Below are 72,089 nucleotides of genomic sequence, written 5' to 3'. Positions count from 1 at the left end.
TATATATATATATATATATATATATCTTATTTATTCAATGATTTATGTGGTATGCTTTCAATTGATCATTTCATTCTATCCATATGTCTATGTATGCTCGAATAAATGTTCATATGTTTGTCTTTATTTCTTGTTTTATTGATGCATGCCTATGTGTATTGATGCTATAGATCTAAAGATTGTCAAGACATAATGCTTAATGTCATGTTCTTGTGGTTTATTTGATGGTTCATACTCATTTCTTGATGGATTGTACCTCTCCCTTAGTTTAATTAGTTTAATTTCATGTCATTAGTTTAGTTATAGTGTAATTGTTAAATGGGAGGACAATCCATGCTTGTTGTTGATGTTCCATACTTATAAAAGCAAGTAACACATGTCTCTAACCTTGTGATGTGTTTGGTTGTGAGCTTAAAGAAAGAATTAATGGCTTAATTTGATATGTTGTGCTTTTCACCATGTGGTTTAGACAATATATGCTTAATTTGTCATCCATGCTTGTTGGAACAACCACACACACACACTTTGTTACAATACATGTTCTTCCCCTTATTAATCATTCATTAAAGGTGTAGAAAAGCTATTCTTAGTGGTGATCTCTAAACCCAAGATCTCTCTCTCTTTTATTCTCTCTATTGCATTATTGTTTACTTTAATTTAAATTGCATCCAGTTTAATTCAACCAACCAACCACTACTTTGATCACTCGACCTACTAACCCTAATTTTGATTCCTCATCCTAGTACGATCCCTACTCACCCTAGCTATATTTTTAGTGAAAGGTAGTAGTGGCAATTTCTAAATGCAAAACTTGGCCACATTGCATAAACTTTTGGGTTTGGAGTATGATATCCATGGACACACCAAGTTTTTGGCACCGTTGCTGGGGATTAATTGATTGGCAAAGTCGTATTTATGGAATTAATTAGGAATTAGTACTCTTTTGATCGTGTCTTTACTTTGTTTTCAATTTTGTTACTTATTGTGTTTGTTCTTGTTTGACTAGGAGCATTGGGTTAAGAAGGTGAGCAAAGGAGTATTCCATGTAAAGGAGCTAAGCAAGCAAAGGAAAAGGCTAAAATTAAAAATAAATAAATTAAAAATAAATTAAAAAAAAATTGCTAAGCTAAGCTAAAAATTTGGAGTTGAAGTGCTAAAGGACCTTTGTGAGCTTTTTCTTACTCAAACCCTTAGTTAAATCGTCGGCCCGTGTGGAGGCTTGTAATTCAATTCTTTGATAAATCGTAAGCCCACGTGGACGTAATTTACTTTTTTTTGTGTATTGTTGTTAAAGCATGGGAGTATGGGAACATTATATGTGAAGGAAGTTTGTTGATTTGTTGTGAAGGAGAAGTGCTTGCTTGTTTTGTTGTGTTTCGTGTGTCGCTAGAAGTCTTGGGTAGTCATTGTCATATCACTTGTCCTAGGCATTCACATGAAAAATCTAGAGGGTAATCTTGGCTACTTAGACCCACATTTCATGCAAAACCCACCTCTTAATCAACATGGCCCCGGAGTTTAAGCTCCAATTCCTCTAATGGTCATTCATGATCATTACAATCTTCATGCATATCATGCACCTACTTGTATTATGTTGCCTAATTTTGAAGCAAATCAATATGAAATCAAGCCTAAGACTATTCAAATGTGTCCACTCTTTTATGGCTTAGATAATGAGGAACCCTACAAACATCTTAATGAATTCTTTGAAATATGTTTCACCGTAAGATATATGGATGTCCCGGAAGAAGTTCTTAGGCTACTTCTCTTCCCTTTCACACTCAAAAGTAAAGCAAAGCATTGGTTCAATACTATGGGAGCAAATTCGATAATATCTTGGGCACAAATGCAAAATGAATTTTTAAAAAATTTTACCCCATAAGTTTGACTAATGTAATGCGTGCTTCAATTAGAGAATTTTCTCAAAGGGAAGGGGAGTGGTTACATGAGGCTTGGGAAAGATTGAATGACCTTCTAAGCAAATGTCCACATCATGGCATTCCGAAATGGTAAATGGTTTAATATTTCTATGAGAGCCTATCCAACATTCATAAGAACATAGTCGATATAACATGTGGAGGATCAGATTTTGGAAAACATGAAGATGACATATGGCACCTCTTTGAGAAAATGAGCGAAAACTCATTGCAAAAATATTATACTTCTCGGTTTGACCATAGTTCAAAGTAAAAGAAGAGAAATTTATAAGTATGTCAAGTAGAGAGTCCATTAGAGATTGTAGCCGAGGTTAAGACTCTCTCTCAAAAACTTGATCAATTCTTGTTGAGTAAAAAACCGGTTATAAAATCAGCTTCTTTTCATCATACTTCTCATCTTAGTGAGCCATGCAAGACATGTTCAAGTGTTTTACAAACCACTTTCACTTGTCCCTATGGACATGCATTCAATGAGCACTTTGAACAAGTCAATGCTACGTTCGCTCACCCTTACTCAAGTGCATATGTCCCAATGTGGAATGAAAATTCGAATTTCTATCAAGCTAAAAAGTTTCAAGGCAAATATATTCCACCTCATAAAAGGGAAGAAGGTTCCCAAGGATTTGTTTCTTCTTTATCTTATCAAAGAACCAATCACTTTTCACATCCTCAAACGTATGATTCGCAAATTTGCTCTCATTATCCTTATGCGCTTTCTAGCAATTCTACATTTGAAGATAAGGTTTTGGTGGCCTTGGGTAGCTTAAAAAGGAATACCAACTTGTTGCATTCCCACTCTCAATCCATATCAAATCTAAAATCCTAAATTGGGACCATAGCTAATGCATTGAATGCAAGAGAAATTGGGAAATTACCTAGTCAACCCGAGAGGAATCCAAAAGCCCAATTTTGTGTGGAAGCAAACCCTACATCGGGGTGTTCTTCACAAGCTCAAGTGCAAGCCATCACCACCTTGAGAAGTGGTAAGCAAGTGGACAATAGGGTTGAACTACCAAAGGAAGATAGTGAATCGGTCCAACCTAAAGTTGTCACCCACCCAATTCCCAATTTCACTCCTACTTCCTTGAATGAAAATGTTCCTAACCGGAATTCTCAATCATCTCCATCATCTCCTCAAATTGCAAAGTCTCATGAGCCAAAAGCTCCATTCCCTTATGCTTTAAAAAAAACTTCACCTTATGGAAGGCAAGAAGGGAAAATGCATGACATGATGGAAGTTTTTAAGCAAGTAAACATCAATCTTCCTCTTTTGGATGCCATTAAGCAAATTCCACCTTATGCAAAATTCTTGAAAGATCTTTGCACACAAAAGAGGAAGAGCAAGGGACCAAGCCCTAAAAAAGTGTTCCTCACGGAGCATGTGAGCTCCATTATTCAACAAAACACTCCACCTAAATTCAAAGATCCCGGTGCTCCGACCATCTCATGTGTGATTGGGAACCATGAAGTTCGTTGAGCTCTTCTTGACTTAGGTGCAAGTGTTAATTTGATTCCTTACTCCGTGTATATCCAACTAGGTTTTAATGAGTTGAAGCCAACCTTAGTGGTGCTTAAATTGGCCGATAGATCCGTCAAAACACCTAGAGGCATGGTTAAGGACATCCTCATCAAAGTTGATAAGTTTTACTTCCCGGTTGATTTTGTAGTTCTTGATACCGAACCGGTTTCCAATCCCACCAATCATATCCCAATCATCTTAGGAAGGCCATTCCTTGCCACCGCAAATGCAACCATCAATTGTAGATCTGCAGTTATGGACCTTTCATTTGGTAATATAATGGTCAAGCTTAATGTTTTCAACGCAAGTCGACATCCCATAAATGAAGACGAGTGTTGTCTTGTAGATGTGTTAGATGAGATTGTTGAGGGATCAATTCCTACCATGGTCATGAAACAACCAATTGAGGATAACATTTCATCTCTCTTATCCGGTGAGCCTCTTACTTCTTGACTTCTTTAAATGTATGGAAATTGTGGGTTTGATAATGAAAAATCAATGAATGAAGTAAGCAATCTTATAGAATCTGTTGCAAGCTTGGATTTTTCATCTTGGAAAACTCCAATAGAACCTCTTCTTCCACTCTCTAGCACTCCACCGGTCTCATCTATAGTTTCTCCACCAACTCTTGAGCTTAAAACTCTACCTTCTAATCTTAAATATGCATTCTTAGGACCAAAGGAGACTCTTCCGATTATCATTTCTTTAAGTCTTGAAAAAGACCAAGAAGACGTTCTTTTAAATGTGCTTAAAGAAAATAAGGAAGCCATAGGATGGAGTGTGGCGGATCTTAAGAGAATTGACCCTTCTATTTGTATGCATCACATACTTATGGAAGAAGATGCAAAATCCTTTAGGGATGTCTAAAGGAGACTTAACCCTAACATGAAGGAGGTAGTCAAAAAGGAAGTTGTCAAACTCTTAGATGCCGGAATCATTTACCCAATCTCCGATAGCAAATGGGTGAGTCCAACTCAAGTAATTCCCAAGAAATCGGGGATTACCGTGGTTGAGAATGCAAAGGGTGAGGAAATCTCTGAGCGTACCACCAATTCATGGCGTGTATGCATTGATTACCACAAATTAAATGTTGCCACTAAAAAAGATCACTTCCGTTTGCCATTCATTGATCAAATTCTAGAAAGATTGGCCAAACAACAGTACTATTGCTTCCTTCATGGCTATTCAGGTTACAATCAAGTAGCCCTTGACCCATTGGACCAAGAGAAAACCACCTTTACTTGTCCATTCGGCAGATTTGCTTATAGACGGATGTCTTTCGGTTTGTGCAATGCCCCCGCCACATCCCAAAGGTGTATGATGTCAATTTTCTTGGACATGGTGGAAGAGTATCTAGAAGTGTTCATGGATGATTTTTCTGTCTTTAGGTCTTCATTTGATATATGCCTCAAAAATTTGGATCTAGTGCTTAAGAGATGTCGTGAAACAAACCTTGTTCTTAGTTAGGAAAAAAGCCATTTCATGGTTCAAGAGGGTATCGTTTTGAGTCACGTCATCTCAAAGAGGGGGATTGAGGTAGATAAAACAAAAGTGGAGCTTATTGCTGAATTGCCACCACCTTCAACGGTAAGAGAGGTTCGCTCCTTTCTAGGTCATGCCGGCTTCTATTGCCGATTCATAAAGGACTTTAGCAAAATTGCTCGACCCTTGTGCAATCTCCTTACTAAGGAAACTCCTTTTGTCTTTGATTAAGCATGCCTAAATGCTTTTCATAAATTGCATAATTTATTGTCTTCTGCTCCTATCATGCAACCTCCCAATTGGTCATTACCATTTGAAATTATGTATGATACTTCTGATTATGCCATGGGAGCGCTTTTTGGGCCAAAGAGTAGGATAACTTCCTTGTGCCATCTACTATGTAAGTAAAACTTTCTCGGGAGCTCAATTGAATTACTCCACTACCGAGAAAGAATTATTTGCCGTAGTGTATGCTCTTGATAAATTTCGATCCTATCTTTTAGGTCTAAGGTGGTTGTTTACTCCGATCATGCTGCCTTGAGACATCTTTTAACAAAGAGAGAAACAAAACTTAGATTGATTAGATGGACTTTGTTTCTTCAGGAATTCGATTTTGAAATCAAGGACAAGAAAGGCACCAAGAATGTGGTTGCCGATCATCTTTCTAGGTTATCGATAGAACCTTTCCCTAGTCAACCAATTCGTGATTCTTTTCCGGATGAACAACTTTTCCAAGTTTCTAATGGACAAATGCCTTGGTTTGCCGACATTGTGAATTATTTGGCAATTGGCAAACTTCCAACTTCTTGGTCAAAAAACAAAAAGAATGGTTTCTTTGCCAATATCTGGAATTACTATTGGGAAAATCCTATCTTGTACCGTTATTGTCTGGATTAAATTGTGAGGAGATGCATTCCGGAGAGCGAAATTCCAAGTGTCCTTGTGTTTTGTCATACACTTGCATGTGGTGGGCATTTTAGTGCAAAGAAGACCGCCTTGAAGGTTCTTCAAAGTGGGCTCTTTTGCCCACTATCCATAGAGATGCCTACAATTTTTGCAAGTCATGTAAAAGATGTCAAAAGATGGGTTCAATGTCGAAAAGAGATATGATACCCTTGACCAACATTCTTATTGTAAAAATTTTTGACATATGGGGCATTGATTTTATGGGTCCATTTCCTATGTCCTATGGTTTTCAATACATTCTTCTTACCGTTGATTATGTTTCCAAGTGGGTGGAGGCTTGTGCTACCAAAATAAATGACCATTCCGTGGTTATTCAATTCATCAAGTCCAATATCTTTGCTCGTTTTGGTATGCCTAGGGCTATGAGAAGTGACGGAGGAAAGCATTTTTGTAATCAATTCCTAAGACATTTATTTCTTAAGTACTCCATTACTCAAAAAGTGGCCACTCCTTACAATCCTTAAACAAGTGGGCAAGTAAAAGTGTCTAACCGGGAAATTAAGCATATTCTTGAGAAGACGGTTAACACCACCCGGAAAGATTGGTCAAGAAAGTTAAATGACGCTTTGTGGGCATACCGGACAGCACATGTCTCCTTATAGACTTATATATGGAAAGCGTTACCATCTTCCAGTTGAGTTAGAACATAAAGCTTTGTGGGCGGTTAAGAAGCTCAATCTTGACCTTGATAAGGCTGGAGAGAACCGGTTGTTACAATTGAGTGAGTCGGAGGAGTTGAGACATAATTCTTATGATAATGCCAAACTCTATAAAGAAAGAACTAAACTTTTCATGATAAGCATATTGTGAAAAAATCTTTCGAACCCGGTCAAAAAGTTTGGCTCTTCAACTCTAAACTGAAACTCTTTCCGGGGAAGTTGAGAACCAAATGGGAGGGTCCCTATGAAGTCATCTCTGTTGCACCGCATAGGGCGATTAAAATTTAAAATTTGAAAAAGGGGAACATTTTCAAGGTTAATGGATAGAGACTAAAACCCTACATTGAGGGACAGGTCTTCCAAAGACATTTGGAAGCTGCACATCTAATAGACCCTGTGTATGAAGATATCTAGGGATGCAATGTAAATGAAAGAGTTTTTGTCTGTTCGATCGATCTCAAGAAAAGTTCGATCGATCGAACATCATGCCTGCATCAAACCTGCATATTTCAACTCTCTATCCCATCGTTAGTTCAATCGATCTTGAGTTCCAACACTTAGAAAAATTTTGAACCTGCATCCACCTATATCCAAAGACCTCTCTGTCTCATCGTTCGAACTTTTCTGTAGGTTCATGCATGTTCGATCGATCGAAAATCTTTTGAGATCGATCTACCTTGATCAATTTGAGCATCTTTGGTTTGACCTTTTTCTTCCCTTTTTGGATTTCAAACTTATTTATTCCAAGCAACATTACGTCTAGCTAGAAGCAATCATTGTTCATACTATCTTGAATTCTTTCTTGTTCATTCCAAAATAAATAAATAAATAAATAAATTTTTTGCTCTTGTGCCCTTTTGTGTAGTCATGCTACTTTTCTATTGGGCTTGATCTCATATCTTTTTCATCTTGTGATATATTGCCTTCGAATGCTTGATTATTCTTATCCCATTTGATATTCGATATGAGTTTGCTAGTGTGGTTATTCAAGTAGGTTGTTGATTTCAAGCTTGAGGGAGACGTCTTTCGAATTTAATCACTACTGGGCTTCATGTCTACATCCCCACGGTATACTCTTTCCATCTTTTCCATTATTCTCATTGCACATTAAGGACAATGTGCAGTTTAAGTTTGGGGGTAAGGTGCCTTGTTGCATTCTACTTAAAGTTGAACATTAAATGCATGATTAAGATTTGAGATCGATGTTAGCTATGATTTTGATCTTTTGAGGACTATATTGCTTAGAATTTAAAAATTGCATGACTTGAGAGTCCAATACTCCTTCTATGCCGTGTGGATGCCATTTAGGAGTAAATTTTTTGAAAAATTGATATCTTGCTTGCACTTGTGGTCCACATCATCATGATTTTGTGATTGTTTTGAGATTCACTTTAGGATTCTACACTAGCACAGGCGTACACTAGCATTCATTTGTGGGGTACATGCTTTGTTGACTATTGAATTGATTATATCCCAATTGAGTTACTAGTGCATTGAAAGCTTTCATTTTGATAAAGGTGGATAACAACCCCTTTTCACTAAGTAGCCAGAATTCTAGCCTCATCAAGCACTGAACTTCTCGCGCCGAAAGATGGAGGGCCCAAGCTCTAGGTTAATAATTGAATATAAAAAAAATTCAATAAATAAAAAATAAAAATAAAAAAAAAAAAAAGTTGCAAAAGTAATAAAAAATGAGGACTTCTCCCAAAAGGTGAAAAGTGGGAAATGATTAGATGGCGATTGTCTTGATTTATAGCCTAGTTGATTTGAGCTTGTAAGTTCGTAGGGGTGTTTGAACACCTAATACCCTAAAGCCATCTGGATTGGGAGTTATTGACCTAACGCTCGACCTCATGAATCACTAGAAAGCTTAATAGATCAACACACTGCACCATGCTTCCAACTTTGATCCTTAGGACTAGACAAAAAAAAAAAAAAAAAAAAAAAAAAAAAAAAAAAAAAAAAAAAAAAGAAGAAGAAGAAGAAGAAAAAATGATGAGTGAAAAGAATAAGCACATCTAGAACAAAAAAGCTTTAATAAAAGGTCCACTCTTTGTCTTGATAATCGGTACTAGATTTGTGTGCTAGTTTGAGGATAAGAATGTGATTAATTCTTTAGTTGGCTAAGATAGTAACACACTTGATACTGGTCCATTAAAAAAGGATTCTAGAGTTGTTTTGATTTTCATGATCATTTTCTTGATGTGTGGAGGACCATACTTGCTTGCTTGATGTTGAGATTTTGGGAGATTGCTTAGAAAAGGTTGAAAAATTGCATACTTAAGGTAGTTTTCTCCCGATACTTGTTTGCAATATTGGTACCTCTTTTGAAAGAATGAGCTTAATGTTTGTGGGTATCATTTCTGAAAACCCTCACGAGACTTCACTCATCCACTAAGGGTAACCTAGGAGTTTAAAAGGCTTGTTGCATATGCTAAATGCAATCGTGTTCCCAACGAAAGTGCCGCAATCATCTTATTGCTTTCTAGTTCGTAGTTGTTTTATTGTTCATTTCATTTCTTTCATTTGTAGTTTATTGCTAGGGACTAGCAATATTTAAGTTTGGGGGTGTGATGAGCACTGAAAAGTGCTATTTTAAACCCCTTAAGCTTGAGTGTTCTATGACCTTTATCTATCTTATTTTCCCATTTTAGTACTTATTTGTGTTTTTGTCTATTTCAGGTCAATAATATTAAAATGGACTAAAAATGGTTTCTTAAGGCCTTTTTGGATTCAAACTAAGTCTTAGTGATGATTTGGAGCAAAAGGAGACTGATCTGGAGCAAAAAGAGGCTGATGTTGAAAAGCTGCCAAGTGAGAACGATCGAAAAAGTTAGAATGATCGAACTCTGATCGGTCGAACTTTTCCCTGATCGATCGAACTTTTCTAAGATCGATCGAAAATGTGCTGGCAACGAGCTGTCTTATTCCTGTCCGCGCCCGAACTCCCACCTACCACATAGTACGGGATTAGATATTTTTGGGGCTATATTTCTGACTTATTAGCAAAGAAAAAGACCTTCTATATAAAGGAAAGTGACCCATTTTGTAAAAGAGTTTTTTATTATTTTTACTTTTACATTGTAATTTTAATTTCTCTCTCTTGAAAAGTTAGAGATTAGGGTTAGAAGAAAAGAGGGAAGTGGAGGCACATCTCAAGATCTATCTCTAGATCCACTCTCTCTCTCTCTCTCTCTCTCTCTAGAGCTTCAAAGAAGAAGAAGAAGAAGATGGAGCCATGTTTGGAGCTTGCCCTTGAGGGTTCCATGACCACATCTACCTCCTCCATAATTGGCTAGATCTACACTTAGGGCTTGGATGAGCACTAAGTCTTGTGTAATCTAAACCCTTGTATTTCTATTTTTGCGGATTTATATATATTGTTGTGATTAGTGTTATAGCCTTGTGAATTTAATGAATCTTGGTATATTTCTATGATTTTTATGATTTAATTCTTTCTATTAATTCTTTAGTTTATTTACATGTCTATGTGTGATTAAATTAGGAATTATTTCTTACATGATTCATATGGATTAATTATTTCTATTGATTCTCTTTGTGATTACATGTTGTCCTATGTGTAATTATTTGGGAATTGATCTCTACACAAGTTTCTCTATGTTGGTTACATATCTATGTGTGATTAATTATGGATTTAGTAATGGCTAAGCATGTGTTTTCATTGAATGGGTCTATCAATTAATTTGATGGATTATACTTATACTTGATGGGTTGTTCTATAATTTAATTCATATTTGTAGGTAGGTAGACAATCTATACTTGATTTGATATTCCATGGCTTATTATTGCAAATTCCATGATTCTCTAGATTGATGTGTGCTACAATTGTGACTAGTTTGATGGGTCATGCTTAGATTTGATGGGTTGTTCTACACTTAGTTTATTTGTTGGTTAAGTAGACAATTCATACAATGCGAAAAACTTTGATCCAGCCTAAGTTCGATGGATCTCAGCCATGTTCGATCGATCCAAGTCTAAGGGTCGATCGATTAAACTTCCTCCAGTGCAAAAAAGTTAAATTTCCAGCTCACAAACATGTCCTTTATCCAATCATTGGGGAATATTTGCTGTCCGACCCCAGCTTATTTTGAGTGTTATTTGACCTACCTATATAAGGATAAAGATTACTTTTTACATATATGATATTATACATTGTAGATTCATCTAGAGGAAGGATTTTTAAAGAACTCTTAGTGAGGAAGCAAAGGAAGGGAGGAGGCTAGAGACACCATTGGAGACTCTTCATCAACCAAGGAGCAAATTTCTTCCATAGAGCTTGCCCTTGAGGGTTGGAGGACATCATCCATGAGTGGCTAGACATCCTCTTGGGGCTAGAGTTAGCCTTAAGCATACTTTCTACTTCTTGATTTATGTATTTTTGAGGGGATTTGTATTGTGATTCATGCCTTGACACTTTTATATATATAGATCTTGTTTATTCAATGATTTATGTGGTTTAATGCTTCCAATTGATCATTTCATTCTATCCATATGTATATGTATGCTAGAATAGATGTTTATGTGTTTGTCTCTATTTCTTGTGTTATTGATACATGTCTATGTGTATTGATGCTATAGATCTAAAGATTGTCAAGACATAATGCTTAATGTCATGTTCTTGTAATTTATTTGATGGTTCATACTCATTTCTTGATGGATTGTACCTCTCCCTTAGTTTTTTAGTTTAATTTTATGTCATTAGTTTAGTTGTAGTGTAGTTGTTAAATGAGAGGACAATCCATGCTTGTTGTTGATATTCTATACTTATGAAAGCAAGTAACATATGTCTCTAACCAGGTGATGTGTTTGGTTGTGAGCTTAAAGAAAGGATTAATGGCTTAATTTGATATGTTGTGCTTTTCACCATATGGTTTAGACAATATATGCTTAATTTGTCATCCATGCTTGTTGGAACAACCACACACACACACTTTGTTGCAATACATGTTCTTCCCCTCATTAATCATTCATTAAAGGTGTAGAAAAGCTATGCTTAGTGGTGATCTCTATACCCTAAGATCTCTCTCGCTTTTATTCTCTCTATTGCATTATTATTTACTTTAATTTAAATTGCATCTAGTTTAATTCAACCAACCAACCACTACTTTGATCACTCGACCTACTAACCCTAATTTTGATTCCTCAACCTAGTACGACCCTCAATCCCTTGCGACGATCCCTACTCACCCTAGCTATATTTTTAGTGAAAGGTAGTAGTGGCAATTTCTAAATATAAAACTTGGCCACATTGTATAAACTTTTTGGGTTTGGAGTGTGACATCCATGGACATACCAAGTTTTTTGCGCCGTTGCTGGGGATTGATTGATTGGCGACGTTGTATTTGTGGAATCAATTAGGACTTAGTACTTTTTCAATCGTGTCTTTACTTTGTTTTCAATTTTGTTACTTATTGTGTTTGTTCTTGTTTGACTAGGAGCATTGGGTTAAGAAGGTGAGCAAAGGAATATTCCAAGCAAAGGTGCTAAGCAAGCAAAGGAGAAGGCTAAAATAAATAAATAAATAAATAAAATAAAATAAAAAAGACATGGCTAAGCTAAGCTAAAAATTTGGAGTTGAAGTGCTAAAGGACCTTTGTGAGTTTTTTCTTACTCAAACCCTTAGTTAAATCGTCGGCCCGCGTGGAGGCTTGTAATTCAATTCTTAGATAAATCATGAGCCCACGTGGACGCAATTTACTTTTTTTTGCGTATTGTTGTTAAAGCATGGGAGTATGGGAACATTGTATGTGAAGGAAGTTTGTTGATTGTTGATTTGTTGTGAAGGAGAAGTGCTTGCTTGTTTTGTTGTGTTTCGTGTGTCGCTAGAAGTCTTGGGTAGTCATTGTCATATCACTCATCCTAGGCATTCACATGAAAAATCTAGAGGGTAATCTTGGCTACTTAGACCCACATTTCATGCAAAACCCACCTCTTAATCAACATGGCCCAGGATTTCAAGCTCCAATTCCTCCAATGGTCATTCGTGATCATTACAATCTTCATACATATCATGCACCTACTTGTATTGTGTTACCTAATTTTGAAGCAAATCAATATGAAATCAAGCCTGAGACTATTCAAATGTGTCCACTCTTTTATGGCTTAGATGATGAGGAACCCTACAAACATCTTAATGAATTCTTTGAAATATGTTCCACCGTAAGATATATGGATGTCCCGGAGGAAGTTCTTAGGCTACTTCTCTTCCCTTTCACACTCAAAAATAAAGCAAAGCATTGGTTCAATACTTTGGGGACAAATTCGATAACATCTTAGGCACAAATGCAAAATGAATTTTTGAAAAAAATTTACCCCATAAGTTTGACTAATGTAATGCGTGCTTCAATTAGAGAATTTTCTCAAAGGGAAGGGGAATGGATACATGAGGCTTCGGAAAGATTGAATGACTTGCTAAGCAAATGTCCACATCATGGCATTCTGAAATGGCAAGTGGTTCAATATTTCTATGAGAGCCTATCCGACATTCATAAGGACATAGTCGATACATCATGTGGAGGATCATATTTTAGAAAACATGAAGATGGCACCTCTTTGAGAAAATGAGCGAAAACTCATTGCAAAAATATTATACTTCTCGGTTTGACCATAGTTCAAAGGAAAATAAGAGAAATTTGCAAGTATGTCAAGTAGAGAGTCTATTAGAGATTGTAACCGAGGTTAAGACTCTCTCTCAAAAACTTGATCAATTCTTATTGAGTCAAAAACCGGTTATAAAATCACCTTCTTTTCATCATACTTCTCATCTTAGTGAGCCATGCATGACATGTTCAAGTGTTTTACATACCACTTTCGCTTGTCCCCATGGACATGCATTCAATGAGCACTTTGAACAAGTCAATGTTACGTTTGTTCACCCTTACTCAAGTGCATATCTCCCAATGTGGAATGAAAATTCAAATTTCTATCAAGCTAAAAAGTTTCAAGGCAAATATATTCCACCTCATAAAAGGGAAGAAAGTTCCAAAGGATTTGTTTCTTTATCTACCTCAATCCTTATGCGCTTTCTAGCAATTCTACATTTGAAGATATGGTTTTGGTGGCCTTAGGTAGCTTAGAAAGGAATACCAACTTGTTACATTCCCACTCTTAATCCATATCAAAGCTAGAATCCCAAATTGGGACCATAGCTAATGCATTAAATGTAAGAGAAATTGGGAAATTACCTAGTCAACCCAAGAGGAATCCAAAAGCCCAATTTTATGTAGAAGCAAACCCTACATCGGGGTGTTCTTCACAAGCTCAAGTGCAAGCCATCACCACCTTAAGAAGTGGTAAGCAAGTGGACAATAGGGTTGAACTACCAAAGGAAGATAGTGAATCGGTGCAACCTAAAGTTGTCACCCACCTAATTCCCAATTGCATTCCTACTTCCTTGAATGAAAATGTTCCTAACCAGAATTCTCAATCATCTCCTCAAATTGAAAAGTCTCATGAGCCAAAAGCTCCATTCCCTTATGCTTTAAAAGAAACTTCGCCTTATGGGAAGCAAGAAGGGAAAATACAAGAGATGATGGAAGTTTTGAAGCAAGTAAACATCAATCTTTCTCTTTTAGATGCCATTAAGCAAATTCTGCCTTATGTAAAATTCTTGAAAGATCTTTGCACCCAAAAGAGGAAGAGCAAGGGACCAAGCCCTAAAAAAGTGTTCCTCACAGAGCAAGTGAGCTCCATTATTCAACAAAACACTCCACCTAAATTCAAAGATACCGGTGCTCCGACCATCTTATGTGTGATTCGGAACCATGAAGGTCAAAGAGCTCTTCTTGACTTAGATGCAAGTGTTAATTTGATTCCTTACTCCATGTATGTCCAACTAGGTTTGAATGAGTTGAAGCCAACCTCGGTGGTACTTTAATTGGCCAATAGATTCGTCAAAACACCTAGGGGTATGGTTGAGGACATCCTCATCAAAGTTGATAAGTTTTACTTCCCGGTTGATTTTGTAGTTCTTGATACCGAACCGGTTACCAATCCCACTAATCACATCCCAATCATCTTGGGAAGGCCATTCCTTGCCACCGCAAATGCAACCATTAATTGTAAATCCGGGGTTATGGACCTTTCGTTTGGTAACATGATGGTCAAGCTTAATGTTTTCAACGCAAGCCAACATCCCGTAGATGAAGACGAGTGTTGTCTTATAGATGTGTTGGATAAGATTGTTGAGGGATCAATTCCTACCATGGTCATGAAACAACCAATTGAGGAAAACCTTTCATCTCTCTTATCCGATGAGCCTCTTACTTCTTGTCTTCTTGAAATGTATGGAAATTATGGGTTTGATAATGAAAAATCAATGAATGAAGTAAGCGGAATCTGTTGCTAGCTTGGATTTTTCATCTTTGAAAACTCCAATAGAACCTCTTCCTCCAATCTCTAACACTTCACCGGTCTCATCTATAGTTTCTCCACCAACTCTTGAGCTTAAAACTCTACCTTCCAATCTCAAATATGCATTCCTAGGACCAAAGGAGACTCTTTCGGTTATCATTTCTTCAAGTCTTGAAAAAGACCAAGAAAACGTTCTCTTAAATATGCTTAAAGAAAATAAAGAAGCCATAGGATGGAGTGTGGCGGATCTTAAGGGAATTGACTCTTCTATTTGTATGCATCGCATACTTATGGAAGAAGATGCAAAACCCTTTAGGGATGCCCAAAGGAGACTTAACCCTAACATGAAAGAGGTAGTCAAAAAGGAAGTTATCAAACTCTTAGATGCCGGAATCATTTACCCAATCTCCGATAGCAAATGGGTGAGTCCAACTCAAGTAGTTTCCAAGAAATCGGGGATTACCGTGGTTGAGAATGCAAAGGGTGAGGAAATCTCTAAGTGTACCGCCAATTCATGGCGTGTATGCATTGATGACCGCAAATTAAATGCTGCCACTAGAAAAGATCATTTCCCTTTGCCATTCATTCATCAAATTCTAGAAAGATTGGCCGGACAACAGTACTATTGCTTCCTTAATGGCTATTCAGGTTACAATCAAGTAGCCTTTAACCCATTGGACCAAGAGAAAACCACCTTTACTTGTCCATTCGGCACATTTGTTTATAGATGGATGCCTTTCAGTTTGTGCAATGCCCCCGCCACATTCCAAAGGTGTATGATGTCAATTTTCTCGGACATGGTGGAAGAGTGTCTAAAAGTGTTCGTGGACAATTTTTCTGTCTTTGGATTTTCATTTGATATATGCCTCAAAAATTTGGATCTAGTGCTTAAGAGATGTCGTGAAACAAACCTTGTTCTTAGTTGGGAAAAGAGCCATTTCATGGTTCAAGAGGGTATCGTTTTGGGTCACATCATCTCAAAGAGGGGGATTGAGGTAGATAAAGCAAAAGTGGAGTTTATTGCAGAATTGCCACCACCTTCAACAGTGAGAGAGGTTCGATCCTTTCTAGGTCATGCCGGCTTCTATCGCCGATTCATAAAGGACTTTAGCAAAATTGCTCGACCCTTGTGCAATCTCCTTGCCAAGGAAACTCCTTTTGTCTTTGATCAAGCATGTCTAGACGTTTTTCATAAATTGCGTGATTTATTGTCTTCTGCTCCTATCATGCAATCTCCCAATTGGTCATTGCCATTTGAAATTATGTGTGATGTTTCTGATTATGCCATGGGAGCGCTTTTTGGGCCAAAGAGTAGGAAAGCTTCCTTGTGCCATCTACTATGCAAGTAAAACTTTCTCGGAAGCTCAACTGAATTACTCCACTACCGAGAAAGAATTACTTGCCGTATTGTATGCTCTTGATAAATTTCGATCCTATCTTTTAGATTCTAAAGTGGTTGTTTACTCCGATCATGCTGCCTTGAGACATCTTTTGAGAAAGAGAGAAACAAAACCTAGATTGATTATATGGATTTTGCTTCTTCAGGAATTCAATTTTGAAATCAAGGACAAGAAAGGCACCGAGAATGTGGTTACGGATCATCTCTCTAGGTTATCGATAGAACCTTTCCCTAGTCCACCAATTCGTGATTCTTTTCCGGATGAACAACTTTTCCAAGTTTCTAATGGATAAATGCCTTGGTTTGCCGACATTGTGCAAATGGCAAACTTCCAACTTTTTGGTTAAAAAAAAAATAGAATGGTTTCTTTGCCAACATCCGGAATTACTATTGGGAAGATCCTGTCTTGTACCGTTATTGTCTGGATCAAATTGTGAGGAGATGCATTCCGGAGAGCAAAATTCCAAGTGTCCTTTTGTTTTGTCATACACTTGCATGTGGTGGGCATTTTAGTGCAAAGAAGACCTCCTTGAAGGTTCTTCAAAGTGGGCTCTTTTGGTCCACTATCCATAGAGATGCCTACAATTTTTGCAAGTCATGTAAAAGATGTCAAAAGATGGGTTCAATGTCGAAAAAAGATATGATGCCCTTGACCAACATTCTTGTTGTAGAAATCTTTGACATATGGGGCATTGATTTTATGGGCCTATTTCCTATGTCCTATGGTTTCAATACATTCTTCTTGCAGTTGATTATGTTTCCAAGTGGGTGGAGGCTTGTGCTACCAAAACAAATGACCATTCTGTGGTTATTCAATTCATCAAGTCCAATATCTTTGCTCGTTTTGGTATGCCTAGGGTTATGATAAGTGACGGAGGAAAGCATTTTTGTAATCAATTCCTTAAGGCATTTATTTCTTAAGTACTCCGTTACTCATAAAGTGGCCACTCCTTACCATCCTCAAATAAGTGGGCAAGTAGAAGTGTTTAACCGGGAAATTAAGCATATTCTTGAGAAGACGGTTAACACCACCCGGAAAGATTGGTCACGGAAGTTAAATGACGCTTTGTGGGCTTACCGGACGGCATATAAGACTCCCATTGGCATGTCTCCTTATAGACTTGTATATGGAAAGCCTTGCCATCTTCCGGTTGAGTTGGAACATAAAGCTTTGTGGGCGGTTAAGAAGCTCAATCTTGACCTTGATAAGGCCAGAGAGAACCGGTTGTTATAATTGAGTGAGTTGGAGGAGTTGAGACATAATGCTTAAGATAATGCCAAACTCTACAAAGAAAGAATTAAAGCTTTTCATGATAAGCATATTGTGAAGAAATCTTTCGAACCTGGTCAAAAAGTTTGGCTCTTCAACTCTAGACTGAAACTCTTTTCGGGGAAGTTGAGAACCAAATAGAAGGGTCCCTATGAAGTCATCTCTGTTGCACCGCATAGGGTGGTTGAAATTCAAAATTTGAAAAAGGGAAACATTTTCAAGGTTAATGGACAGAGACTAAAACCCTACATTGAGGGACAAGTATTCCAAAGACATTTGGGAGCTTCATATCTAATAGACCCTGTGTATGAAGATATCTAGGGATGCAATACAAATGGAAGAGTTTTTGTCTGTTCGATCGATCTCAAGAAAAGTTCAATCGATTAAACATCATGTCTGCATCAAACCTGCATATTTCAGCTCTCTGTCCCATCGTTCAAACTTGTTCTCAGATCGATCATAAGTTCTTAGATCGATCCAAACTTCAAGTTCGATTGATCTTGAGTTCCAACACTTAGAAAAATTTTGAACCTGCATCCACCTACATCCAAAGACCTCTCTGACTTATCATTCAAACTTTTCTACAAGTTCATGCATGTTCGATCGATCGAAAATCTTTTGAGATCGATCAGAGCATCTTTGGTTGGACCTTTTTCTTCCCTTTTTGGATTTCAAACTTATTTATTCCAAGCAGCATTACGTCTAGCTAGAGACGTTAAACTTAGCACTCATTGTTCATACTTTCTTGAATTCTTTCTTGTTCATTCCAAAAAAATAAATAAATAAATTTTCTGCTCTTGTGCCCTTTTGTGTAGTCATGCCACTTCTCTATCGGGCTTGATCTCATATCTCTTTCATCTTATGATATATTGCCTTTGAATGCTTGATTATTCTTATCCCATTTGATATTCGATGTGAGTTTGCTAGTGTGGTTATTCAAGTAGGTTGTTGATTTCAAGTTTGGGGGAGACATCTTTCGAATTTGATCACTACCGGGCTTCATGTTTACATCCCCACGGTATACTCTTTCCGTCTTTTCCATTGTTCTCATTGCACATTGAGAACAATGTGCAGTTTAAGTTTGGGGGTAAGGTGTCTTGTTGCATTCTACTTAAAGTTGAACTTTAAATGCATGATTGAGATTTGAGATCGATATTAGCTATGATTTTGATCTTTTGAGGACTATATTGCTTAGAATTTAAAATTTGCATGACTTGAGAGTCCAATACTCCTTGTATGCCTTGTGGATGCCATTTAAGAATAAATTTTTCGAAAAATTGATATCCTGCTTGCACTTGTGGTCCACATCATCAAGATTTTGTGATTATTTTGAGATTCACTTTAGGATTCTACACTAGCACAGGCGCACACTAGCATTCATTTGTGGGGTACATGCTTTGTTGACTATTGAATTGATTATATCCCAATTGAGCTAGTAGTGCATTAAAAGCTTTCATTTTGATAAAGGTAGATAACAACCCCTTTTCACTAAGTAGCCGAGATTTTAGCCTCATCAAGTACTGAACTTCTTGCGCCGAAAGGTGGAGGGCCCAAACTCTAGGTTAATAATTGAATATAAAAAAAATTTAATAAAAAAAAAAAAAACAAAAAAAATAAAAATAAAAAGTTGCAAAAGTAATAAAAAGTGAGGACTTCTCCCAAAAGGTGAGAAGTGAGAAATGATTAGATAGAGGTTATCTTGATTTGTAGCCTAGTTGATTTGAGCTTGTAAGTCCGTAGGGGTGTTTGAACACCTAATGCCCTAAAGCCATCTGGTTTGGGACTCATTGATCTAACGCTCGACCTCATGAATCGCTAGAAAGCTTAATAGATCAACACATTGAACCATGCTTCCATCTTTGATCTTTAGGATTAGACAAAAAAAAAAAAAATGATGAGTGAAAAGAATAAGCGCACCTAGAACAATAAAGCTTTAATAAAAGGTCCACTCTTTATCTTGATTATCGGTACTAGATTTGTGTGCTAATTTGAGGGTAAGGATGTGATTAATTATTTAGTTGGCTAAGATAGCAATACACTTGATGCCGGTCCACTCAAAAAGGATTCTAGAGTTGTTTTGATTTTCATGATCATTTTCTTAATGTGTGGAAGACCATACTTGCTTGCTTGATGTTGAGATTTTGGGAGATTGCTTGGAAAGGGTTGAAAAATTGCATACTTGAGGTAGTTTTCTCCCGATACTTGTTTGCAATATTGGTGCCTCTTTTGAACGAATGAGCTTAATATTTGTGGGTATCATTTCTGGAAACCCTCACGAGACTTCACTCGTCCACTAGGGGTAACCTAGGGGTTTAAAAGGCTTGTTACATATGCTAAATGCAATCGTGTTCCTTACGAAAATGGCACTATCATTTTATTACTTTCTAGTTCGTAGTTGTTTAGTTGTTCATTTCATTTCTTTACTTTGTAATTTATTGCTAGGGACTAGCAATATTTAAGTTTGGGGGTGTGATGAACGCTGAAAAGTGCGCTTTTAAACCCTTTAAGCTTGAGTGTTCTAGGACCTTTATCTATCTTATTTTCCCATTTTAGTACTTATTTGTGTTTTTGTCTATTTCAGGTCAATAATGTTAAAATGGGCTAAAAATGGTTTCTTAAGGCCTTTTTGGAGTCAAACTAAGTCTTGTGATGATTTGAAGCAAAAGGAGACTGATCTGGAGCAAAAAGAGGCTGATGTTGAAAAGCTGCCAAGTGAGAACGATCGTGAGAACGATCGTGAGAACGATCGAAAAAAGTGAGAACGATCGAACTCTGATCGATTGAACTTTTCTCTAATCAATCAAACTTTTCTGAGATCGATTGAAAATGTGCTGGCAACGAGCTGTCTTATTCCCGCGCGCGCCCAAACATCCACCTACCACATAGTACGGGATTAGACATTTTTGGGGCTACATTTCTGACTTATTGACTAAGAAAATGACCTTCTATATAAAGGGAAGTGACCTATTTTGTAAAAGAGCTTTTTATTATTTTTACTTTTACATTGTAATTTTAATTTCTCTCTCTAGAAAAGTTAGAGATTAGGGTTAGAAGAAAAAAGGGAAATGGAGGCACATCTCAAGATCCATCTCTAGATCCACTCTCTCTCTCTCTCTCTCTCTAGAGCTTCAAAGAAGAAGAAGAAGAAGATGGAGTCATGTTTGGAGCTTGCCCTTGAAGGTTCTATGACCACATCTACCTCCTCCATGATTGGCTAGATCTACACTTAGGGCTTGGATGAGCCCTAAATCTTGTATAATCTAAACCTTTGTATTTCTATTTTTGGGGATTTATATATATTGTTGTGATTAGTGTTCTAGCCTTGTAAATTTAATGAATCTTGGTATATTTCTATGATTTCTATGGTTTAATTTTTCCTATTAATTCTCTAGTTTATTTACATGTCTATGTGTGATTAAATTAAGAATTATTTCTTACATGATTCGTATGGATTAATTATTTCTATTGATTCTCTTTGTGATTACATGTTGTCTTATGTGTAATTATTTGGGAATTGATCTCTACACTAGTTTCTCTATGTTGGTTGCATGTCTATGTGTGATTAATTAAGGATTTAGTGATGGCTAAGCATGGGTTTTCATTTAATGGGTTTGTCAATTAATTTGATGGATTATACTTATACTTGATGGGTTGTTCTACAATTTAATTCATGTTTGTAGATAGGTAGACAATCTATACTTAATTTGATATTCCATGGCTTATTATTGCAAATTCCATGATTCTCTAGATTGATGTGTGCTACAATTGTGACTAGTTTGATAGGTCATGCTTAGATTTGATGGGTTGTTCTACACTTAGTTTATTTGTAAGTTAAGTTGACAATTCATACAATGAATTTGATGGTCCATGCTTAATATTGCAATCGGTAGTCGCATTTTGTTCACAACAATGTATTCTCCATTAATGGAAAACAAGTGGTTAATTACACGAGCTTAGTGGTGATTCCAACACCCTAAGACCTTTCTTCATATCTCTTAAATCCCTATCTTAACTTAGTTTATTTTAATTACATTTTAATTGATTGCACCTTAGTTTAATCAATCCAAACCCTCTCTTTGCAATCTTGTGATCCACTAGAGTCGAAGTTAAATTCCAACACGTATAATCCCTTGGGACGATCCCTACTCACTCTTGCTACGTTAGTAGTAGTGGTGTAGTGGTTTTTATAAATTTAAATTTGACCTAAAAGGCTTTTCTTGAATCGCACATTCACTACATTATTTTGACGTATACAAGCGGCCTCGTTATGATGTTTCCGATTATGCCATGGGAGCAGTTTTAGGACAAAGAGTATGAAAATTGCCATGCGTCATATACTATGCAAGTAAGACTTTTTCGGGAGCTCAATTGAATTACTCCACTACCGAGAAAGAATTATTTACCGTAGTGTATGCTCTTGATAAATTTCGGTCCTACCTCTTAGGGTCAAAAGTCATTGTTTATTCTGATCATGCTGCTTTGAGGCGCCTTTTGACTTAGAAAGAAACTAAACCTCATCTAATAAGATGGATTTTGCTTCTTCAAGAATTTGATTTCAAAATCAAGGATAAAAAAGGCACCAAAAATGTGATTGCCGATCATCTTTTAAGATTGATGGTAGAATCCTTCCCAAGCCCACCAATTCATGATTCATTTCCGGATGAACAACGCTTACAAATTTCAAATGGAGAAAAGCCTTGGTTTGCCGACATTGTGAATTTTTTGGCAATTGGCAAGCTTCCGACTAATTGGTCAAGGCAAGAAAAAAATCGTTTCTTTGCCAACATTCAGAACTACTATTGGGAAGATCCCATCTTGTTTTGATATTGCCTAGATCAAATTGTAAGAAGCTGCATTCTGGAGAGTGAGGTGCCAAGTGTCCTCATGTTTTGCCATACCCTTGCATGTGGTGGTTATTTTAGTACGAAGAAGACAGCCTTGAAGGTTCTTCAAAGTGGGCTATTTTGGCCCACCATCCATAGAGATGCCTTCAATTTTTGTAAGGAATGTGAGGGGTGTCAAAAGATGGGATCAATGTCAAGAAGAGACATAATGCCCTTGACAAATATTCTTGTGGTTGAAATTTTTGATGTCTAGGGTATTGATTTCATAGGTCCTTTTCTTATGTCTTACGGTTTTTAATACATTCTACTTGCCGTTGATTATGTTTCCAAGTGGGTAGAGGCTTGTGCTACCAAAACAAACGACCACTCGATGGTTGTTCAATTCATTAAATTGAACATTTTTACTCATTTTGGTAATCAATTCTTGAGGTAATTATTTCTTAAGTACTCTGTTACTCATAAAGTCGCTACTCCTTACCATCCTCAAACAAGTGGGCAAGTAGAAGTGTCAAATCGAGAAATAAAGCAAATTCTTGAGAAAACAGTAAACACAACCCGGAAAGATTGGTCGCGCAAATTGAATGATACTTTGTGGGCTTGCCGAATGGCATATAAGACTCCCATTGGCATGTCTCCTTATAGACTTGTGTATGAAAAGCCTTGCCATCTTTCAGTTAAGCTAGAACATATAGCTATGTGGGCGGTTAAGAAGCTCAATTTCGACCTTGACAAAGCTGGAGAGAATCGTTTACTATAATTGAATGAATTAAAAGAGTTGAGACATAATGTTTATGATAATGCAAGACTTTACAAAAAAAGAATCAAAGCTTTACATGATATACATATTGTGAAGAAATCTTTCGAAACTGGACAAAAAGCATGGCTCTTTAACTCTAGGCTTAAACTCTTCCCCGGGAAATTGCGTACTAAATGGGAAGGCTCATATGAAATCATTTCTGTTGCGCCTCATGGGGCGGTCGAAATACAAAGCTTAAAAGATGGAACTACATTCAAAGTGAATGAGCAAAGGTTGAAGCCCTATATTGAAGGGAAAGTGTTCAAAAGACATATGGAATCCGCCCTCTTGGTGGATCCAGTTTATGTTGATATTTGAGATTATTTGAACGTCGACTAGAGACATTAAACCTAGTCCGAATAGAGTTTTCAAACTCTATCTCCTTATTTTCTTTCTTGCCTTTCATTTTTGCAGCATCATAATAATGATATATCAATGTCTCATTGTAGTTTTCCAGACATGTTGTGAGTTTTTCAAATCTGCATTCTTAAAATTTCAAAGCACTGGAGACTTAGATCAATCGAAATCATTTTCGATTGATCGAAAATGCGTCAGAAATTTTCGATCGATCAAACATAAATCTCAATCGATCGAACATGATTTCAATCGATCGAAAATGCATGAAGAATTTTTGCTCCCAGGTCTCAATTTTTCAGTGATTTCGATCAATCACAGGACTTTTCGATCGATCAAAAAAAAAAAAAAAAACTTTCATGCTTTTTGCCCAGTTATTAGTTTCACCTCTCATTTATATCATTGATGCATATGCCTTGACAGTTGTTAGAGTGACCATTTTCAGACAAGTTTTCAGAATCTAAGTTTGGTGCTGCGCCTTCCGAAGCTAAGCTTCCGTTGTTGGGTTCCTTTTGCTTCACCCATTTGGTATACTCTTTCTATTATCTGTTACTTCTTTGCACATTGAGGACAATGCACAGATTAAGTTTGGGGGTGTGTTAGCATATTTTACATGTCGCACTTACTTTCTATGCATGTGATATGATTTGAGAGTCTTGAGCTATGATTTTGATCTTTTGAGGACTATGATACTTCAAATTTAAAAATTGTTTGACTTAAAAGTCCAATACTCCTTGTATGCCTTGTGGATGCCATTTAGGAGTAAATTTTTCGAAAGATTGATATCTTGCTTATATGTGTGGTCCACATCATCTTCATCTTGTGATTATTTTGAGATTCACTCTAGGATTCTACACTAGCACAGGCGCACACTAGCATTCATTTGTGGAGTACATGCTTTGTTGATTATTAATTTGATTATATCCCAACTAAGCTAGCAGTGCATTGAAAGCTTTCATCTTGACAAAAGTGGATAACAATCCCTTTTCATTGAGTAACCGGGATTCAAGCCTCATCAAGCACCGAATTTCTCGCGTCGAAAGGTGGAGGGCCCAAACTATAGGTTAAAAAAAAAAAAAAAAAAAAAAAAAAAAAAAAAAAAAAAAAAAAAAAAAAAGTTATTGCAAAAGCATATAAAAAAGTGAGGATTTTTCCCAAAAGGTAAGAAGTGGGAAATGATTAGATAGAGGTAGTTTTGATTTGTAACCTAATCAATTTGAGTTTGTAAGTCCTTAAGGGTGTTTAAACGCCTAATGCCCTAAAGCCGTCTGGTTTGGGAGTCATTGACCTAATGCTTAACCTCATGAATCAATAGAAAGCTTAATAGATCACTACACTGCACCATGCTTCCATCTTTGATCCTTTAGGTTAGTAAAAAAAAATCAAGTGAAAGAATAAGCGCACTTAAATGAATAAAGCTTTAACAAAAGGTCCATTCTTTGTCTTGATGATCGGTACTAGATTTGTGTGCTAGTTTGAGGATAAGGATGTGATTATTTCTTTAGTTGGCTTAGATAGCAACATATTTAATGCCAGTTCACTTAAAAAGGATTCTAGAGTTGTTTTTATTTGCATGATCATTGTCTTGATGTGTGGAGGATCATACTTGCTTGCTTGATGTTGAGATTTTGGGAGATTGCTTGGAAATAGTTGAAAAATTGCATACTTGAGGTAGCTTTCTCCCAATGCTTGTTTTGTATATTGGGGCCTCTTTAGTGAGAAAGAGCTCAATGTTTGTGGGTATCATTTCTGGAAACTCTCACAAGACTTCACTCGTCCACTAGGGTTAACCTAGGGGTTTAAAAAGATTGTTGCATATGCTAAATGCAATCGTGCTCCCTACGAAAGTGGCGTTATCTTTTGATTGCTTTCTAGTTCATAGTTACTTAGTTGTTTATCTCTTTCCTTTCCTTATAGTTCATTGCTAGGGACTAACAATATCTAAGTTAGGGGTGTGATGAGTGCTTAAATGTGACACATTTTAGTACATAAACTAGGGTATTTTAGTCCATTTATCTATCTTACTTTCATGTCTTAGATACTTATTTATGTTATTGCCTATTTTAAGTTAATAAAGTTCAAACAGGCTAACAAGAGTCATTTAGCCCAATTTTGGAGCTAAGGAGCAAAGTTAGAAAAAAGCCAAGAAAATGCATCAGAGGAGCTTCGATTGATCGAAGGGAATTCCGATTAATCGAAGAGTTCTACAATCGATCGAAATAAGGCGGTGCCAGCTCAGCAAAGTGGATAAGGCCCAGAATATATTTTTGATGCCACGTCAACATCGATCGATCGAAGTTAAGTGTTTGATCGATCGAACATCTTTGATCGATTGAAGTACGTGCTAGCAGTGAGTGTCTAATTCCCGAGCACGCCGATTTCTACCTAACTTGAGTAGCTGCGAATTTTCCCTAATCATAGGCTGTATTTCTGACTTGGTGCCTACTAAAAAGGGCAATGTAATGAATTAATTGAACATCTTTCAATTTTATCTTGTAATATTCATAGAGTAGATATTTTTCCTCTCTAAAACTAGGATTTTGAGAAGAAAGCAAGGATAAAGATGATGATGCCAACCTCTAAGTTAGCCCTTGAGGGTTCCATAACCACTACAATGAATGGCTAAATGAGATAGCCCCTATGTTTGCTTCCTGAACCTAGCTTTTGTATATTTTTGGGGGTTTCAGTAGTAATGGATGTTTTGATCATAAATAAATATAGATCTTGTGATTTCTACTTGATTTGTATGAATTAATACTTTCAATTGATTATTTATTCCTATCCATATGTCTATGTATTCTAGAATGGATATTCATGTGCTTTTCTCTAGATTTAATGAAATTGATGCATGTCTATGTATATTGATGTTGTTAATCTAGTGATGGTCAAAACATAGTGCTTAATTGAATACTCTTGTGATTTATTTGATGGTTCATATTTGTTTCTTGATGGATTATACGACACCTTTAGTTTAATTAGTTTAATTTGCATGTCTCTAGCCTAGATGTAGTGTAATTGCTTTAATTTCTTAGATATGTGGACAATCCATTCTTATTTCTTGATGTTCCATACTTATGAATGCAAATAGTACATTTCTCTAGATTATTATGTATGTTCTAATTGTGGTTTAATTGAATGGGTTATGGTCTCATTTGATAGGTTGTGCTATTCACTAGATTAACTAGACAATCTATATTTATTTGTCTTCCATGCTTAGTTTTCCATTAGAGACACACATACACATATTTTGCAACTTAAATGTCCCCATTAATTTACAATTGCTAGTGTTTGGTGAAGTAAAGCTTAGTGGTGAACTCTAAGCCCCAAGTCATCTCTCTCATTTATTTTTCCTCTAATTTCTAGATTGATAATTGCATTGTTTTTAATTGGACTTAGTTTAATTAAATCAAACCCCTCTTTTGATCGTTCGACCTACTAATCCAACAATTGATTCCAAAGCACGACTCATTTCCCTTGGGACGATCCCTACTCACTCTAGCTACTTTATTAGTTAGTAGTGGTAGTGGCATTCTATAAATTCAAACTTGGCCACACTACACACTTTTATTGCAACTGGTATTTGACAAACACCAGGAACTGAATATTTCAATCAAATTTTGGGAAATTTTTTAAAGGGAGGAGGATTCAACATCAATCTATTTGTCGTGATAATACTCCTAAACAAAATGGTATTGCCGAGAGAAAAAACAGACATTTACTTGCAGTTGCACGTGCCATTATGTTCTCAATGCATGCACCAAAATATCTATAGGGATATGCTATTTTGATAGCATCTTATTTAATAAATAAAATGTCTATTCGTATTTTAAAATATATTACACGTTTAGAGTGTTTCAAAAACTTCTTTCCTGAATGTCGACTTTTCTCTGACTTACCCTTGAAAATTTTTGGGTGCACTGTGTTTGTTCACATACATATTAGGCTTCGATCCAAACTTGATCCTAGGGCAGAAAAATGTGTGTTTATCAATTATGTGCCAAATAAAAGGGGATACAAGTGTTATAATCCTAAAATGAAAAACATTTTTGTGAGTATGAATATATCATTTGTGGAAAGTGAGCCTTACTTTAGACAAAACTGTCTTTAAGGGGAGATAGTGAATAATAAAGCTTAGTTTTGAGAAACAATTGTTCCTCTTCCTAATACCTTAGTTGTTCCTCTGCCTAATACCTTCTTTCCCGTACCTGTTCTTGATCCTTCCACCTCTAATAATTAAAACTCAGTGCTCTGTGTTTACACTAGAAGGAGTACTCATTAAAAAAATAAAGACTTGCCTACAACTCTAGCACAAGATCAACCACTGTCTCCAAGCGATGGTCCATCTACTACTCCAGGTAACTCTAATCCTTCTTTGTCAAATTCCACTCCTACTGCTTTTGATCTTGATGTACCTATAACACTTTGAAAGGGAGTCCGAAGCTGTACAGAACATCCTGTTGCTAAATATGTGTCTTACCATAGGCTTTCTAAGTCTCATAAAGCTTTTACCTAAAAAATCTCTCACCTGTTTATCCCGAGAACCATTCAGGAAGCATTAGATAATTCGAATTGGAAATTGGCAGTTTTGGAAGAGATGAATGCTCTGATACCATCAAACAACAAAGAATTAGGAGAAAATTGTTTTAGTGAAATGGTACTTCATTGATACTGAGAATGATATACACGTACACTACTTATAGGCTATACAAGGCATTAAAAAAGGAACATAATAACTATACAACTAATTTTTCTTATTTACAGAGTTTACTAGGCTTGTATTTAAACATAAAATATAGCTAAGCAATTCCTAGAGATTAGCAATAAATCTCAACCGAATATTCTCCTTTCCAACATCTTCACCCATTCATGAACCGGAGTAGTTAGAAACGACTAGTATGACTTCATTACAACTCCTAATGCATTGTAAGGCGTGTAGTGACCATTCTGCCCTTGGTATCATCGGGTTGGGTTAGGGCCCAGTTAGTGATCTAGATCCCCCGGATTTGGGTCATTACAAGATCAGTTTAGTTTATTTGTATAAATTCTGATTTATTTGTTTAAGGGACATATGCTTAGTTAATTAATTGAATACAAAGCATAATAAATTCACCAATCAATATTTGAATTAATATATCTGAGATATATTATCTTCCGTATTCAAAAGAGATTGAAAGAATTGAGTGAATTTATATCAAAGTTATTACATAAAGGAAAAAGTGGGAAACAACTTATTCACTCCCCCTCTAGGTCATATCTAAAGGTCCTATCCATTGCATTCTTGATTGTGATTGGGTACAGTCTCAGTTGAGACCTCTTCAGTTATACTCACTCATGTGCTAAATTGATATAACCCATATCATTGTGTGGCATCAAGGTAATCCACCGATAGATATCATGTTATTTTTTACTTGTGATAACATAAATTTACTTATTTTTCTTTTTATTTTTTTTTTCTTTTATATGTTTAAATTCCAAACATAGCTACTATTAAGTTTCCAATAACTTGTTTAAGTTACTTATTTTCTTTTTATTTTCTTTTTTCATTTTTATGTTTAAATTTCAAACTTAGCTACTCTTATTTTTCTTTGTCTTTTATTTTTTTATTTTTCATGTTTAAATTCAAACTTAGCTAAGTTTTTAGTAACTTGTTTGAAACTAGGTGTTGTTTGAAAACTCAATTCAGTGCTTAATTCTGAACAGATTAAACACTTCTTCCAATTAATTACGTTTGATAATGCAATTTGAATATCACTAAAAATAATAAGTGTCACTAAAAATGAGGTAAAATTTTAAGCTTATCACTTAATACTAAACTCTAAAAAATAAAAAATATATAAAAAATTATTTATTTTTTAATTACCCATTTAAAAACTTCAGCACTTAATTCAATTCTTAAAATAATGAGACTTAATTTTAGTTTGATCAAACAACACTTATTATTTACTTTGTTAAGTTTCAAACTCATGCAATGGATAGTTTAAAGAAAACAAAAACTAAAACAACACAAAAATAAAAATAAAAATAAAAAGAAGAAAAAACCCGTAGCCCGCCATCCCAAGCCCAAGGGCCGGGCTTGGGCTTCTTAAAATGCATTTAGGCTCTTTCCTGCCCGCAACGTTGACAAGTCAAAGCCCGTGGGGTCTTGCATGGGCCGGTTTGGGTTCCCAGAGTCACGGGTCGGTTCATCCAACCCGGCCTGTTATGCACCCTTATTAGCAACCATGATGCAAAAGGCCGGGCAAAGTTGACCCACCAGTGTTTTGGGGGAAACCTGAAAGGCTTCGCCTGTTGGAGGCCGTTTAACTCACATTGTTCTGAAACGCGGGAATCTCTGTCTCTCTCTGCAAATGTTAGCTCCTCTCTCTCTCTCTCTCTGCAAATATATATACACACACATACAAACACATATATGGAATGTGTATGACTGTACCTGTGCCTAGTTCTTATACATGTATGCCTTAATTTCTGGACTAGTGTATATGATTTGAAATTACTTAGAACCTTGGTTTTAGGGTTTAAGAGAAGCATTTTGGCATGCTGAATTGCATTATATACTGTGTGTAGTCCATAATTTTTTTTTGTTTTTGTTATAGTTGATTCAGATTTAGATTTGGTGTAATTCTTGTGTTTTATTGGCAATTGGATATAATTTTAGATATACTTTTTATTTTGCTTCTGAGAACCAAAATTGCACAAAAGAATGATAAGTATTTCCAATTTTTCACAATGTGAGCTTGTAAAATTTGCTGTGTCCTAGTTTGGATGTGGCAGTTGATAAAGAAGTGAAAAAAACTTCAATTAACTATGAACTCGGAACAATGAGCCACACAGAATAATAACGTAGACCATGCACAAACAAAATGTGCCACCAATTTACATAATTTGCTCCTAAAAAGTTGTTTTGGGTGAACAAAGTCTAGTGCGTAATTTGTGCACAATCTCGAAGTTTCTTACCATATGCAGGAGAATCCTTAAATCTTAATCCCAAAACACACACACACACAATATTAAATTCCCACCTTCGCCATTGCCAAGCCACAATTGGTATAAACAGTAACTTCTTGAATACAAAGTTTGAGGGTTTGACATTGAATTGTCTAAGCCAGTGCCTTTTGGGTTGCAATTATAGCATACCGCCTCCATGTTATTGGTTGACATGATTGTCATCACCGTGTTAGAATTTTTTTCTTTCCTTTTTTTTTTTTTCAATTCAATAGGTAAATATACTCACACAAACAACTTGAACCCTCAACCTTTCCTTTGGGATGTTGAAGGACGTACCACTCAACCAAGGCTTTGGTGGTTCTACAGTGTTAGAAGTTGAATGATCTGTTATATGGTTGTTGTCTGTTGATGATGGACGACGTTGCTATCTTTTGCTTTAACATAAGCTCTATGAACCTGAATAGGTTCTTTGTTTACTTCTACATATGAAATGTTTCTGTCTCCTTCTATTTTCTAGAAAAGAAAAAAAAAAATTGATATTATGTTTCTTTATGCAGAACAGATGTCAATAAGGAATTACAGTGGACAAAATTCATGATTTGAATGATGGTGTTTTGAAGGTACCATCAGACTTATTTTGACATACCCTTTTATACGTTTTCTTTTGTCTCGCACTCTCCGGATATTTAATACGTGGAACATGTTTCACAGTACATTGTTAGTAGAAACACTGAAGTAATAGAATTTCTTTGAAATGTTATTTACTTTGGCAACTGTTTGCAATGGCATTTCATGACAAGGATTGACAAAATTCATTGTGTGAATTTAATTTGCATTTGTTACATACATACATTCATAAGCTAGCTAAGGGTGAAAATAAGCTGTCTTAAGCTATAAAAACTTGGGGACTGGCGTAAGCTGATCCAAGATGAAGCTTGATATTGAGCTCATTTAGCTCTTTTCAAGCTTTAGTCCCGTATCTTTGGCCAGACTTGGGCTTGTCCATTAACTTAATTATGCAATCATATTAGTGTGAGGATCCAAGAATCTTCCCTTTTGGAAAAGGCCAATTAACAATTACAACATGCTCAAAAAAGTTAAACCTCAACTACTCATGGGCCTATCTGAATTGAGCTTAATGTTGGTGGTTTATAACTTGCAATGCAATTGGGCTTTGCGCTTGGCATTATTTGGTTGCAGAATGATGTTAATTAATAAACTGATAAGCTCAGGCTACATTAAAGTGGCTAAATGCATAAGTGAACCTCTGTTTTTTTTTTTTTTTTCTACTTGAGTTCAGTATGTGTAGTCCAGATGTATTATTAGGAAAATGTGTCAAAGATCTAGGCTTGATTTTGGCTTGTTTAACTCTTGTCTGTGCATTCTTCCGATCCAGGCTTCGTTGCTCCTCAGTAGCTGGTGATCGAAGAGAAAAACATATGAATAGGACTTTCATTGATAATTTTGTGCACTAAAAGAAGAAATTATTTTCTAATTAATTTGTTGATGTGATTAAGGATATGTATGACAAAGTTGGTAGAGTTAGAACAATAGATGAGACAAGTTTCAGGTGGGAGCAAAATGACGTGCTGGGATAACATGTAGTTTAACTTCTTGTGTTGGTGTAAGTGAACTGTTTGGCATAATTTATGTGGACTCCATAGTGTATGTTATTTACTGTGACATGGTCTCATTAGACAATAGACAAGACCTAAGAAGAATTAATGACAAAGTTGGACATTTGGATGAATGGTTTAATATAAAAAAGGCTCTGTATAATTTGGATTTAGGACTTCAATTTAGGATACATAAGTTCTTTCAGTGTTTTGTTGACAATATAAGTATAATGATCTAAGTATTCACTTTGTAAGACTGGGTGTTCAGAAGAAACATGCAGGTATCATGACTATGACTAGAAGGGGGAGTGTTGAAACTTGAGATAGATGGGTGATGACACATGAGACTTGGGAGCATTGTTTTATGCTTGCATGCGCTTGTGACAAATAAGAGGCGGCACCAATATATAACAAAATGAGAGCATGTGTTGAGATGCCACCCATGACAAATACTAGGCTCTGGGCTAATGAGACATAGGTCAAGTGAGGGTAAAAATAGCTTGAATAGAGCCTATGAAGAAGACGTAAAATTTTATAGAAGCAAATATGGTCCTGCCTAGAGCATAATGGTGTAGAATGATGTGTAGTGGACTTGAAATTGTTGAGTATGTCAAATCAACGAATCTGTGATTCTTTGTCCTGGAGTGTGTCCCTGTCCGTGTGCTCCGGTGTGCAGATTTTTTGTCAGTCACATTCCAAGTGGAAGTGTAGACATTGCTCTACATCAAAATCTCTATAATAAAGTATTTTCTCTTTATTCTCTCTGACAAAAAGTTGTCCCAACTAAAAACCACTCATAAGTTGAGTTGCTGATTGGGAAACCACAAACCTCATGGAGGTGATATCAATTCCCAATAATGCATAACAGTAATTGTTAATTTATGTGAAATTTGACCAGTTTTGTTTGGAGAATATTAGAAGAATCTAACATCGAAGCTTTTTGAGATTTTAGGATCTCAAAAGTTGAAACTATAATTTTAATCTTGTGACTGGAATGACATTATTATTATTTGGCAGGAATATAGTCATAATCATCATCAATCTTTCCTTTATCCCAAATGAATGGAGTTGGCCACATGACATCTCTTTTTTCATTGTATTCTATTATAAGTCATGTCTCATCTTGTATTTAATCTATGTTACATGGACTCTTTAAACGTAGTGAAGTACCCGTGTCGGACACATATTGCTCGGACATGGGTTTGGGATATGTGTCCGACACTTTTGGTTGGACGTGTACTTAAAAAAACATATCCATCTTTCAATTATATTGTTTTATTACTTTAAATGAGTTTCAAGCCTAGATTGAACACTATATTAGATAAAAACATTACTTTACTCTAGAAAATAAATATACTAATTAATTAAAATGAATATTTAGCAGTATCCGTGTGTCCTTCTTTTTAGCAATTTGACACATCTAGGGATGGCAACGGGGCGGGGTGGGGCTGGGATTCCATTCTCCATCCCCATCCCCATCCCCGATGAATTTTTCATTCCCCATCCCCGCCCCTATCCCCGCTTAAAATTTTGCCAGAATCCCCATACCCGCCCCCACCCCCGGCCCCGACACCTTATCCCGGTCCCCGCCCCGCCTCCGGCCCCGTTGGTATAGCACAAAATTTAATGTTTCTAAAAAATTAAGTTAGAAAAAGAACAAATTTTGAAGAACACTTTTTATAGTTCTATTTGAAAGTTGTTCCAAAAAACTAAACCAAGCAATAACCTTTACTTTAATTAGTTTCCGCCTAATACATTTTAAATAAGCTTAAGATGGCAGGCACTCAAACTGATCCAATTCATCCAAGTTAACATTTGACACAAAATTTCATTTTTCTTTAGATTCTGGAAGCATAAACTGATACTAAATGCAACAAAAGAAAGCTTATGGCTTAAAGAGGAAGTAGGAGATAAACAGTTAAATATAGATTAGCAATAGCAGAAGCACGTAAGACCCAGTAAATCCGAGAAACAAAGAGATCCAACACTTAACAGAGCAACCGAAGTAACTTACTGGACGCCGATGAGTCGGTGACTTGAGTGATGATCTGATGACGTCGGTGTTTGAGGGAGGATGACAAATTAACAGAGTGGGTGTTAGGCTGTGGCGGCTTGAGGCTGTGCCGTTGTGGCGGCCTGAGGCTGTGCCGCTGTGGTCGCTTGCTCAGTTTCTCTCTCTAAGACTAGAGAGAATGAAATGATTCAAACGAAGTGGCTAGGGTTAGGGTTAGACAAAATGTTCATATATATACTAAATCTATTTTAGTAATAATTTATTATATGTAAGGGTATATTAGTAATTTCATACTTAATCGGGGCGGGGCAGGTTTACCCCATCCCCGCCCCCGCCCCCGCCCTCGCCAACGCCAAGTTTTCATTATTTACCCCCATCCCCATCCCCATCCCTGTTTAACTAAAAGGATCCCCATCCCCGCTATAAACGGGGCGGGGCGGGGATGGGGAATTTGCCATCCCTAGATACATCCGATACATGGATACATACCCGTACCCAACACACTTACCCGAGTCCATGTAACATAGGATTTAATTACTTCATCTCAAGCTAGTGTCTCTTTATCTCTTACTTTCTATGCAAACTAATCTTCCTTTTCTCACTAGTGCATCTATGGCTCTACATTGTATGTGTTGATATCACCTAAGTCGGCTTTCTGTTATTTTATCACCAATTGATTCTGCTCCTGGTATCTCCCTGACACTTTGATTATTTAACATATCTCTCCTAATAATTTCTTTTTTGGTAAGTAATATCTCTCCTAATCATTTCGATCATCCATCCAAACCTTCTCATTTCAACTATGTTGTGTAGGACTCTTCTCTGTCTCTCTCTCTTCTTCTTTTTTCTTTTTTTTTTGCCACATGTTTAGATTGCTTCAGACTAATTTCACAGGTTGCCTTTCCATGATCATAACTGTCCAAAACAATTTTCTTTTTCCACGTGAATGTCCAAAGTGAGACATGATCTCTTACCATGCTTAATCACTTCCATTATGTGTTCCATGTGTTAATTTCAAAAGCAATGTGATTGTTCAATGATAATCTCTTTTGAAATAAGACATGAGTTGAAATCAAATAAAAATAAAGAAACTAAACTAAACTAGTTTCAAGTCTTATGTCCTTATCAATTTTCGTATTAATCCATCCTAAGATTAATCTCCTTTTTCTTTTTAAAGAGTAAGAATTTTCTCTTTTGATTTCTTAGGATATTTGTATCCTAAAGAATCTAAAGGAAGTTTAACAAAAAAATTCTTCAAATCTTCCTTTTTAATAAACATCCTTTTAATTTCAATTCAAATTCTCTCTGAGTGTTAGAATGATTTTGTTGTCAATTTTTTAAATTTTTTATTTTTTTTTTATTTTTATTTTTATTTTTTATTTTTTTTTTTTTGTATTCAAAATTGGAAGCTTTAGATAATTTCTGCCCTTGCGGCCAGGTTATGTGCATGCCTGTGCGTCGTTAATTCTCAGTTCTATAATTTTTACATACACACACAAAATAAAAGAAAAGAAAAAGTTCCTACAAACAGGCTGTTCTGATGGCCTGTGACATAAGCTGAGGACCAGGCTGAGGTTAAATACTAGCTTTAAAAAATAAGAAAAAAGAAGAATAAGGCTTCTACTTATCCACAGTCAACAGTGTAGGTGAATCTAACTATTGTCACCTATAGTTTCCCACCATAAATAAATAAATAAATAAAAGAAAATAAAAAAAAGAGGGGGACCGAACTTGTCACCTATAGATGCATCTTCACAACTCAACAGTAAATAGATCGAGATTTTTGTAGATTAGCAGGAACAGGAAATAGAAAAATAAAAGTTGTACATACACATTAATATAGTTTGACATGAAACAATGAAAATTAGGTGTACTATGTGACCTTATCGTGTTAGTGCTATATTATTTTTACATGTTTACTTCCATGAACTCCATTCACTTTTCGAAAGCAGATACCTTGAGAAATCCAACTCCTTCCTCACATTTCACTGTTTGATCTGCATGTGCAAACGCACTACTAGCTGCCACCAAGTATTTGGCCTTTAATGACTCTGTATCCCAGTCTGTGTAGTATATCACTGTTAAGATTGAGATTGCACATGCCACTTGAGCTGCTAAAAGCCCATAACAAAGGCCCACAAATCCTAGTTTCCAAACGAAGGCCAAAGCTATTGCCGCTGGTGCACCCACCAAGTAAAATGAGTAGAAGTTAATAGCTGCCCCAACACTGGGTCTAGCACTTCCTCGGAGAACCCCACAACATGTTGTCTGTGGACAGTTGGCAAGCTCGCACAGTCCAATTATGGGTAGTACAGCTATTGTTAGCTCTAGAACCTCATTGTCCTGTGTGAAGACTCTCCCCCATGCTTCTCTCCCTAGGGTGGTCCATAACAATCCAAACATCGAGGTTAGGAGAGCCAGCCCTATGGCTACCACTGTTGCCAAACGGGCCTTACCTGGCCTACCTGCTCCGAGCTCGTTTCCTACTCTTGTTGAGACTGATGCACCAAGTGCCGAAGGCAATGTATACATGAGAGAGGTTGTTTGAATTACTATAGCCGATGTTGCAAGGGCAATATGAGGATTGTAAAGATAACCAGCTAGAAGTGTCATGAACTCGTACCACCACCATTCTAAACAAACAGCTAGACAACTTGGTACAGCAAGACGAAGTAGCATTCTCCAATCCTTGCCGAGTGAAGTCGAAGAAAGCGAAATCACTTGTGAAATTAGTGGTGTAGACAGAGGATCTTTAGAGGTACGAGAGTAGAATGTGTAGCCTAAAAGGAAAAACAAGGTATTAAAGTTGGTGATAAAGGTTGAAATTGCAACCCCTGGGACCCCAAGACAAAGAGTGAAGGTTAAGAAGATGGTTATGGGGAAGTGGAGAAGTATCGCAAGTGAAGTGCACCACATCAGTGGCCATGTTGTCCCTTGACTACGTAAGTAGATACGTAGCGGATGAAGAAGGCTATTAGCAATAAGATCCGGGATAGCATACCGGCAGTAGAGACTTGCAACATGTGTTATATCTGGGTTTTGATGGAGCCTAAGCATGAGAGGCTCAAGATTAAACCATAACAATCCAATTGGTAATGAAGTTAACAATAACATAAAAATTGTCCTTTGTAGAGTGAGTGATGCTATACTAAAGTTTCTAGAACCGAAAGCCTGACTACAAAGCGGCTCCATCCCCATGGCTAGACCTGATAGAACTGAGTAGCCAGTGATGTTGGTGAAGCCAATGGCTAGTGCCCCACCAGCTAGCTCAATGCTCCCAAGCCTTCCCATGCACACAACTAAAATCATGTTTTTTAGATATCCCACCAAGCCCATGGCCACTATTGGGAAGGCTATGTCAGTTATTCTCTTCAACTCCTCCAGTACCTAGCAAAATCATGGATAAAAAAATGAGTGTAAGATTAAACATTTCTGGTGAGAATATCTTGCAGATTCTAAGATTTTTTAGTTTGTACCTCTGGCAATGTCAGGTGCTTTTGTGTCTGCTCTGCAGCCATCTTTTTTCCTTTTTGCTTGTTCTTCTTTTTGTTGTGTCCTTTTGTTTTAAGAGTCAGAGAGGCTAAAGGTAAGGGATATCCTATTGTTTACAATACATCACACAAACACACACACAGAGAGGGGGGAGGGGGAGAGGGAGAGAGAGACAGAGAGAGAGAGAGAGCTGCCAGTGTCAGCAAAGAATGAGGAATTTATAGGAGAAAGTATTGGATTTTTCAGTTTTTGTTTTGAAAAGCTCACAAACAAGAGAGTAGAGTGCTGTAAAAGTAGCATAAGAAATGTGATTTAACTTTGTGAGGTCAAAGTGCTCCTAGTATTGTAACTAAATTTTGTCCTTTTCCCAAATACATGAGAACATATCTACTCCTTTTTCAAAAGAATCATGCTCAAATGTTATATTACCTAAATCTAGCGAAAAGAATCGGTAGCCAAGAATACTGTTACAAGTACTACTACTATCAGACTCTATACTGCTATTATTACTTTATGATGTGATATTATTGGCGACTAATCACTTTATTCATATTGTACTCTTGGTCTTTTCCTTGACACTGTGTTATGGGAAGGCTGGTGTTTCCAGAGTTGTTGGGATTACTTAGAATCTCACATGCAGACTTTCAATTGGCTTTTGCCACTGTAGAAACGATCAAATCTCTCTCGCAATGGCAATGCCTTGACTCAGTTTTAGATATCTTATTTTTAAAGTATAAACTCTCTATAAGGTTATAGTTTTATGGTTACAAGAGCTCATGTCCAAAACATAAAGGAAAGTTAGAGAATACTTATCTTGCTATGATATTCCTCTTTCAGCCTTTTGTTCTCCTTTAGTTATGCTGTTGTGGTATGTCGATGTTTTTGCAATTCATTGGTGTGAGGTTATTTGATGCACCCTGTAGTTAAGAGGATGTTTGATATAATTGGTGGAGCTTTGGCAGTGACTCTGACTAAACCTAAAGTTTGGAAATAATGGAATATATGTTAAAAATAGAATTTTAACCTTATAAAAATCAGATTGTTTTTTACTTATCAAAAAAAAAAAAATCAGATTGTTTTGTACTTATCAAAAAAAAAAAATCAGATTGTTTTGTGAACAGCATTATACTTGTGTATCAAAGGTTTGCACATATAGAAAGGACTAACAATTTCTAGTTTCTCAATCATTTAACTAAGATATATGCTGATAGCTAATTCTTACAAATTATTATAGTTAGGTTACGTTTTCGATATATATACTGGAAAGGAGGGGATGCTATCGTTGTTCAGTTCCATGTCACATACCAGTTGGGAGTTTTATGACTAAGCCAAAACCTTTTGTCACATGTTTTCAGATTCCACCAATGGATCTAAAAGCCCATGGCCAAACCCCCACGTTTTCCATAGTGGCACACACCTTGTCCAAAAAAGTTAATACAACCAACCTTCTTTCAATATCAGATCTTATTTTCTTCTTTTTATGACTTATGAGCTTGGTTTGATTCAAGAACAAGCATTCCTTCTCTCCGTTTTTGTTTATCTACTGCCAATGATTCCCTATATAACCATGGTAAACATCACCATTCCTTTACCTTAGAAACTCTCTCTCTCCGGAGGGGGCCAGAGGTGTTCCAACTTTAGCTTAGGATTGAAGTTGTAGCATCAGATGGACATTTCATATGCTAGCTATTTTTGGATACACAATTGCATGTTGATAATATGTATAGCACATGGTATCTTTAGCAGGTGCCATATGCATTATTGATGGGAACATGGTAGTTTCTTCTACATGCATATATATTTAAATATAACATCCATGCATGCATCTATTATGTAATTATCTATAGATTTTTCACATGTATAAAGATGTGTGCAAATATACATAAATGATGATTGCTCAAGTGAGAGCCTGATTATTCTTATTGAACATCACACAAATTTTGGAACTATACACGCATACACGTTTAATTTTTATGAATAACATTGCAATAACTTGACTATAGTTGCTTATAATTGTCACTAATGATGTCTGAATATAGATCTTTTCTTGTTTAGCATTTCTGGGTTTGATTTTTTTTAGCCCAATAAAAATATAAATCCTGAGCATTGACATCATATGAAGCAGTTGGACAATTCCAGGTCTAAAGTTTCATCATTGGGTAAGCATTCTTATTTTTGGCTTTTTCTTTTTGAATGTTGATCATGTCAAAAACATGTATAGATTCTTTTCGAATATTTATCTTTTTCTCAGACGAGACTCCATACCTATTCAAAAATACTGCCTTCCTGGTCAAACGCATCACCGATTCTCTTTTTGATAAATTATTTTCATCCATTCCTAGGTTGATTCTCTTCAAATTTTCGACCTTTTTCTTAGAAAAGCCTGAGCCCATCCCTACAATAATATAGTTCACATTATTCCATTCATATGCTCTCTGTCTCTCTCCCCAAATGTTTATCTGTTGTACCAGAAAATTTAAATAATCAATACTTATGATGAAAAATTCTTCTTGTCACACCTACATGAAACCATGCATGTGCATTTAGTTACACCAAATAGCTGACAAATCAATCCTTATCGAAAATAATTATCCCCCACTTATAATCTTTATAGACAAATTGCATTTCAATCACTTCATCTCTACCATTCAAAGATGGGATATCACACCTTCCCACCAAAGCTATCATGGTACGGTTGTTGATGAAATTTGTTGCTTGGATGATGCATCTTTGGTCCCAAAGTCCCAGGCATCGTATCCAAAAACTCGAACAACCACCGACAGCTTTCTCACTCTTCCCACAATGAGTGATGAAGAATATAGAAATTTTCTCCATCAACTCACTGTGAAGTTCTTGAAAAGCTGTATTCTTGATGGAGGAAGTTATCATGCATACTAGGATTTTAAGAGCCAGTAACATTACATGATCTTATTATCTTTAGCTCAAAAGAGCTTTATCAATTAAGTACAACTTGGCCCATAGTTGACATTAGATGCCATTGTTGCATACCCCACATTTTTGTTGGTTGATTGCTTAGTGTCTTTTGTTGACAAGAAAAAGATGGTTGAATCTCAGAAAATTAACAGTCTAAAGAACACTATAATCAAGGTTTTGCCCAACCCTAGGACTAATTCCAGACATGATCATAACTTAATAAAGAGATTTTGTAGATCTTAGAGTAATAATCCTTAGTGGGGGGTCCATGATTTTTGACATTTCTTACTAGATATAGCACTAGTTTATCTTTGTTCTCTACTTTGTCAACATTTTTTCATTCATTTCAAATCTTAAATATGATTATAGCATCCATCTCCAGAATTGAAGGTGTTTTGTGGAGTGAAACTCCTCTTCCTATAATTGAAGGTCTATTCACTCCTCCAAATGCCAGTGGAGGAAACAGAGCTATGAAGTCAAAACAAAAAGTTCAAAAAAATCAATTGGTGGATCCACTTTCTGCGCGTGATGGTTGCTTTTATGCATGCACGGTATATCGAATATGCCATCTGACCTGACTAAAGGGTCTCTGGTCCAATGGTATACCCTTCCCATCTCAAAGGAGCCGGGACATGGGCAAAAAAGTTTTCAAGAATAATCAAAATAGATAATTGCTTTAGAAACATTAAAAAAAGTCATTCTTTGTAGTGGAGCTGCTTACCCGCCCTTATGAGCGTAGACCATCCCTGTCGGTATCCGATGTGCCTATCTGTTCACCCTAAAGGCGGGAGGATCCAATAACAAATCGGATCCGGGCACCTCCGGGTGTCCTGGTCTCGCTGGATATCAGACTACCCTGTCTACCCATCCGCCCTAACGACGGGATGATGACTCAAATAACAGTCTAAACTGGGCTCGTAAAACCACTTATAACAGATTGAATATTTGTCATTTGACCTAAACATTTAAAATATTAGATAAAACTGTCTATTCACCTTGGATGGATAAACATCTAGCATGGGATATATATATATATATATATATATATATATATATATATATATATATATTTTTGACAACTATTCACTAAAAGTGGTGGCACCTGTACCTGAAAAGAGATGAAAAATATCTCCTTCCTTTAAGGAGATACCCTCCCTTTCATGATATAATTGTACCTTGTAAAAATGGGTTAACTATTTTTGTTTTTAATTTTAAAAAAAAAAAATTTATTATAAAAGACATGTGGGCTACATGAGCTGTCAAATTTTTAATGGACTTGTGGGATGTAAACAGTGTTGTTCAATACAAAGTAGACACAATCTTATGCCCCAATGCCAATACTGTTGGCTGCAAGTACATTAACAGTGAGGAAAGTCAGAAGCTATAGGGATTCAAACAGGAAAGGCTGCAAGTACCATTAAAATGGACAAGAAAATTCACCCCAAATGAGCCAAAATTAAGTGAAATCCCCTCCATTGTCTTCTTTTGAGGAAAAACAAAAATTTGGAAATGAAGCATAAATCTTTTCAGCTGAAGATACTGTGTTTGCATTCAAATATTGACAAGAATCCTTGTTGGATGCTAGTTACATTGGAGTCTTACAAAATATCAATACCTATATATAGCATTAATGTGAAGATTAAGTTTATTTTCAATCTTTCCTTCTAATACCTTGTTTAAGCGGAATTAAAACTTATTATGTTTGGAATCACCAAATCGGATCATTGGTGCTCTGAATTTGGAACTGAATAAAATTTAGTTAAAACTTTAAAGTAAATTTCTTCCAATCTCAAACTTAAGCCGCCGATTTAATGTTCCTAAACGCAACATTATGGCTTGTTTGGTACACGTTTTGTTTTAAACTGAAACAAAACAAGTGATTTGCTGTAGAGTATTTTGAATAGTATTCGGAAGCATGTTTGGTAACGCCCTTTTGTTGCAAGATTTTTGGAAGTAAAAATATAAAAACATATTTGGCAAAAAAGTGTTGCAAGTTTGAAAAATATAATGGTTACTTTAAAAATATCATTTAAGAGTTTCTTTAAAAAAGAATGTATTGCTTGACCAACAGGTCTGTGGCCTAGCGGTATAAGGTTCCTATCTCCCAAAGGGAGGTTAGGGGTTCGAACCTCAGTGGAGGCAGTGTGTGTGAGTCATCACTAAATCAAAAAAAGTACCTGACAAAAAAAAAAAGAAAACAAAAAAAGTATTGCTCTTTGCTACAGTGTGGAAACATATAAAAATATTAAATTGGTGTTTCAATTTTTGGTCACTATTTATGAAACATTTCGATATTGTGCATAATAAAATAATTTTTACTGAACGTGTTTTTTTTACTATTAATTGCTACAGTACCCGACAAAAATAAAAATATCAATAACAGAATTCATACGGCCCAAAGGTAAACGCAATGTGGCCAAATAGTGTGATCAATTTTCAAATGTTTTCCTGTCTCCTATTGCTCATGAAGTCACTAAACGCACTGTAAGCTCAGCGACATTTTCTTACAATTTTTAATTAGTCTATAGTTTAATGAAATTACCATCAACCCCCCACATACATACCAAATGTCACAGTCAAATTGGTCAAAATAGTGATACATGTATGCCTTTGGACTGATTTTTTAATAAGAGTATGATCAACAACTAACTTTGTAATTTGTATTCATAGTCTTTTCAAATCCCCAAATTCAACATCAACATACAAAATCTCCCACTTCAAAGACCTTTAATGATTTATTTAGGCAAAGTACCATAGAACAAATAAATACTTATTTTTCTAATTGTGATTAAGCATCCATTACTAGCAAAGGATGATCTTCGAGATCATACTTTATCTTGCAAAACAAGCATTATTCAATACTTTTGACCCAACATTCATGTGTAAATGTATAAAAAAATAACAGAACTCAATCTCATGATGGGATTGAAGAAAAGGGCAGTTCATTATTTTAATAATTGGCCAAAGTATAATTAATCTGTAAATCTACATTGTGATTATGAAGGGTGTGGTCTACCTTCTTGATCTGGGTCCCAACATTGCATGTGATGATGATGGTGATGGTAATGATGGTGATGGTGATGGTGATGAAGAAGAAGAAGAATCCATGGATCATGAATGACCAATGGATCAGGGTCATGGATGATTAAAGTAGATTACTTTATTAAGCTATACATATAGGCAAATGTTGTTATAGGGTGTGAGCAAGAGAATGCAGCTAGTTGATGTAATAGGGCCTAATTGTCATGCGGAAGAATGGGCTTTTCAGTCCAAGGGGATCACATGAGCATGTGACTTGACAATAACCTAATTTGACAACCTTCCAAGATGTTACTAACCAATTACACTCCACTTGGAAGGCCAAAAGCCCACATATTTCATTTGGGAACATGAATTGATTTGACATGGTAAAGAGTTTCACTTATTTTACAAAAGTGCATCAAAGTTTTTGCATAAATAGGGAGACACGACTCATATGGATTTGGGGGTTGAGCATTGAGAAAGCATGTGAAGAAGAGGGGGGGTTTATCTACTCCATTGCACACGAGGCATGGTAATTTTGTGTTTGGGGACCACTCTATCTTTGTTATCCTAGTGACTTGAGTCTAGACTGCGGGAGTACGCCGAGGAGGATTAAATGTATGTAATTTCATCCTCGAATGCGAAAGAGATTTTTTTTAGTTTTGAATTAGTGACCTTTATAACACAATAAAGCAACTTTATTGTTACATGTGGAGAAATTATTTTCAGTTTCGAATTAGTAACTTTCACATCATAATAAGGTAATTTTACCGTTACATATGAAGAGACTAGTTCTCATTTCGAACTCGCAACTTTAATTAGCAATGGAGAAATCTTACCATTGCTAGAACGTTTGCCCTCATTTGAGTGATTTGTGTTTAATAAATCTACAGGTAAGTTGCAATGACTCCTCTTAAGGTTTAGGCAAATTACATACTGGTACACCGTTTAGCATTTATTACTTTAATTTTTCCTGATATTTGGCGCATGCACTCAATGACACCCCTAGCATTTTCTTTATGGCAAAGCCAAATTTTATAAAATGATAATTTTGCTATTCTCTATAAAATGCAATAAAATATACTATTATAATATAAGGGTAGTATTGACTTTTTACAAAATGCAATAAAAATATATTATTATCATATTAGGGTATTATTGACTTTTCACACTCAAAGTCACTTTTTTTTTTTTTTCTTCTATATATATATTTTTTTTGGCACCAGGAACTCCCCTAGGCAGGGTCCCTTCGAGACTCACCCTAGGCTACAAACCTAGGGGTGCACCCTTCGCCCCATAGGTTACACCAAGTAAGTCAGAGGTGAACTCAAAGTCATTTTGTAACCATTAATAAACGAGTTTAGGAAGGGTAAAAGTAATAAATGTTGAAGGTGTAACTTATGTTTTGATGAGGTCATTTAATTTATCCTAAATTTAAATTTTAGGTAGTAAGATTCGTTGGATCGAATTCATTCCAGAAGGCTCGGCTGATGGAGAGGCAATTGGGCTGATGATAACTGGGCTTGTATAAAAGAACCTGATCTGAAGACTGTCAATCGATGCATGTAGCATGTCATCAACATAAAATCGCAACATATTTGGTTATTTTATCTGAAAACATATTTCAAGAATGGTATTTTCTTAATCTTTCGAAAAAGAAAAAAAAATTCCAAGAATGGTGAAAACTAAAAGAAGTTTTTAGATGACATAGAAAGTGGTCTCTAAAATTTAGTGTTTGTGTAATTCCTCTACCAAATGAATTTTTAAACTATTTTATTTTATTTTTATGTTTTTAGAGAACAAAAAATTGTTATAAGAAAATAAAATTAGAAAGACCTTTACATTTTTTGTGGTTCTTAAAAACACTAATATTTTTTAGTGAAATTGAATGTGCAAGAGCAATCCCTCAATCGAATCCCTTTACATTTTTTGCTTTTTTTTATTTATAGAAGTATCTACTTGCCCTAAAAACCCTTTGGTCCCTTCTGGACCTTGAGATAATATGGGCCTTGTCCTTCCTAAATGAGCGTGATCTCTTCCTGGGCTTCACTTCCGGTCAGAACAGGCCTTGAAGGGGATTGGATGAGTTGGGGTGTCGCTGGGCCTTTTCCTTTGTTGGCGGGCTGGGCTGAAGTTGGCCCAGCTGAATTTTATGCCCCTTCAGAAATAATTTCACTTATTTTGTAAAAGTGCATCAAGGTTTTGCATAAATGGAGAAACACACCCCATATGGACCGTGATCTACTTCATTGCATACGTGGCATGATTTTATTGGATTTGGGACCCACATTATCTTCTTTTTTTAAACCTTTTTCTTGACAAAAAAATTCACACATTCATTTTAAGTAGTCAAGGGACCATAGGGTTTGGCCAATCACCATTGGATACGTGAGCAAAAGATTAAATAAAACTTATACATTACTAACACAAATTACTTACGTACCCAATAGTGATTGTGATGAGCACTGAAAAGTGCGCATTTAAACCCGTTAAGCTTAAGCATTCTAGTACCTTTATTTATCTTACTTTGCCGTTTTAGACTTATTACGTGTTATTTATATTTTCAGGCACTAATCCCAAAATTGAGCTAACTCAGCCAAATAAGAGCTTAATTGAAGCAATCCTGAGATAAACCAAAGGAGGGAGCAAAGTGGAGAAAGAAAGGAGCAAAAAGGAATCAAGTTGTGCAGCTGAAAAGTTCGATCGATCCAACTTAGAGTTCGATCGATCGAACATCTATGATCGATCATAGTACTTCTCGATAGATCCAACCTTGGCCTTTGCTGAAATTCCAAGTTCGATCGATCGAACAACACCTTCGATCGATCGAACCTTATTTTGTCCTATTCAAATGATTGATCTTATCCACAGCTGTACGCCTACCAACCACTTTTGTCTTTTTCCCCATAAATATCTTGAAAATATCCCAGCCTTGTCATTATCCGGAGGAGTCAGACCACTTCAATCGATCCAAGATGCAGTTCGATTGATCCAAGTTAAGGTTCGATCGATCGAACTTCCTCCAGCGAGAAAAAGTTAAAGTCCAGCTCATTTATTCCATCCTTCATTCAATCATTGGAGAATATGCTTTGCACGACCACAGCTCATCATGGGGTGTATTTGACCTACCTATATAAGGAATATGATACACTTTTTGGGGGAGTCTCTTGTCACACATTGAAAATCATCTTGGAGGCTATTCTTGGAGAGGAAGAAGGGAGGAAGCTAGAGCAACCTTTGGAGGAGACCTTCATCATCAAGGAGCAGATTTTCACCATGGATTTAGCCCTTGAGGGTTGGAGCTTCATCATCATGAGTGGCTAGACATCCTTTTGGGGCTAGAGTTAGCCCCAAACATGCTTTCTTTACCTAATCTTGTGTAATTTTGAGGGATTTGTGTTGTAATGCATATTTTGACTCTTGAACTTATGAAGATCTTGATTATTCATTGAGTTCTATGGATTAATGCTTCTAATTGATCATTTTCTCTATCTATATGTCTATGTATGCTAGAGTAGATGCTCACCTCTAGATTTAATGTTATTGATGCATGTCTATGTGTATTAATGCCTTTAATCTTGAGATTGTCAAAATATGAAGTTCTTAATGTAATGCTCTTGTTATGTCTCTAGATGGTTCATACTTATTCCTTGATGGATTGTGCTTCTCTTTTAAGTAGTGTAGTGTTAGTTGGGGAAACAATTCATGTTTGTTCTTTGATGTTCTATGCTTTTGAATGCAAGAAGCATATGCTCTAATATTGTGGTGTAATGGAATTTTGAGCTTAATGAAGGATTAATGACTAATTATGATATGTTGTATCTTTCACATGTGTTTAGACAATTTATTCCTCTCCCAATAGATATTTTGTACCTCTCACATGATGTTTAGATAATGCATGTTTAACTAAATCATCCTTATGGATTGCTTGGACTATGAGCTTAATGAAAGGTTCAATGACTTGAATTGTTATTTTGTTATCTTCACATGATGTTCAGACAATATATTCCTCTACCAATAGATGTATTGTGGCCTAACACATGTTGATTGAGACAGTTTGCACTTGTTGAGTCACCCTTACCAATTGAATGTCTTTTACACACACAACATTGTTGCAACACATTCATTTCCCTCATTAGTCACTTGATTATGGTTTGGAATAGTTTTGTTTGGTGGTGATCTCTACACCCCAAGACCTTTCCTTCTTACTTACTCTTTATCTTATTGCATTACTTTATTATAGTTTAGCTCATTTAGTATAATCAACCAACCAATCAATTATGTGATCACTCGACCTACTAACCCTAATTACCATAGTTTCACAATTTGATACACCATCAAATCCCTTGGGACGATCCCTACTCGCCCTATCTATATTTTATATAGAGAAAGGTAGTAGTGGCTTTCTATAAATGTAAAACTTGGCCACCTCCTAAATTCACAACTCTTCAAGCTTGACTTGGTATCGCGACCCTTGTAAAGGACTGGTCAGTTTTTGGTGCCGTTGCCGGGGATTTTAAATTGGTAACGTCGAATTGTGAATTTCAATTAGGATTAGTACTCTTTTGATCGTGTCTTTACTTTCTTTTTATTTTCTGTTTTTGATTGCTTATTGAATTTGTTCTCCATTGACTAGGTGCATTGAGCAAGGAGCTAGCAAAGTAATTCCAAGCTAAGGAGCAAAGCAAAGCAAAGGAAAAATGCTTAAAATAAAAAATTGTTAAGTAAAATTGCTAAGCTAACCTTTTAATTTGGAGTTGAAGTGCTAAAGGACCATTGTGAGCAATTCTTGGCACTCTTGTATTTTAATTGTTTCACTTCTTTGTATACTTGTGATAGCCCTTGTTGAGGCTCATTTTATTGCTAAATTTTTGTCCAAGCATAGGCCCTTGTTGAGGCCAATTTTTTTTCTTGCATTTGGGTTTTAATTGTAAATGGAGGAATTGTTTGATCCAAGTTTGGGGGGGAATTACATCCCTTCACCTTATGCTCCTCCATCATGTTTTAATCCTTATGAGATTGAGTCCAATTCATTTCATGCATCATCTTATTATGGACTTGATCACTCATTTAATCCTTCTTGTGACTATTACCCTCCCCCACCATTTTATGATGAATCAATTCCACCACCTTCTAAGTACTCACCCGGATTTGAAGAAAAAGTGTTAGCTTTACTTGATGTGCATATTTCACACACTTCACTTATTAATTCTCATTCTCAAACTTTAGCCAACTTAGAAGCTCAAGTTGAGCAAATTGCAAGTACTCTTTCTCATCAAGAGGAGGAGGAAGAGGCAAATGAAAAAATGGCAAGAACTTCAATGAATATAGATGAGGATGATGAGAGTGAGGAGAATGAAATAAGTGAGCTAATGCCTAGCACTCTATCTTGTATAGAGGAGGAAGTGGCAAGTGAGTTAGTGGCTAATCCAATAGAACATAACATGATTAATGAGGACTTTCCTTGTTTTGATTATGATTTTATCTCGGACATGGCTACTCTAGAGAGTGAGGAGATGTTAACCACACTTGAGGTAGGAGAGAAGGAGGAGGAACTTGTTGAAGAGGGCCTACCTTCTATTATCTCTAATGACTCTCTTGAGGAGTGTCTTTTGGAAATGTATAAAAATTGTGGTTTTGACTTTCAAAGCTCCAAAAATGAAGTGAACTCTCTAATAGACTCCTTAGCTAACTTGAAAGGTGAGGAAATGGTAATTTATGAGGAGGAGAAGAGGGATGAAGAGAGGGTGTTTCTTATTAATCCAAATGAGTCTTTGAAAGACAATGCCTCACCAATTATCAATATGGATGATCATTTGAATGTGTTTCAAGAACACAACAAAGAGGCAAACCTAACCATGATTGATTTTGTTTTCAAGACCGTGGATGAAAGGAACAATATCATCTCTTTTATTTCTTTTCAAGTCATTCTTTTGGAGGATGATTTCATTGTCATAAGTGGGACATTAAATGAGAAAAGTGAAAAGAGGGTCAATAAGGATGTTTGATATCCAGTTTTTGATTCATTTGATTAGTGAGTTGACCTAACGTCTTGCTAGAGACGTTAAACAATAGTATTCGTAGAGCTTCACAACTCTATTCCTCCCTCATTTCTTTTTATTTTTCATTCTTGTGTACATTCTTCCATCTATTTTTCAAATTTTCATTCTTGTTACTATCATTGGGGCTTAGCATAGGATTTTCTACACTTTCAGTTCAAAATTAGGCATTTGGTGTTAGTTCGATCGATCACAAGAGCACCTTCGATCGATCGAATTGTTCTTCGATCGATCCAACTATGGATTCGATCGATCGAACTCCACTTGAGTCCCAACACTTAGAAAAAAATTTGAGCTTTCATCAATTCTGAAAATGCATGCTCTCGGGATCTCTAAAGTTTTACATGTTCGATCGATTGAATTTCATCTCGGATCGATCACAGCTATGTTCGATCGATCGAACTTCATCTTCGATCGATCACAGCTTTGCCCCTTTGATCCTTTCACTTTTTGACTTTTTCCTATTTCTATTTTTATTTTATTTTTTATTTTTATTTTATTTCATTTAGTTACCTCTCTCTCTTGACTAAAAAAAAAAAAAAAAAAGAAGTTTTTGGAAATTTGTTAAAAACACAAAAATATTTTTGTTAATTTATTTTATTTTCAAAAATTCCAAAAAGATTTTTATTTTATTTTCATTTTTACTTTTATTTCCAAGCTTTATTTTTATTTTTATTTCAAATATTTAAAATTAAAAAAAAAAATCAAATCCCAAAAACATTTTTCTTTTATTTTATTTTATTTCCTTTTATCTTATTTCCAAAAATTCAAAAATATTTTGTTTAACTTTAATTTTTAATTCTTCTAACTTATAAAAAAAAAAAAAAAAGTCTTTGCATTCCTTATTTTCTTACATTTTTATTTACTTGCCTTTTTATTTTTATTTGTGTACATATTTGTTTTGTCTAAAAAAAAATAAAAAATAAAAAAATGAGACGATTTTTCAAAGAAGCATTCCGTCTTGCTAGAGACGTTAAACTTAGCACCCATTTTGCATATTTCTTACATTTTTCATTTTTCTTTGCATGTTTTCACATATATATTAAAAAAAAAAAATGAAAAACAAAAAGTAAGAAAATTTTGTATATACTTGCATTGTACATATTCTTTCCATTTTTTTTGCATTGTACATGTTCCTTTTCATTTCTTGCATTGCACATATTGTTTTTCATTTCTTACATTGAACATATTCTTTCATTACATTTTGCCTTACTTAATTTTCTTTTTATATTTTGTTCATGCATTTTATTCTTTGTTTTTCTTGCATTTTGTATATACTTGCTTTCATTAAATGAAAAATATAAAAAGATTCATCATTGTGCCCTTATGTGTAGTCATTCATACTTTATGCTTTAGTTAGGGCTTGATCTTATATCTCTCTTGCATCATGTGTTACATTGCCTTAGAATGCTTGATTTGATTATTCTTATCCCATTTGATATTTGATGTGAGTTTGCTAGCGTGGTTATTCAAGTAGGTTGTTGATTCCAAGTTTGGGGGAGACGTCTTTCGAATTGGATCATGACCGGGCTTCATGTCTACACCACCACGGTATACTCTTTCCACTTTTTTTTCATTGTTCTCATTGCACATTGAGGACAATGTGCGGTTTAAGTTTGGGGGTAAGGTGTCTTGTTGCATTCTACTTAAGATTTGAGCTTTAAATGCATGATTGAGATTTGAGATTGATGTTAGCTATGATTTTGATTTTTTGAGGACTATATTGCTTAAAATTTAAAAATTGCTTGACTTGAGAGTCCAATACTCCTTGTATGCCTTTTGGATGCCATTTAGGAGTAAATTTTTCAAAAAAAAAAAAAAAAAAAAAAATTAATATCATGCTTGCACTTGTGGTCCACATCATCCTGATTCTGTGATTTTTTTGAGATTCATTCTAGGATTCTACACTAGCACTGGCGCACGCTAGCATTCAATTGTGGGGTACATGCTTTGTTGATTATTGAATTGGTTATATCCCAATTGGGCTAGTAGTGCATTGAAAACTTTCATTCTTGACAAAGGTGGATAACAACCCCTTTTCATTGAGTAGCCGGGATTCTTGCCTCATTAAGCAGTGAACTTCTCGCGCCGAAAGGTGGAGGGCCCAAACTCTAGGTTAATAATTGAAAAAAAAAAAAAAAAAAAAAAAAAAAAGAAAGTTGCAAAAAGTAATAAAAGTCAGGACTTCTCCCAAAAGGCGAGAAGTGGGAAATGATTAGATTGTTGTTGCCTTGATTTGTAGCCTAGTTGATTTGAGTCTGTAAGTCCGTTGGGGTGTCTTAACACTTAATGCCCTAAAACCATCTGGTTTGGGAGTCATTGACCTAAAGCTCGCTACATGAACCTTCTAGAAAGCTTAAGAGATCAACATATTGCACAATATTTCCATCTTTGATCCTCAATAATAATAATAATAAAAAATAAATAAAAAAAAGAAAATGAGTGAAAAGAATAAGCGCACCTAGAACAATAAAGCTTTAATAAAAGGTCCACTCTCTTATCTTGATGATCGGTACTAGATTTGTGTGCTAGTTTGAGGGTAAGGATCTGATTACTTCTCTAGTTGGCTAAGATAGCAACACACTTGATGTTGACCTTTCACATGGATTCTAGACTTGTTTCGATTTTCATGATCATTTTCTTGATATGTGGAGGACCATACTTGCTTGCTTGATATTGTAATTTTGGGAGATTGCTTAGAAACGGTTGAAAAATTGCATACTTGAGGTAGTTTTCTCCCAATGGTTGTTTGCAATATTGGTGCCTCTTTTGAAAGAATGAGCTTAATGTTTGTGGGTACCATTTCTGGAAACCCTCACGAGACTTTACTCGTCCACTAGGGGTAACCTAGGGGTTTAAAAGGCTTGTTGCATATGCTAAATGCAATCGTGTTCCCTACGAAAATGGTGTTATCATTTTACTTGCTTTCCAGTTTATACTTGTATAGTTGTTTATTTCATTCCTTTACTTCTTAGTTCATTGCTAGGGACTAGCAGTATTTAAGTTTGGGGGTGTGATGAGCACTGAAAAGTGCGCATTTAAACCCGTTAAGCTTAAGTATTCTAGTACCTTGATTTATCTTACTTTGCCGTTTTAGACTTATTACGTGTTATTTATATTTTCAGGCATTAATCTCAAAATTGAGCTAACTCAGCCAAATAAGAGCTTAATTGAAGCAATCCTGAGATAAACCAAATGAGGGAGCAAAGTGGAGAAAGAAAGGAGCAAAAAGGAATCAAGTTGTGCAGCTGAAAAGTTCGATCGATCCAACTTAGAGTTCGATCGATCGAACATCTATGATCGATCACAGTACTTCTCGATAGATCCAACCTTGGCCTTTGCTGAAATTCCAACTTCGATCGATCGAACAACACCTTCGATCGATCGAACCCTATTTTGTCCTATTCAAATGATTGATCTTATCCACAGCTGTACGCCTACCAACCACTTTTGTCTTTTTCCCCACAAATATCTTGAAAATATCCCAGCCTTGTCATTATCCGGAGGAGTCAGACCACTTCAATCGATCCAAGATGCAGTTCGATCGATCCAAGTTAAGGTTCGATCGATCAAACTTCCTCTAGCGAGAAAAAGTTAAAGTCCAGCTCATTTATTCCGTCCTTCATCCAATCATTGGAGAATATGCCTTGCACGACCACAGCTCATCATGGGGTGTATTTGACCTACCTATATAAGGAATATGATACACTTTTTGGGGGAGTCTCTTGTCACACGTTGAAAATCATCTTGGAGGCTATTCTTGGAGAGGAAGAAGGGAGGAAGCTAGAGCAACCTTTGGAGGAGACCTTCATCATTAAGGAGCAGATTTTCACCATGGATTTAGCCCTTGAGGGTTGGAGCTTCATCATCATGAGTGGCTAGACATCCTTTTGGGGCTAGAGTTAGCCCCAAACATGCTTTCTTTACCTAATCTTGTGTAATTTTGAGGGATTTGTGTTGTAATGCATATTTTGACTATTGAACTTTTGAAGATCTTGATTATTCATTGAGTTCTATGGATTAATGCTTCTAATTGATCATTTTCTCTATCTATATGTCTATATATGCTAGAGTAGATGCTCACCTCTAGATTTAATGTTATTGATGCATGTCTATGTGTATTAATGCCTTTAATCTTGAGATTGTCAAAATATGAAGTTCTTAATGTAATGCTCTTGTTATGTCTCTAGATGGTTCATACTTATTCCTTGATGGATTGTGCTTCTCTTTTAAGTAGTGTAGTGTTAGTTGGGGAAACAATTCATGCTTGTTCTTTGATGTTCCATGCTTTTGAATGCAAGAAGCATATGCTCTAATATTGTGGTGTAATGGAATTTTGAGCTTAATGAAGGATTAATGACTAGTTATGATATGTTGTATCTTTCACATGTGTTTAGACAATTTATTCCTCTCCCAATAGATATTTTGTACCTCTCACATGATGTTTAGATAATGCATGTTTAACTAAATCATCCTTATGGATTGCTTGGACTATGAGCTTAATGAAAGGTTCAATGACTTGAATTGTTATTTTGTTATCTTCACATGATGTTTAGACAATATATTCCTCTACCAATAAATGTATTGTGGCCTTACACATGTTGATTGAGACAATTTGCACTTGTTGAGTCACCCTTACCAATTGAATGTCTTTTACACACACAACATTGTTGCAACACATTCATTTCCCTCATTAGTCACTTGATTATGGTTTGGAATAGTATTGTTTGGTGGTGATCTCTACACCCCAAGACCTTTCCTTCTTACTTACTCTTTATCTTATTGCATTGCTTTATTATAGTTTAGCTCATTTTGTATAATCAACCAACCAATCAATTGTGTGATCACTCGACCTACTAACCCTAATTACCATAGTTTCACAATTCGATACACTATCAAATCCCTTGGGACGATCCTTACTCGCCCTATCTATATTTTATATAGAGAAAGGTAGTAGTGGCTTTCTATAAATGTAAAACTTGGCCACCTCCTAAATTCACAACTCTTCAAGCTTGACTTGGTATCGCGACCCTTGTAAAGGACCGGTCAGATTGCCCCGGGACCAATGGTCTCTGGACCTTGTAATAATTGTTAGCAGTTTAGAGAGAGAAGAAATACAATGTATTGTACTATTCCTCTGTCCCAAAATAAATGTCCCTTTTCGGAAATCTAATTGTTTAAGACGATTTTTTTTTTTGGTAGTGAATGAATAACCAAATCTATCTTTAGTGAGTCCACAGGAATATGATGGTTTACTTTTTACAAGTTCAACGCAAGAAGGTTAAATTAGTAATGTTGCAAAAAATAGTATTTGACTTTCTAATTGGGAAATTTATTTTGGGACAACCGACAACCAAAAGTAGAAATGTGGACATTTATTTTGGGATGGAGAGAGTATTAATCGATAATAAGCAATATACAAGCATACATGGGGTTTATATAGGCGAGGATATGGGGGTATGTGAGTGAGTGTTGCCCAAGCAACTATATACATGGAAACAAAGGGTAGGTGAGACGACGATTATATAAGGTGAAAACCTTAACCCTAATAATCTAACATCCCCCCTCAAAGTCAATGTGGATTATATGAAACCATCTTGAGTTTGGAAAGAAGATTTTGAAAGTGGCCCGACGGAAGTGATTTGGTGAAGACATTTCCTTTTTAATCAAGTAATGTCCGCAACTGTAAGGTCTTTTAAAGAAGATGATGTCAAACAAGATGGCAATCAATCTCAATGTGTTTAGTGTACTCATGAAAAACATCATTGTGTGGAATCTTGATGGCACTCCTATTATCACAATAGATAGTAATGACAGTAGATGAGGAAACTCCCATGTCCTAAAGGAGCCAACGTAATCACAGAAGCTCAGAAGTAGTATCAGCAAGTGCCTTGTACTCAGATTTTATACTAAACCGAGCAACCACGGTCTATTTCTTACTGAGCCAAGAGATAAGTGAATCACCAGGACAGAAATAGAAGCTTGTAGTGTAACGACGATTTGTGGGATCTCCTGCCTAGTTTGCATCTAAATACTCATGAAGAACAAGTGATGACTAAGAATAAAAATAAAGCCATGAACATAGTGCCTTTGAGATAGCGAAGGATGTGAAGAACTGTAGCAAAAATGAGTAGATCTAAGGGTAGCCATGAACTGACTAACTATATGAATGGCATGAGAGATGTCTGGACAGGTGACGGTGAGACATACCAAACTGCCAACAAACTATCGATACAAGGTGCCATCACGAAGAGGTTCTCCATTATGTGAATTAAGTCTCACATTGGGCTCGAATGGGGTATCTGCGATTTTACTATCAGTTATCCTAACTTTCGAGAGAAGATCTGAATTGTACTTGGCCTAAGTAAGGTAGTAAGCATCATCAATTGTAGTAATCTCATGACAAAGAAAATAATTGAGAAGTCCAAGATCCTTCATCTTGAACTAATGGCTGAGAAACTGTTTTGAGCTCCTAAATGTCCGTTAAATCATCTCTAGTGATGATCATATCATCAACATAAAATAAAAGAAGAATGATACCCAGGTCAGTATGTAAGATGAATAGAGCCAAGTCATGAGAGCTAGCAGAATATCCAAGATGAGAAATAGTCTGGCTGAATTTGGCAACCATAACAATAAGAGTATAAACAGATGGAAGACATGCAATAGGAGGAAATGTCTCCTCAAAATAAATGGCATACCCCTATGTGAATCCTTTAGCTATAAGTCAGGCCTTGTAGTGCTCAATAGAACCATCTGAGTGGGCCTTAATATTATATACTCATTTACATCCTACAATATAATTTCTAGGAGGCAAATCAACCAAATTCCATGTCTGAGTTTTGACGAGTGCATCTAACTCTTCTTTCATTGCTTACTACCACAAAGGGTTAAAAGATGCCTCACAAAAAATATGAGGTTCATGTAAGGTTGCAAGAACATGATAGCAATAGAAATCACTAAAATATATAGGTCAAGCTCTTACTCGAGTGGAATGAAGAAGATCCAAAGTAGATGTAGTATCAGGTACCTTAAATAGGCCAGATGACTGGGACTCAGTTGAAGGAGGATCGACTACTCCTGGTGATTTTAAAGGTTTAGAATTAGGAAAAAGATCTGTATAGAATGTTAATGGAGGAACATGAAATGTAATATCAGAGACATTGAATTTGGATAATGTATAAAACATTTTGTGTTCCCAGAAAACAACATGACGAGAAACTTTGAGTCGTTTAGCGATAGGATCATAACACCAATACCCCTTCTGTCTAATTCTATACCCAAGAAAACAACAAAGTTGAGCACGTGGTTGCAATTTTGTGCGTTCATGGGGTTAGAGAAGAACAAAGCAGGCACCAAAAAAAAAAAAAAATAATAATAAATTAAGATGATTGTAGTCGGGTGATTTGCCATATAGGCGTTAATATGGAGTTTGGTTGTGCATAATTGGTGATGGTACATGATTGATGGTGTGTACAGTAGTAATATCTACTTCCACCCAAAAGAGGCAGGAATAGAATTAAGTGGAAAGGGTGAGTGAGTGAACTGTATCTAGAATATATCAAAGTTTACGCTCATCCGGACCATTTTATTATGATGTGCTTGGATAAGATGCGTGAGAAATGATGCAATAATGTTGAGTATTTGAAAAAATGCATTTTGTTAATATTCAATAACATTGTCAAAACGAAAATTTTGATATTTTTGGAAAACTGAGTTAAAATCATTTTTGGAAAATCACGATATATGTCAAGTATCTTAGAACGATTTTTCATAAAAAAATATCCATGTGAAACGCAAAAAATCATCAACAAATATCACAAAATACCATGAGTCCCAAATGGTAGACACATGAGAAGGTCCCCAAACATCATCGTGAATAAGTTCAAAAGGAACAGAAGCACACGACTCACTTGTATTATAAGGTAACACATATTGTTTTTCCAACTGACATGAAATGCAATCAAAATTCTACAGTTTTAATTAACCTGACAACACCTTGTAGACTAAGGTTTGGACACGAGGCAAAGAAGCATAACCTAAGCAATAGTGCCACAATTCAAGCGAATAGGAATTGACCCGTGTGGATACAACAGAGATGGTGGGAGTAGGCAGATGAAGAGATGAGAGTTCGAACAATCGACCAATCTTACGCCCAGTCCAAACAATTTATCCTATCCGAGGATCATGTACAACACAACCATTAAAAGAAAAAATAATATTCAAACCTAACTCAATTAATTGACCAGCAGATAAAAGATTTAGAAAACCTTTTGGTATAAAATAAATATTTATGAGTCAGAAATAGTCCCTATATGACTAATGGCCATGGTGGATCAATTCGTTGTGTGGATGACAGATGAGTGAAGTGTAGAAGTTTAAGTGTTAAGAAAAGTGGAGTCGGATGTCATGTGATTACAGCAATCAGAATCAAAATACCAATATGAATTCTTACCTCTTACTGCATAAAGAAAAGAGTTAGATGCACGTTGTATTCTAGTCAAAATCTGATTGAAAATTGCCTTAAGGTTAGGTGCAGATAATGCAGATGAGGAATATGAAGATTCGTAAGAATTGCTAAAGTCTGGCATTCGAGCTGGAGCTAGAGCTAAAGCTGATGACTGTAGTGGTATAGTGTGAGTGGTAACAATAACGAAGTAGATGGAGTGGGTTTAGCATGAGTGCGACACTGATGAAAAGAATACCCTCAAATCCAACACAAAGTATAGTAAATGGTCTATTATGATGAGAGATAGTTGACTAAAAAGGCACGGTATGAGGAGTAGAGGATGGCATAGAAAAACTTACGAGAATTCGCAAACATATCTTCATTTGGTGTAGCTCTTCGAGAATAGCATAAATAATCTCATTTTGTGCCATTTAGAAATTCTAAATGCAAAAAAGGATTGAAAATTTGGAATGAGTGTGAAAAATTGGGCTAGAATGGTGCCTTGGAAAAAAATTCTGCAACTGCTGACGTGGTAGTTGATATAACAATAAGGCTGATGTGGATATTGATGTGGTAGTATAGTTTATGCTGAGTAAATTGGTGACATGTTTATTGATTAGGTTGATGACGCTGATGTGGACGATGATGTAGCAGCTGGCGTGGCAGAAAAGAAGGGTCTGTGATGACATGGCAGCTAACATGGGACCTGATACTGATACAAAAGTTGACTAGGATGCTGACGTGGTGGCTGACATGTCTAGAGGATATGGCAGTCTAACGCGTCGATCTGCTGACACAATCACTGATGTGGCATGCCGGATCTGTGTGTCATAATGGAATTGGCACGTTTGGGCACGAGAAAAGGACTTTTGGTTCGTGTTAGCACGTGGAGAAGGTAGTCGGCGCGTGCTAGCACGTAGAGGCTGTTGTCGGCACGTGGGAGTACGTGGAGGAGACTAACGACATGTAGGAGCACGTGTCATAGCGGAAAGATGGGTAGAGGCTTGTTGCGACACGTGGTGGCACATGCAGCCTCCTTTCTGGATTTTTTTGGTGGCGTCGAGACGGTTTAAGTTTGAATATTTGCTTAATATGATCATAACAGCAAAATAACTTGTTGAGGATCTGTTTTGGACACTAAACAAAGTGTGGGTTGTTTATGGGATTATTGAAACATAATGAACCAAGAGAGGGGGTGAATTGGTTCTTTTACAAAACTTCTTCTAATACTTAGTCAATTTTTAGGTCTCACAAGTGTATCGAAAAGTTGTTTGATCAAGTGTATGCATGCAACAACCATACAACAGTGACATAAGATGTTTATAAGGAAATCCCCTCTCAATAAGGATCAAAAACCTTAGTTTCTGGCCTCTACTAGTGCAAATCCACTAGTTATAATGTAAGAAGAAACACATTCAACTATCTCACTCTCTACACACACCCTAGCTCACATATAAGTGCACACAAGTACTCCCCCTGTCTTATGCAACCCTGCTTGGACCCTATGAGCTCTCATAGCTCACCAAGTACAATATAAATGATATAATACAACAATTTTCTAGCTATTACAAAAGATAAGAAAAATATCACAACTCAAAGTATCAAACATTAGCTACAAATCTTCATTCTGCAGAATCTGTGGTCTGAGATTCGATTTGAGTTTAAGGACCTCAATCAGTATGAAATAAAGGGAAATGAGTCGAATGTGACTCCAAATGAGTTTAAGGACCTTTGTCCAAGGAATGTCACAACGGGACTCAATTTGAGTTTAAGGAGCTCTGTCTGATGACTGAGTCACAACGGAACCCGATTTGAGTTTAAGGACCTCCGTCTGAGGAATGAGTCACACAGCACTCTATTTGAGTTTAAGGACCTCGGACTATATGAAATGAAGGGAAATGAGTTGAATGTGACTCTAAATAAGTTTAAGGACCTCTGTTTGAGGTATGAGTCAAAATGGGACTTGATTTGAGTTTAAAGACCTCCATTTGACAAAAGAGGCACAACGTGACCCGATTTAACTTTAAGGACCTTCGTCCGTATGAAATGAAGAAAAATGAGTCGAATGTGACTCCAAATGAGTCTAAGGCCTTCCACCAGAGGAATAAGTCACAACAGGAATCGATTTGAGTTTAAGGACCTCCATCTTAAGAATGAGTCACAACAGAACCCGATTTGAGTTTAAGGACCTCTGTCCATATGAAATGAAGGAAGATGAGTCAAATGCGACTCCAAATGAGTTTAAGGGCCTTTATCCGTACGAAGAGGTGAGCTTTATGTAAGGTCAAATTGAGTTTTAGGGCCTCCATCCATGATTTGGGATTGCAATGAACCTTATGTAACCCATGGTTGAGTATTATAGGGTCTCCACCCAACAAAGAGAAGGAAGAAATGAAAGGACGAATGACTATTATGGGGTTCATAATTATGTATTATAGTGTCTCCACCCACGGAGGGTGGATGAAATAAAGGGAGGCCTAAGCATTATAGTGCTCATAATTGAGTATTATAGGGTCTCCACCCATCAAATAGATAGATTAAATGAAGGGTGGCATAAGCATTATGGTGCTCATAGTTGAGTATTATAAGGTCTTCACCATTGCAGGGTGGAAGGATGATGAAATAAGCATTATAAACTCATGGTTGAGTATTATTGGGTCTCCACCCATAAAAGAAATGATTGATGAAAGGATTCTTGGATTAGTTCATTTGATCTCAAACAGAAAGTGATTTTTTTAAAGAATGTTTCTGAATTGTTGATCACGATCCTTTGATACACAACCAGGAGTGTTCCTAGAAGAAAATGGGTTGGATCAAGACAATCTTGCTTTGATCCCAAGCTCATTAGAAAAAGTAGTTATCTATTTTTGATTGAACATTCCTTAGACATTGTGCGATCAAAAGAGTCATCGATTACAACGATGATTCTCTCATGGGTTGAACCTTCATGTTTAGGATAAAATGAGGATTCATTATTTTGTAATTGATTTGGAATTTAAAGGTGTTTTGGAAAGAATGTTTCCAAATTGCCAATCAAGGTTACAATGACCTACAACCAGGTAAGTTCCCAAAAGAATGGAGGGGTCACATCGGTCCCACTTAAGATCCATAATCCTTAGGCACAAATGTCGATTGACAGAGGTTTCCTAGACATTATAATGTCAAAGGACACATTGAATGACAATGATTATCCTTTCTCTCCAAGTGTTTTCAAATGAGGGATTATTTTGAGAGCTTATGTGCTTTCGGGATGTGAATGCAAGATGTTTGTGTTTTAATTTTGGAAAATGCATCGGCTAAGGTTATGTGATTTGGATTGAAATGAAATTTTGGAAATAAGAGATGTTTTTGGAAATGATATTTTGAAGCGAAATGTAGGGGATTGAACTTTGGACTCTAAAATGGTCATTTTTCTTTAAAGTAGTTTTCTAAGACTCGAAAAATGCAAACTTCGAAAGAAGTGGTTTTTGTGTGACCATGATGCAATGAGAATGGTCACTTTACTAGAAAAAATGTTTTTGACATTAAAAGTAACTGTTTTGAGGAAGAAGATATTTTTGGTGCTAAAATAGGCGAAAATGACAATTTTGTTAAAAGTGGGTTTTAAGGTGTCAAAAGTGACAAAAATGACCGTTTTGGTAAAAACAGGTTTTAATGTGTCGAAAATGGCAGTTTTATTAAAAATGCATTTTATGGTGTTGAAAATGATGAAAATAACCATTTTAGGAAAAACAGGTTTTAAGGTGTCGAAAATGATGAAAATAACCATTTTAGTACAAACGAGTTTTAAAGTGTCGAAAATGACAAAAATGACCGCTTTTATATAAAAATGACCATTTTAAAGACAAAGTCGATTTGGAACGCAGAGAGGGTAAAAAATGACAGGAATGTCAGTTTTTAAAAGGAAAAGGTAAAAAATGGCGGGGTTGATGATTTAAGTGTGTGTTTAGTGTAAACAGTAAAACGGTAATGGTTCCAAGTCCCGAAAAGCTACCAATGCATCCTGTAAAAGAAATCACTTTAGTTAGCTTCAGAGAGATCGTAGAGATCTGCGATACCCCTCGATTCTAGAGCCATGGGTGATCAAGTCTGAGTACAGAACTGAAGAAAATCAAATAATTAATATTTTAACAAGCATTAAGTACAAAAAAAAAAAAAGAATAAATAAAAATAAAAGGAAATTAAATTAAATAATAAATCCTTGAGTTACTAATTAAATAATCCTCCAAATAACAATATCCAAAACCTCTGGTATCATTACAACTCGGGAATCCATAATGTGGACCCCTATCCATAATCTAACTGAAACTAAATAAATAAATGAAATAAAACTGAATCTAAATACTAAAACATAAGGAAGACTCATACGTCGAATCGAAAGAGTGAATGTATAGTCTCTGCTCGGCACGAACCACCTCTATAACTGGATCTAACGAACTCTTGAAAAATAATAGTGGGTCAGACTCACGAACAAGTTCTAATCTACAACATCCCAAATAGAGACCTGATACACGCATACATCCTAGTCAATTCAATAATAATTATATAGTCCGTATATATATATATATACACACACACACACACACTAAAGGAACCTCACTAGACTATAGGGTTGTCTCAACCTGAATAGTAGGCAACATGCAAAAATGCACATATAGTAGGCATGCGTACCTAGACCAACCAAGGTACACAACTACACTATATCTAGCTACACATCCCTGGCAATATACGTACCCTAACCATAGATCCTGAGACTCAAGCTCATATCATGACTCATAACTAAATATATATAAATATAACAACATCCTATCCAATATAAAGTAAACCACAATAGGTCATTCAACTTGTTCAGTTAACCTGACACGAATATAAGTAGGACTTAACATTTTAATTAATTCATTCCCTTATACAAAAGTAGGTAGGACTTAACTGATAAGTTAATCCATTCCTAAAATGTCACCATCCCTAAAATGTCACCATCCCATACTGGTGCATTACATCACACAATCCAAAACTGATAAAATAAATATAATATTACATTAATTAAATCCAGAGATGAGCATAATAAAAATCAGACATATATATAATCATATTATACTAACAATATATGACTAAAATCATATATACATACATCACAAAACCTTGCTAGATTAAAGTTAAGCAATTATATCCTCCATCAATAACATATATATCAAATTAAAGTCCATGTTGTTCCTATCATTAGCATATTAATATTTAATCATGCTTTCTTATTCCTCCATGAATCTATCGTAACAGATTTGAATCTATCTTAAACAGATTTAGAACATTTAAAACAGATCCAACATATACAAACACATACAGTATGCAAAAATCTCAAAAACAATTCCCAGTGCCAAACCGATTGACCAAAGTACCAAACCGGTCGGCCGATATAGCTATTTTGGTCGACCGAAATACCCAGTCCGGTCGGCCGAACCACAACCTCTACTCCTCACTGCTGAGCCACTTCGGTCGACCAAAATACCAAACCTTTCGGCTGAAACCCTACGGTTGATCACCTTCTTTGACTTCGGCTACCTCTGCTCTATCTAACCTCTATTGTTACAGGTCCTAAGCAGTAACTCTACATCCCAGAGTGTCCCAACATTGATTATACTGCATTTAAACATTAATACATCAATTTAAAACATATAACATATATCAAAACATCCCATCATACAAATTCTATATAAACTCCATTACATATTATCATACACTATAAATTCTGATTTTTAATATCCAAATAGGCTCCGTTAGTTTAATTAAACACCCTAGAATTAAACTAGGCATGTATAGAAACACATATCAAAGGAGAAGAGAAGAATTAGAACTTGCCTTAGGGATTTACAGATTGAAACCCAAGCCTCCTTCTTTGTTTTCCTCATTCTTTCTCTCTCTAGTTTCTCTCCTTAAATTTTGCCTCTATTTTGTACGTGAATAGTCAAACTCCTCTCTATATATATATACTGCGTATAAAACTCTACATAAATCCTCACCCCATTCCAACTCTAATTAACTTAAGAATTAAGAAAAGAAAAACGGAAGGAAAATACAATTAAATATACATAAATATACACTAAGTCTGCAAAACTATATAGATATATATATATATATATATATATATATAATCTGACTAACATAAATAATAATACTAATATTATTAATAATGTAAATAATAATAATTATAGTAATAATACAACTATTCTTAAATATATATATATATATATATATTCCGATAAATATATATATACAACAATCCATGGGTAATATCCATACCCATTTATCCTCCTATCCAAGTAGCCCATGAGTTGGCCCATTATTACTATCCATATTCAATTCCTTTAAATTAAAGATAAAATAAAATAATTTAATTAATTTAAATCTAGCAAATAAATGCACATAATACATATCATCAAATAAGCAAATAAATCAATTAAATTATTTAAATTCAAATTAATCAAATAAGCACATAATTTACATTTAAACACTTAATTAAATCAACAAATAAACAAATAGCCGACTAATAAATTAAATAATTTAAAAATAAAAATAAATAAATAAATAAATGCTAAGATTATCCTTTTAAAATTAAGGGTATTATATTTTTCCTCCCTAACAAAAGGAATTTCGTCCTCAAAATTTGCCCTTACTAACGATGTCTCAGCCGTTCCTATACGCCAAACTAATGTAGTGAATGTAGGTTCAAGAAAAGTCTTTTAGGTAAAGTTTAAATTTATAAAAACCACTACTACCATTATTACTAACGTAGTAAGAGTGAATAGGGATCGTCCCAAGGGAATAAAGGGTTACTAGTAATGGAAACAATGCTTAGGGTTAATAGGTCGAGTGATCAAAGGTAGATTGTTTGGTTGATTAAACTACAATTAAGATTAAGCAAACTCAATGTAAAACAAGTAATTAAAGGATAGAGAAAACAAGAGACAGAGGTCTTAGGACTTAGAGATTACCACTAAGCATCACCTTTCTATACACTCAATCCACAATTAAAGAGGGGGAAAACATATGTTGCAACAATAGTGAGTGTGTGTGGTTGTTTTAACAAGCATGGATGACCGATTAAGTATATATTGTCTAAACAACACAATGAATAGTACAATACATCAAACTAAGCCATTAATCCTTCTTTAAGCGCACAATCCAAACACATCACATAATTAGAGAAATATACTACTTGCATTCATAAGTATGGAACATCAAACAACAAGTATGCATTGTCCTCCCATTTAACAACTAAGGTAACTACACTACATCAAAACTAATGACATGGAAATTAAACTAATTAAACTAACGGAGAGACACAATCCATCAAGAAATGAGTATGAACCATCAAATAAACCACAAGAGCATTCTATTAAGCACTATGTCTTGACAATCTCTAGATCTATAGTATCAACACACATAGACATACATCAACAACACAAGAGATAGAGATAAACACATGAACATCTATTCTAGCATACATAGACATATGGATAGAATAAAATGATCAATTGGAAGAATTAAACCACACAAATCATTGAATAAACAAGATCTATGTAAATAAATATGTTAAAACATGTATTATAACACAAATCCCCTCAAAAATACATAAATCAAGGTAAAGAAAGCATTCTTAGGGCTAACTCTAGCCCCAAGAGGATGTCTAGCCACTCATAAATGGTGTCCTCCAACCCTCAAGGGTTATCTCCATGGTAGAAGTGCTCTTCTTCTTGAGGAAGATGGAAAACCTCTCTAGAATGTGTCTTTAGCCTCATCTTCTCTTTTCTTCCTCTCTAAGAATTGTATCTCTCTACTCTAAAAAGCATATCCAAGACTATATGTAAAAATGGCTCATATTTCTTATATAGGTAGCTCAAATGTCACACCCAATGGTCTAGGCTCGTACACAAGGGCTCCTCCAATGCTTGCACAATGAGATAACTTTTAATGAGCTGGAAATTAATTTAATTCGTATGTGAGAGGGTTTGATCAATCGAACCTGTGCTGTGATCGATCGAACATGGCTGAGATTTATCAAACTTTGGCTGGATCGATCCTCTTATGGCAAAGCCTTTTTGGATAAGGACAGATCTGAGATATTTTGGGTAAAGAGATAAAAGTGGTAGGCAGGGTGGTACAACAGGATAAGATGGAATCTTTTCGATCGATCTGAGAATTGTTGGATCGATCAAACTTTGTGGGATCTTTGGATAAGGACAACAAAGCTTGGATCCATCTTGGAGAGTCTAGATCGATGAACTTTCGATCGATCGAAGTATTCTTGAGATCAATCGAACATGATAATTTCCACACTTTGCTTCATTCTGCCTCCACTTTGCTCCTTTTTTCCATTCAACTTGAGTTAGCTTCTTTTAAGCTCTTATTTGGCTGAATTAGCATATTTTGGGGATAAGTACTTAAAAAGGACAATAACATGAAATTAGTCTAAAAATGGAAAAGTAAGATAGATAAAGGTTCTAAAATACCTAAGCTTAGGGGCTTTAAATGCGCACTTTTCAGCACTCATCACACCCCCAAACTTAAATATTACTAGTCCCTAGCAATGAACTACAAAGTAAAGGAATCAAATGAACAACTATACAACTATGAACTAGAAAGCAATAAAAGGATAACGCCACTTTCGTAGGGAACACAACTGCATTCAGCACATGCAACAAGCCTTTTAAACCCCTAGGTTAGCCCTAGTGGACGAGTGAAGTCTCGTGAGGGTTTCCAGAAATGATACCCATAAATATTAAGCTCATTTTCACAAAAGAGGCACCAATATTGCAAACAAGCATTAAGAGAAAATTACCTCAAGTATGCAAATTTTCAACCCCTTTTTAAGCAATTTCCCAAAATTTTAACATCAAGCGAACAAGTATGGTCCTCCACATGTTAAGAAAATGATCATGCAAATCAAAACAACTTTAGAATCCTTTTTGAGTGGACTAGCATCAAATATGTTGCTATCTAAGCCAACTAAAGAAATGATCACATCCTTACCCTCAAACTAGCATACAAATCTAGTCCTGATCATCAAGACAAAGAGTGGACCTTTTATTAAAGCTTTAATGATCTAGGTGCGCTTATTCTTTTCACTCGATTTTTTTTTTTTTTTTTTTAATCCTACGGATCAAAAATGGAAGCATAGTGTAATGTGTTGATCTATTAAGCTTTTAAGCGATCCATGAAGTCAAGCGTTAGGTCAATGACTCTGAAACTGGATGACTTTTGGGCACTAGCTGTTCAAACACCCTTAAGGACTTACAAGCTCAAATCAATTAGACTACAAATCAAAACAACCTCCATCTAATCATTTCCCACTTTTCACCTTTTGGGAGAAGTCCTCACTTTTTTATTACTTTTGTAACTTCTTCTTCTTTTTCTTTTTTTTTTTTTTTTTTTTTTTTTTTTCAAGTTCAATTATTAACCTAGAGTTTGGGCCCTCTACCTTTCGGTGCGAGAAATTCAGCGTTTGATGAGGCTAGAATCCCGGCTACTCAATGAAAGGGTTGTTATCTACTTTTATGAAGATGAAAACTTTCAATGCACTACTAGCCCAATTGGGATATAACCAATTCAATAATCAACAAAGCATGTACCCCACAAATGAATGTTAGTGTGCGCCTGTGCTAGTGTAGAATCCTAAAGTGAATCTCAAAACAATCACAAAATCAAGATGATGTAGACCATAAGTGCAAGCAAGATATCAATCTTTTGAAAAATTTACTCCTAAATGACGTCCACAAGGCATACAAGGAGTATTGGACTCTTAAGTCTAGCAATTTTAAAATTTTAAGTAAAATAGTCCTCAAAGATCAAAATCATCGCTAGTTATGGACCAATCATAGACAATCCCTCAAATACACAAGTCATGCTTAAAATTTAAATTGAAAGCAAATACTGCATTTAACATCATTACCCCCAAACTTAAATGGCACAATGTCCTCAATGTGCAAATAGAACAAAGGAAAGAGTATACCAGTGTAGCTATAGCAAAGAATGGCCGGGATACAAGTATCCAAAGTGGGTGGTATAAACCCCCCAAACTTGGGATTAACTATGGTCCTGAAAAGATGGCACTAGATAAAAGCTCATTAGATAACAAAGGGGAATAATAACAGTGCATAGTGGACATGCAAGTGTAAATGCGACAAGAATTGACGTAAAAAGAGAGTAAAAAGGGTGGTCCTGAAAATTTGGGCAGCACTCTCTCTCACTGAAGTCATTGGGATGCACCTGATGGAGCCAATCAAATACAGATATATCAATACAAGGATATGACATCCAAACTATAGCATGTATAAAAAAAATAAAAATAATGTACATTACAATGTCTGGGCCAACAGACTGGCCGTAAAAATAATATAACTGCATCAAAATACCAGGAATGTATCACAGATATATAACATGATAAAAGAGAGGAATAGAGATCAGGCAGATGACGTAGGGCAAGTGGGGCGTGATCCCCTCATATCTCTGGATATGCCATACAGCACAGCTAAGATATCTGAGCAGAGAGATGCCACATCTGACTGAAGAGAGATAACTGTGTCTTCCAAGGCCTGGATACGCTCTCCAAAGCCGGGTGTCTGAACTGGAGCCTTAGGTATGACTGGATCAGGAAACTGTGGTACATCCTGAGCCTGCTCCAGGAAATGTAATGGTGACCCTGCTGGAGAGTGACGTGGGATCTCCTCTGTTGGAGGCTCCTGCTCCAAGTCTATATCCATATGTATGGTAGTTGGATCGACTGTTGGGTCATCCGCTACTGCTGCTGCCATCTCCTTATCCTCTGTCTCTTCTGCTACTATCACTGCGTCCTCCAGAAGACTCTTGATAAGAGCATTGTAGCTCTTATTCCTGTCATTCTTGCGAAAATGGCAAGCTTGTGTCTCTGGGCGCTTATCGGGATGTAATAGATAGCGCTGATCTCGGAGGATCTGAGTGATAAGATGGCCAAATGGAAGATACTTAGCCTGCTTGGGCTTAGCCTTGCTGATGTAGTCTGCATAGAGCTTCATCATCACTGCCCAATATAAGGCTGGAATAGAAACCCAGTACCCTGTGTAGAAAGCATACAGGGCAGTCAAATAATCGCAACGCTTCTGGGTCTTGTGGCCGGCCATGAACACGTTTCGGTGCAGGATCGAATCATAGAACCACAGGTCATCGGGCAGATAGGTCCGAGTAGCAAATGTGTCGCCCTCACTGTATTGGCCTGTAAGTGCCTCGGCCATAAATGCATAAGAAGGCCTCCTCTTCAAGATGGGATAATCGAGCTCAATCTCAGTAGGGCAAACATGTGGCCATCGGCAAGATCTGGCCAGAGTCTCCACTGTGATGCGGATAGGATGGCCATCCACGGTAGTGCGCAGCTCCGCCAGATTACTCGGGGCAGGTCGGAGGTTCTAGAAGAACATTCAAACAAGGCTCGGGTAAACTGGGTATGTGACAGGGGCTAGAATGGCTGAAATACCCCTGCGGTCAATGTCCTCGTAGGCTGCCTGGGTCAGGATATACCGGGAGAAGAAGGAAATGTCAAAAACTGACTCATGCGCCATTGTATGGCGTGAGTATCTCGGCAAAGGTCTGTCTAAGGCCTATCCTGGCTGTGCATGAGGCATAGATGAAGAAGGTGATGGTGTATGCTTAGCCTCATCATGAGATGATGAAGATGCAGAAGCAGAAAACTGTAGTCTAGAATCTGCTGATGGGGACTGAGCTGGATCGGCCTCTGTATAATCCTCCAGCTGCTCAGGCTACTCAGGATCCGGGACCTGAGATGGTCCTGCCTGATGCTCGGGCTGCTCCCGAACATGAGAGGGCTCACCTGGCCCCTCTAATCTGGGCCTGACTCGGCGATGATAATGTCCATGGGCAACAGTCTTGACCCTAGCCATGGCCTGCAAAATAAAAAGAAAAAAAAAAAAAAAAACACTTGAAATATAAGTTAGTATTGGCATAAAGAAGTGAAGCACAGTATATAGAAACATGTATGTCAAATAAGATAGACAACACAAGACATGAATCTACGCAAGTGATGATGGGGATAAATAAGCAGTGACATTTAGTGAAGCATGCTAAACAATATAAGTATGGAATGCATCCAATGTGGAAAACATAGGCATTGGGTATGTGTGAGGTAGCATGGAATCACAAAAGAGAGTGTGTGAAGTATGGGATGCAAATCTGTGAAGTTCGATCGATCACAAAAATGTGAGATCGATTTGAGATAAGTTCGATCGATCTTTGAATGATCGATCAAAAAAAACTTCGATCGATCGAACTGGTACGGGAAATTCGAAAAGTCACAGATCTGTGACGTGGATGGCACGAGGGCACCCAAGCAAGCTTGTGGGGCCCTCTTACACAACAACAACACAATATGGGTCACTTATTTGGTCCGTGACCCCTAAAAATTGATTCAAAAAATGAAGTATATACGAAACTATATACATATATATACACATATATATATGTATGCCCAAACGTCAAGAATGGAAGGAATCAAACATGGCAACCTTCGATCTAACATGTAAAGCTTAGATTCATGAGGATTGAAGGTCGAAACTTAAAAAGAAAATGTAAAACTTACCAAATTCGAGAGAGAAGTGGAGATTAAAGGGAGATGATGAAATCTGAGATGAGGGAGAGAGATTCGAGGCTCGGGATAGTCGTCGGAGATGGAAGAGGTATGGTTTGCAGCGGCAAGGGCTGAGAAGGCTTAGATCAATCTTGAAATCGATCTAATGACCCTAGGGTTTTATTTTTAAAAACAAGTCCTGACAAGTTCGATCGATCAGGAAAAATTTTTGATCGATCTGAAAAATGTTGAGATCGATCTCACCTCGAAATTTTTTTTTTTTTTTTTTGGAAATAAAACAAAAGAAAATTGTTTTTGGGATTTTTGAAATTTTTTAAATGAAAATAAAATATGTAATTGAAAATAAAAGTGAAAAATAAAATGAAAATCTTTTTGGATTTTTTGAAGGTAAAATAAAATAAAATAAAATAAGCACTAAAATTAAAAATAAAAATAAAATTGAAGTCAAATTCAAAGTCAAGGTTAACAAAGGGTACAGATCGATCAAGTTGAGAACAATCAAGAAGACGGTTCGATCGATCGAACAGGTGAAAACCTGTAGAGAAGTTCGAACGATGCACAGAGAGGCCTTTTTTTTAGATCTCAAATAAATTTCTAAGTGTGGAGTGAAGATTGATCCAAAGGCAATTTCAATCGATCTTGGAGTACTCAGATCGATCGAAAGAAATTTTTGAATGATACACAGAGGGCTGATTTATGCAGGAAATTTCAGATCGATGGAACAGAGCAATGATTGGATGCAGGAATGGGTGTTCGATCAATCGAACCTCTTTTGAGATCGATTGAACAGGGACAAAATGCCTATTTTTAGAAGGAAAGTGCATGCATACTCAATCAAAATTCCTAGCCATGTGTATGAATTCCAAAACATATCTAGACGACGTAAGAAATGAAAGATAAAATAGAAATGAGGGAGGAATAGGGTTATAAACCCTACGAAGCCTTTACTAGTCTTTAACATCTCTAGTAAGACGTTGGGCTCTTTTAGCCCGGATCAAACATCTTGTAATGCATCCCCTCCTTGTCGGGGTGATAAGTACTTTGAATTCCACCCAACAAACGGTTCCCTAAAGAACTTGTTGGATTATGTTCAAAGGAATTTGTTGGTCCTTTGTCAATGTGAGCTTTGGGCTTCCATGCCTCTTAAAGTAAGATTTTGAAACATTATTCTTTAGTTTCAAGGTCGAAGATGAACTTTTTGAAGTTTTGGTTTCAAGCAAAGACTCTATTCTTTCACATTCATCGTCTAGACATTTTTCTACAACATTTACTTCTTTATGCTTGTTAAATGAATTTGGGGTCGGATTGAAGATATTCAACTTCACTTTC

The 72,089-nt window shown here is 36.1% G+C and overlaps 1 protein-coding gene and 1 long non-coding RNA gene across 2 annotated transcripts; one reads left to right on the top strand and one right to left on the bottom strand.

Annotated features, from left to right (window-relative positions):
- Positions 1-29,788: 29,788 nt before the first annotated feature.
- Positions 29,789-31,308, top strand: LOC132279717 (uncharacterized). Its single transcript, XR_009471438.1, has 2 exons — positions 29,789-29,948; positions 31,102-31,308. It is a non-coding gene; the product is annotated as an uncharacterized LOC132279717 (long non-coding RNA).
- A 4,673-nt stretch (positions 31,309-35,981) lies between these two features.
- Positions 35,982-37,692, bottom strand: LOC132270240 (protein DETOXIFICATION 55). Its single transcript, XM_059771434.1, has 2 exons — positions 37,651-37,692; positions 35,982-37,561 (listed from the first exon to the last, which is right to left on the bottom strand). Exons 1-2 carry the CDS (start codon positions 37,690-37,692, stop codon positions 36,110-36,112), a joined length of 1,494 nt encoding a protein of 497 aa, XP_059627417.1. The 3' UTR covers positions 35,982-36,109.
- Positions 37,693-72,089: the final 34,397 nt, after the last annotated feature.

This window comes from Cornus florida, unplaced genomic scaffold (genome assembly GCF_030987335.1).
Source record: "Cornus florida cultivar Cherokee Brave unplaced genomic scaffold, ASM3098733v1 CherokeeBrave_3.0.0_Hap2_Chr01, whole genome shotgun sequence".
NCBI classification, from domain to species: domain Eukaryota; kingdom Viridiplantae; phylum Streptophyta; class Magnoliopsida; order Cornales; family Cornaceae; genus Cornus; species Cornus florida.
The sequence above is the reverse complement of the archived record's forward strand: the minus strand, read 5'-3'. Positions and strand labels throughout refer to the sequence as shown.

Excerpts from the sequence above, each read along its gene's own strand:
- LOC132270240 (XM_059771434.1), bottom strand. The coding sequence starts at position 37,692 with ATGGCTGCAGAGCAGACACAAAAGCACCTGACATTGCCAGAG. Across the intron at positions 37,562-37,650 it reads AGCACCTGACATTGCCAGAG|GTACTGGAGGAGTTGAAGAG; the intron begins GTACAAACTAAA and ends TGATTTTGCTAG.